We start from the raw sequence: 72,089 nt of genomic DNA, 5'->3' as shown, positions 1-72,089 counted from the left end.
AGGGATGCGTGGATCCATCTATTCTAGCACTTACTGCGCTGTCCTGAACACTGTCCTGTTTCATCATGCCCTCTCCTCCCTGCTTACAGGACTGTAGGCTCTATGGTGGCAGAGACTGTGGCCAGTTCCCCTTTGAGCCCCCAGTGCTTCGCACATAGTCAGGCACACAGCAGGCTTCAATGTTTGCTGAATGATTAATACCTCATTGATGTTCCTTGGGTGACTGGGTGGCGTGAATAGTTAAGCGCTCGACTAGTAGCCGGAAGGTTGGCAGTTCGAACCCACCCAGAGGTGCCTCAGAAGACAGGCCTGGTGATCTGCTTCTGGAAGGCCACAGCCTTGAAAACCATATGGAGCAGTTCTACTCTGCACACATGGGGTCGCCATGAGTTGGATTCCATGGCAACCAACAACAACAAGCTGTTCCTCCATTTCCCACCCCCCGCCCCTAGGTAGGAAGCCACCCTGGAGACCCAATGGAGAGCCCAGGTACCTCTAACCTGAATCCCCAGTCGTGGGGCTGTATAGTGAATGCCTGGATGGGGTCCCAGGGGCAGGCCTGCCGTCAGCTGGTGGGGGGGGGGGTTATGCTCCAAAATGGACCTTCGCAGCCAGGAGGGGTCATGACCTAGATGAAGAGTTAGGAATGGTGAGAATCGGGAGGAAGAGGTTTAGTGGATGGAGCAGAGGTGGAATCGCTGGAATTCCGCAGAGGGCGTATCCACAGCCAAGGTGGTGTTTTATATTCCCTCCCGTGTGCACTTGTACAATTGGGCGAGGCCATTTTAGGGACGCGGCACTTCACAGGCCTGTCAGAACTTTGCCTGGAGCTAGGAGAAACAGGCTTGTCTCTCTGAGACTCTGCTGTCTCTCTGGTTTTTGGTAGCTGCCAGGAGAATCGTACTTGTGCAAAGGAGAAGGGCTGGGAAGGAAGACCACATTCCAAGCTAGGGAGGGCTGGGAAAAAAGCTCTTTGCTTTGAAGGTGGCAACTCTGTTTGGTGTCTGTCTTAGTTATCTAGTGCTGCTATAACAGAAATACCACAAGTGGATGACTTTAACAAAGAGAAATTTATTCTCTCACAGTTTAGTAGGCTACAAGTCCAAATTCAGGGCGTCATCTCCAGGGTAAGGCTTTCTCTCTCTGTTAGCTCTGGAGGAAGGTCTTTGTCATCAATCTACCTCTGGTCTAGGAGCCTGGGTCCAAAGGATGCACTCTCCTCCCGGCACTGCTTTCTTGGTGGCATGAGGTCCTCCATGTCTCTCTGCTGGCTTCACTCTTTTATACTGCAAAAGAGATGGCTTTAAAACAGGACGTAATCTTGTAGATTGAATCCTGCCTCATCCACATAATTGCCGCTAATCCTACCTCATTAACATCATAGAGGTAGGATTTACAGCACATAGGAAAATCACATCAGCTGACAAAATGGTGGACAATCACACAGTACTGGGAATCGTGGCCTAACTAAGTTGACACACATTTCTGGAGGACACAATTCAATCCATGACAGTGTCCATATTTGAGATGAGTGAGTGGAAATAGACACTCATTTCTTTCTTGGGGGTCATTTTAATAAAAGCCAAGTGAAATCAACAACACTAAGTTGACTGACGGTGGATTTCTAATAATTGGCAAAGTCTTTTGGAAGTTGATTAATTACCATTTGGATAAAGTGAGTGAAATGTTTTTACATTTGTTCTTGCACAAACTATGGCTGTGATTGGGTTTTGTTTTTATCGGCTTCAAAGGAGAGTTTTTTGGGGGATGAGTGGGACTTAGACTTGTTTAAGGAGTAAAAATAGATGAGGGCCCTTAGTCACATTTATACTAGAGATAAATCTACCAGGAGATGATAAGCTTATCAATGCTTTTCACAGCTTATTAGCTGTTGCTCTTAAAACAATCAATAAGACGGAACAAAGTTAAACCTGATAACAGTATTACAGAAGATATAATAGAAAAAGACATACATTAATGTTGCTTGTTAATAATTAACAGTTAATTTTGATTGTTAATATTTTTTTCAGAGATTTTTCCGGGATTCCTTACTGTATCCACCCAGCTCAGAACGCAGGTGTTTTTAGCTGCTGTCGAGTTGGCTCTCACTCATGGTGGCCTTACAGAAGGAAACCTTGTCTGGTCCTGGGCCATCTTCATGATAGTCAGTATGTTTGAGGCCATTGTTGAGGCTGTCATGTCAATCCATCTCATTAAAGGTTTTTCTCATTTTCACTGACTCTCTGCTTTATGAAACATGGTATCTTTTTCTGTTGATTGGTCTTTCCCGATGACGTGTCCTAGTTTGAGAACAAGGTGCTGTTGAGAGGTTCAGGCTGAGTCACTAGAGTTCAAAGAGGAGCAAACAAAACCAGAGCTTTCCTATAACATAATTTATAAAGAAAATGTTCTACATCCTACTTTGGTGAGTAGTGTCTGAGGTCTTAAAATCTTGTAACAGCCATCTAAGATACACCACTGGTCTCACCCCATCTGGAGCAAGGGAGAATGAAGAAAACCAAGGATAGAAGAAAAAGATTAATCCAAAGGACTAATGGACCACAAGTACCACAGCCTCCACCAGACTGAGTCCAGTACAACTAGATGGTGCCCGACTACCACCACCGACTGCTCTGACAGGGATCAGCTGAGGGTCCCGGACAGAGCTGGAGAAAAATGTAGAACAAAATTCTAACCCATGCACACACACAAAAGACCAGACTTAACTGGTCTGACAGAGACTGGAGAAACCCTGAGAGTATGGCCCCTGGACACCCGTACAGCTCAGTAATGAAGTCACTCCTGAGGTTCACCCTTCAGCCAAAGATTAGACAGGCCCATAAAACAAAACGAGACTAAAGGAGCACACCAGCCCAGGGCAAGGACAAGAAGGCAGGAGGGGACAGGAAAGCTGGTAATGGGGAGCCCGAGGTTGAGAAGAGGAGAGTGTTAACACGTCGTGAGGTTGGCAACCAATGTCACAAAACAATATGGGTATTAATTGTTTATTGAGAAACTGATTTGCTCTGTAAACCTTCATCTAAAGCACAATAAAAAAATTAATACATTAAAAAAGAAAAACCCAGAGCTTTCCTGACGTTTCTGTGCATTGCTGCATCCTGGCAGAGGTGACAATGAATTCTGTGAAACATTTATCTCTGTTCAATTCATTTAGACAATTGTGCAGAGCTGATATAGGAGGAGCCCCGGACTGGACCCCAGAGGTGATGAGGAGATCTGAGAAGAGGCCTGGGGAGTCCGATGAGGCGACAGCCCGGGTGGTGGAGATAAGCTTGGTACAAGACAGGCCCTGGGGATTCTTCCATTTCTCTCACTTCCCTCACACCTCCTCCCTGCCCCCATCAAGTCTATTAGCAACTGAAGCTCAGAGTCTTATCCTGAACTCATCCACCTCTCTCTGGCTCCACTACCACCATACTGGTCCAAGCCTCCGACATCTCTCTCCTGGACACTGGCAATGGTTGCTAATGATCTCCCCGGCTTCACTCTTGGCCCCTGTAATATGCTAAATAATGTTTCCCAAAGAGATAAGGTCCTATTTCCTGGAATCTATAAATGTTATGAAGGAGCCCTGGTGGCACAGTGATTAAGCACTTGGCTGCTCACTGTAAGGTCGGCAGTTTGAACCCACTAGCCACTCTGAAGGAGAAAGATGTAGCAGTCTGATTCCATAAAGATTACAGCCTTGGAAATCCTCTGGAGCAGTTTTACCCAGTCCTATAGGGTCGTCATGAGTCAAAATAAACTTGATGGCAACGGGTTTGGTTTTTGGTATGATAAATGTTACCTTATTTGGAAAAAGGGTCTTTGCAGATGTGATTAAGGATCCTGAGATGAGGAGATTATCCCGGATTATCAGGGCAGGACCTGAATGCAGTCTCACGTATCCTTATAAAAGGAAGGCGGAAGGAGCTTTGACACACAGAGAAGAGGATGTCGTGTCAAAGGTAGAGATAGATTGGCGTGATGCAGCCACAAGCCAAGGAATGCCAGTGCCACCAGAAGCTGGAAGAGGCAAGGAACAGATTCTCCCCTAGAGCCTTTAGAGGGAGTGCGCCTTGATTTCCATACAGTGATATTGATTTCAGACTTCTGGCCTCCAGAACTGTGAGAGAATGGATGTATGTTGTTTTAAGCCACCAAGTTTGTGATAATTTATTATAGCAGCCAAAGGAAACTAATACAGCCCCTCAATCCATTCTCCACACAGAAGCCAGAGTGACAGTCAGACTAGGCCAGTCTCTTGCTTGAAGTCTCTTCTTAAAACCTATCCATAAATCCAAAGTCTCTGAGAGACATTTGTAGGACAATTGGGAAATTAGAATATGGACTGGATATTAGATGACATTGTAGAGTTATTGTTCGCTTTCTTAGATGTGATCCTAATATTGTGATTATGTAGGAAAAGTTCCCTTTTCTTAGGAAACGCAAGCAGAAGTATTTAGGGATGAGGCGTCCTGATCTCTGCAACTCAACTTTTAAGTGGTTCCAGAAAAAAGTATGCACTTTTTTTGAGCAGCCCGGTTGGTGGTTCTGGCTTAGAGTCTGTTGTGATATTGCAGTCAGATGCCAGTTGGGGCTGTGGTCAATGAGAAGACTGTCCCAGAACTGGAAGACCTACTTCCAAAGTGGCTCACTAACATGCTGCTGGCAAGTTTGTTTTTCTCCATGGGGGTCTCTCCATGAGGCTGTTTAAGTGTCCTCACAATACGGTGGCTGGCTTCCCCCAAAGGCAGAAACTGCAAGGTCTTTATGACCTACCCTTAGAAGTCATGTACGATCACTTCTGCTTTATTCAATTGCCCACAAAAGCCAGCCCCAATTCAACGTGGGAGGGAGCTACACAAGGGTAGGAACACCGGATCATTGAGAGCCATGTTGGAGGCTGGCTAGCATATTGGGGAAAAAGATCAAACCAAATCAAGTCATAATCAAATTCTTTAGCCTGTAAAGCCCTACATGATCTGGCTCCTTTCCCACCTCTTTTTGAATAATTCTTCTCCTTGTCTACTCTGTTCAAAGCCATACTGACCTTTTCTTAGTTCCTTGAAATTGCCAAATATATTTGTGCCTCAGGGCCTTTGAACTACCTGTTCCCTTCATTTGATAAGCTCTTTCTCCTGAACATTACATGGCTGAGGTCTATCAGATCTCAGCTTAAATGTCACCTCCTCGGAGAGGCTATCTCTCACCAGTCATTCTAAAGTAGCTACCCAGTCCCTTGCTCTCACTCCACCCATTTTAATTCTCTGCACAACACTTCTTACTATTTGGTGTATTTCTTATACATTTGTTGGTATGCTTATTGTTTCTCTTTCCCACTGTGTCTGTGAAAACAGGAAGCTCTCTGTGTCGATCATCTGTGGATTCCCAGTGCCTAAAACGTTGCCTGGCACAGACTGGCACTCAGTGAATGTTTATTGAATGCCAATGAGAGAGAGAAGTAAGTGTACTTTTAAAGATTGCCATGGGGACACAGAAGACAGGACATCTTCCAGCCTCATGACTGCGACACTCTCTCAGGTAATTGCTTCCTGGAGCAGTCACATGGACTGGATTGATGAACTGCCTTTGTGTGCTCTGTGACGTGGTTTGATGAAACAGTCTCCTGACAGACCGTAAAGTCATGGACGTCTTCCGGTCACTCATCTGTTGCTGGTTGCCACCAGAATTCCTTTTTTATTCTCAAAATAGTATGAAATCCACTCTGTCCCTTCAGCTGGAAGGCCCAGCAACGTCCCTCATGACTGACCTCACACATGGGGCCTCACCTGTAGTCACGGCCCGCAGCCTCTCTCACCCCTGGCCCACTCCCTGCAGCCCCACACAGACATTGCTGACAGTTGTCTCTCAGGAGCTGAGGAATAGGGGGAGGGGAGATCAGGAGTTTCTTGCGCCTTTCAGCCCCCACATAAGCCACCATCACAGGAATGTCAGCTGAATTCCTGAATCCTACAGTGTTTCTGGAACTTCTGGATATTATAATCCTACTATACCCGCCTGCAAGGTAGAGGGTCAGCGAAAAAGAGGAAGCCCCTCAGCGAGATGGATTGACACAGTGGCTGCAACAATGGGCTCAAGCATAACAGTGATCATGAGGATGGCACAGCACAGGCAGTGTTTCGTTCTGTTGTACGTGAGGTCACTATGTTACCGCAATAATGCGGATTGGAGCCACCTGCCGCATAGCCAATTCTGAGAGAGGGGTGAGGTGAGCAGCAAGCGTTTTATTATATATCAATATACAGGAGACAGAGGGGAATAGATTCCTCAAAAAAACCTGTCTCCCCCTCTGGAGTTCGGCTGAAGGCTTTTATAGGGACAGGATTATGGGTCTTAGAAGTTTGTGTTAGTTCCCCCTTGAGGTGGTCATGTCCCAGGTAAGTGAGTCTTTTCTTGGGGGTTATCTGGCGACATCCTGGTTTTCTTGTCCCAAGATGTGTGCTTTGTTCAGTTTGTCATTCTTAGATCCTCATCAATTGTTTTGTACCCTCCAAGAAGGGACATCAGTTAATCTGGGACCGGAGGGAGAAACAAGATCAAGAGACAATGTGGCGGTTAGCAATGGGGAGTAAATAATAGTGAGCTGGGCCTGTGCAGCCTTTTCCAACTATGAGTCGGAATCGACTGGACAGCATCTAATAACAACACAACATACCCTGCCTAGGAGCCCTGGTGGCACAGTGGTTAAGCACTTGGCTGCTAACCAAAAGGTCAGTGATTCGAACCCACACCAGCCACTCCATAGGAGAAAGACGTAGCAGTCTGCTTCCGTAAAGATTACAGCCTTGGAAACCCTATGGGGTGGTTCTACTCTGTTCTATAGGGTCGCTATGAGTCAGAATCCACTGGACAGCAATGGGTTTATAGCCTGACTGTGGAACCAGAGTCCCGGTGGTGCAGTCGTTAAGAGCTCAGCTGCTAACCAAAAGGTTGGCAGTTCAAATTCACCAGCTGCTCCTTGGAAACCCTATGGAGCAGTTCTACTCTGTCCTATAGGGTCACTGTGAGTTGGAATTGACTCAAAGGCAACAGGTTTGGTTTGCTTTTGTGGCGCCATGTCTTCTCCAGCAGGTCCTTGAGCCACTTACTCTGGCTCTAGCAGACCAAGAGGTGTGCAAGCCTATCGACTTTGGTTCAGTCCTGCAGGGAGTTCTAAAGAGAGACCCTCACTGCTTGAAGTGAGGTCTGTGGATGGACACTGTCTTAGTCATCTAGTGCTGCTACAACAGAAATACCACAGGTGGATGGCTTTAACAAAGAGAAATTTATTTCTTCACGGTAAAGTAGGCTGAAAGTCCAAATTCAGGGCGTCAGCTCAGGGGAAGGCTTTCTCTCCCTGTCGGCCTTCTCATCAATGTTCCCATGGACTAAGAGCTTCTTTGCGCAGGGACCCTGGATCCAAAGGACACGCTCTGCTCCTGGCACTGCTTTCTTGGTGGTATGAGGTCCCCCTATCTCTCTGCTCACTTCTGTCTTTTATATCTCAAGAGATTGCCTCAGGACACAATCCAATCTTGTAGATGGAGTCCTGCCTCACTAACACAACTGCTGCCCGTCCTCCCTCATTAACATCATAGAGGCAGGATTTACAACATATAGGAAAATCACACAACACTGGGAATCATGGCCCACCCAAACTGACTCACACATTTTTTAGGGGACATAATTCAATCCATGACAGACACCATTGGCACTACCTGGGAGTTTATTAGAAAGGTAGACTCTCAGACCAGAATCTGCGTTTGAACTTGACTCCCAGTCAATTTGTATGAGCATTAAAGTGTGAGAAGTACTGGTGTAAAATGCACCTCGGAGGTGTCTTCATAAGGGGCAAGGGAGCTGAGGTTTTTCTCCTCTTGTGTTTGCTTGGCATTAGTTAAGGGCTAGGAGTCCTGGTGGTGCAGGGGTTAAAGCGCTTGGCTGCTAACTGAAAGGTGGGTAGTTTAGACCTACCAGCCACTCCTTGGGAGAAAGATGTGGTCGTTTGCTTCCATAAAGATTACAGCCTTGGAAATTGTATGGGGCAGTTGTACTCTGTCCTTGATTTAGGAAATAATATTGGAGTTATTATTCCCTCTCCTTGAGCATAGAGAATATGACCCAGCTGGAGCTGGGCTCACAGGGACTCACAAGGACTCACAAGGACACATCAACTGGGCCCTGAGCTATAAAGACAGTAGCTAAGATAATCTTGGAAAATATCTTTTAGGGAAACTTTCACATAAAGCCAATCAAACAGAACACAAAAGGCTTTCCACTCTTATCTTTTTCTGTTAGCATTTAGTGAATAGAAATCTGTTGGACCAATGAAGACCCTCCTGACTGTCGTTACTGAAACCTGTACCAATGATTGTTAAGAAAGACAATTCAAAATGTAGGATCACAGTTTCTAGCCAATCTGAAAAGGCTAAGCTTTCAATAGTTTTGCCCATTTGTAATGTTACTATATACTGATGGCTCTGTAACTGTTCTCTGGACTCGGGCAGACACGGCTGTGGCAGCGTGCTTGTCTGTTTTCCCACTTTTGTCTGTTCTGTGATATTTCCTTGGATTCGGGCAGACATTCTAGCTCGGGCAGCATGCTTGTCCGCCACTTTTGTCCTTTTGAATATATGCCAAAAAAACCTTTCTTTTGCTCTGTTAAACTTTATGATGTTTTTCCCCTACAACACCTGTAGGGTCGCTATGAGTTGGAATCAACGGCACGCAACAACAACAAAGTTAAGGGCTAGGAGCCCTGGTGGCGCAAATGGCTAAGCACTCGGCTACTAACCAAAAGGTTGGTAGTTTGAATCCACCTAGCAGTTCTGCGGGAGAGAAACCTGGCAATATTCTTCTGTAAGGATTACAGCCAAGAAAACCCTCTGGGGGCAATTCTGCTCTGTCACTTGGGTCGCTATGAAAAGAAAACAACTCGAGGGCACCTAACAACACCTACAACAGTTAAGGGCTGGAGTCCCTGGGGGGTGCAGTTAATGTGCTCGCCTGCTAACCAAAACGTTGGGGGTTTGAGTCCACCCAGAGGTGCCTCACAAGAAAGCCTGGTGATCTACTTCTTAAGAATCAGCCACTGAAAACCCTTGTACTCCGACACACCATGAGGTCGCCATGAGGCAGAATCGGCTCCACAGCAGCTACTACTGGTAGATGGGCTGCCCCCAAACCCAAACCAAACCCACTGCCATTGAGTCGATTCCGACTCATAGTGACCCCATAGGCTTTCCAAGGCTGTAAATCTTTACGGAAGCAGACTGCCACATCCTTCTCCCTGGAGCAGGTGGGCCGACCTCTCAGTTAGCAGTCGATTGCTTTAACCACTGTGCCACCAGGGCTCCTTGGCTTGCCCCCAGGGGGAGTGAACTCTTCCCAGGAAAATCTGGCTTTCCAAATGCAGCAGGCAGCAGGCAGGTGGATTCTGGCAGCCTGAGGGGCGGCCCCCAACAAAGAAAAGCAGGTGCTGGGACTAAAAACTCACAGCTAGAGGAGTTGGAAAAGAAGTGGAGGAAATATGGGCAGAACAGAGGGAATGTGGGCGGGGTGGAGGGGATGTGGGCGGAGAGAGGGAATGTGGGCGGAGCGGAGGGAATGTGGGCGGAGCACAGTGCGTGCCACACCAGATTGGATGCAGGTTGGATGCCGTTTTAATGTCTCCTGATTTTACCCACTGGAGCCCTGGTGACGCAGTGCTTAAGAGCTCAGCTGCTAACCAAAAGGTGGGCAGCTCAAATCCACCAGCCGCTCCGTGGAAACCCTGTGGAGCAGTTCCACTCTGTCCTATAGGGTCGCTATGAGTCAGAATAGACTCTGCGGTAACGAGTTTGGTGTTTTTTTTTTCGTTTTTTTTTTTTTGGCTTTTATCCACTACTGCAGCAGCAACCTGAGAGGAAGTGAAACCACTTGGTACAAAACATCCTCCCAACCAGCAGGCACGCTGCCAGCCTCATGGACGAATGTGATCAAGTTGGAGGGCCAGGGACAGAGAATCTTAGCAAGGCTGATTTATTTCTCAGAATGCAAGCAGAGTCCATCATGAGACATTTTTACGAAGCTGGCGATGTGTGAATGTTCATAGGTGCTTGATTGTGTTTTGGAAAATGAAGAATGTAAGTTTTGAGGGTAACCAGACCTGGCTTTTCTTCCCTTTTATGAGAATCTCCCAGATCTTTGTTTGTATATTGTTGTAGTTTAAGTGAAAGTTTACATTTCAAATTAGTCTTTGATACAAAAATTAATACATACTTAGTTATGTGACCCTAATTGCTCTCCCTATACTGTGACAGCACACTCCTCCTTTCCACCCCTGATTTCCCATGTCCATTCAACCAGCTCCTGACCCTGTCTGCCTTCACATCTCACCTTGGGACAGGAGCTGCCCATTTAGTCTCATGTATCTCCTTGAGCTAAGGAGCACACTCTTCACGAGTCTCATTTTATGTCCCACAGTCCAGTCCAATCTTTGTCTGAAGAGTTGGCCTTGGGAATTGTTTTAATTCTGGGTTGACAGAGAGTCCGGGGGCCATGCTTTCTGGGGATCCTCCAGTCTCAGTCGGACCATTAAGTCTGGTCTTTTTACCAGAATTTGCGTTCTGGAGCCCACCTTTCTGCTGCTCCATCAGGGACTGTCTGTTGTGTTCTCTGTCTGGGCGGTCATTGGTGGTAGTTGGGCACCATCTAGTTCTTCCGGTCTCAGGCTGAAAAAATCTCTGGTTTATGTGGCCCTTTCTGTCTCTTGGGCTAATACTTTCCTTGTGTCTTTGCTGTTCTTCATTCTCCTTTACTCCAGGTGGTTGGGGGAATCTCCCAAATTTTTAAATTTTATTTTATTGTGGTAAAATACATATAACAAAACATTTGTCATTTCTCAACCATTTTTACATGCACAACTCGGTGACATTAATTACATTCATCATGCTGTCCAACCATCATCACTGCTTGTTTCCAATTTTTTTCATCACCCTTAACAGCCCCTCCATGGCCCCTAAGCAATATCTCCCCGTTTCCGCCTCCCAATTGCCTCTGTTGACCGTTAATAAAGGTTGATCTCTATGCATTTGCCTGTTCTAGATATTTTATATAAGTAGGATCATACAATATTTGTCCTTTTGTGTCTGACTTTTTACACTCAGCATAATGTTTTCAAGGTTTATTCATGTCATAGCATGTATCAGAAATTCATTTCTCTTTATGGCTAAATAATACTCCATTGTAGGTATATACCACATTTTGTTTATCCATTCACCTTTTGATGGACACCTGGGTTATTTCCACCTTTTGGCTATTGTTACTAATTCTGCAGTGAACATTGGTGTGTAAGAATCTGTTTGAATCCCTGCTTTCGAGTCTTTTGGGTGTATACCTAGGAGTAGAATTGCTGAGTCATATGATAATTCTATGTTTAACTTTTTGATGAATTGCCAAACTCTTTTCCATGGTGACTGTACCATTTTACATTCCCACCAGCAATGAATGAGGGTTCCAATCTCTCCACATCCTCGCCAACACTAGTTATTGTTTGTCCTTTTGATTATAGCCACACTAGTGGGTGTGGTATCTCGTAGTGGTTTTGATTTTCATGTCCCTAATAACTAATGAACATCTTTTCATTTCTTATTGGCCATTTGCATGTCTTCTGTGGAACAATGTCTGTCTAAATCCTTTGCCCTTTATTACATCCCTTGTCTTTTTTTATTGTTGAATTGTAAGACGCCAAAAAGCAGAAATTTTAAATTTTCAAAAAAATTATACATTGTGACGTTATAGTTTAAGATTCTTGTGGCAAATATCTAAGCAATATTTGACTAACCAAAGGTTGCAAAGATTTTTCTTCAATGTTTTCCTCTAGAAATTTTATAGTTTTCAGTCTTCCTCCAATCCTGATACTGCAGTCTTCTTCATATAGTCCAGCTTCTTGGATTATTTGCTCAGCATACAGATTGAATAAGCATGGTGAAAGGATACAACCCTGACACACACCTTTCCTGATTTTAAACCACACGGTGTCCCCTTGCTCTGCTCGAACAACTGCCTCTTGGTCTAAGTACAGGTTCCTCATAAGCACAATTAAGTGTTCTGGAATTCCCATTCTTCAAAATGTTATGCATAATTTGTTAGGATCCTGTCTTAGTCATCTAGTGCTGCCATAACAGAAATACCACAAGTGGATGGTTTTAACGAAGAGAAATTTATTTCCTCACAGTCAAAGTAGGCTAAAAGTCCAAATTCAGGGCGTCAGCTCCAGAGAAAGTCTTTCTCTCTCTGTTGGCCTTCTCATCAGTGTTCCCCTGGACTAGGAGCTTCTCTGCCCAGGGACCCCGGTCAAAACGATGCGCTCTGCTCCCGGCACTGCTTTCTTGATGGTATGAGGTCCCCCTGTCTCTCTGCTCACTTCTGTCTTTTATATCTCAAGACATTGCCTCAGGACACAATCCAGTCTTGTAGACTGAGTCCTGCCTTACTAACACAACTGCCACCCATCCTCCCTCATTAACATCCTAGAGGCAGGATTTACAACATATAGGAAAACCACACAGTACCAGGAATCATGGCCCAGCCAAACTGATACACACATTTTTTGTCACACCATGACAGATCCACACAGATGAATGTCTTTGCATAGTCAATAAAACACAGGTAAACATCTTTCTGGTATTCTCTGCTGTCTGCTGTGATCCATCTGACATCAGCAATGATATCCCTGGTTCCACTTTCTCTTCTGAATCTGGCTTGAATTTCTGGCAGTTCCCTGTTGATGTACCGCTGCAATCGTTTTTGAATCATCTTCAGCAAAATTTTACTTGTGTGTGATATTAATGATACTGTTCAATAATTTCCCCATTCTATTGGATCACCTTTTATTGGAATGGGCACAAATATGGATCTCTTCCAGTTGGTTGGCCCGGTAGCTGCCTTCCAAGTTTCTTAACATAGATGACTGAGCGCTTCCAGCCCTGCATCTGTTTGTTTTTCACCAATGCCTTCAGTGCAGCTTGGACTTCTTCCTGCAATACTATCGGATTTTGATCATATGCCACCTCCTGAAATAACTGAAAGTTGATCAGTTGTTTTTGGTATAGAGACTGTGTATTCCATCCATCTTCTTTTGATGTGTCCTAGGTTGTTCAATATTTTCTCCATAGAATCCTTCAAAATTGCAACTTGAATTTTTACTTGAATTTTTTCTTCAGTTCTTTCAGCTTAAGAAATGCTGAGTATGTTCTTCGCTTTTGGTTTTCTAACTCAAGGTCCGTGCACATTTCGTTATAATACTTTGCCTTCTACAGCCACGTTTTGAAATTTTCTGTTCAGCTCTTTTACTTCATCATTTCTTCCATTTGCTTTAGTTACTCGACGTTCAAGAGCAAGTTTCAGAGTTTCTTCTGACATCCATTTTGGTCTTTTCTTTCTTTCCTATCTTTTTAATGACCTATTGCTTTCTTCATGTATGGTGTCCTTGATGTCATTCACAACTTGTCCGGTCTGCAGTCATTAATATTCAATGCATCAGATCTATTCTTGAGATGGTCTCTAAATACAGGTAGGATATACTCAAGATCGTACTTTGGCTCTTGGGGACTAGTTTTAATTTTCCTCAGCTTCAACTTGAACTTGCAGATGAATAATTGATAATCTGTTGGACAGTTGGCCCCTGGCCTTGTTCTGCCTGATGATATCGAGCTTTTCCATCATCTCTTTCCACAGATGTAGTTGATTTGATTCCTGTGTATTTCATCTCTTGAGGTCCATGTGTGTCATGGTTTGAATTATGTCCCCCCAAAAATGTGTATATCAGTTTGGCTGGGCCACAATTCCTGGTACTGTGTGATTTTCTTATATGTTGTAAATCTTGCCTCTATGATGTTAATGAGGGAGGATGGGTGGCAGTTCTGTTAGTAAGGCAGCACTGGATCTACAAGGCTGGATTGTGTCTGGAGGCAATGTCTTGAGATATAAAAGACAGAAGTGAGCAGAGAGTTGGGAGACCTCATACCATCAAGAAAGCAGTGCCGAGAGGAGAGCGCATCCTTTTGACCGGGGTCCCTGCACAGAGAAGCTCCTAGTCTGGGGGAACACCAAAGAGAAGAAGGCCAACAGAGAGAAAAAGCCTTCCCCTGGAGTTGACGTCCTGAATTTGGACTTTTAGCCTACTTTGACTGTGAGGAAATAAACTTCTCTTTGTTAAAACCATCCACTTGTGGTATTTCTGTTATAGCAGCACTAGATGACTAAGGCAACGTGTATGTTTGCCATTTATGTTGTTGAAAAAAGGTATTTGCAATGAAGAAGTCATTGGTCTTGCAAAATTCTATCGTGGGATCTCTGGCATAGTTTCTATCGCCAAGGCCATATTTTCCAACCACCAATCTTCTTCATTTCCAACTTTCACATTCCAATCACCAGTAATTATTATTGCATCTTGATTGCATATTTAATCAATTTCAGACTCTAGAAGTTGGTAAAAATTTTCAATTTCTTCATCTTTCGCCTTAGTGGTTGGTGTGTAAATTTGAATAATAGTTGTAATAACTGGTCTTCCCTGTAGGCATATGGATATTATCCTATCACTGACAGTGTTGTACTTCAGGATAGATCTTGAAATGTTCTTTTGATGATGAATGCGATGTCATTCCTCTTCATGTTGTCATTCCCAGCATAGTAGACCATATGATTGTCTAATTCAAAATGGCCAATACCAGTCAACTTCAGCTCACTAATGCCCAGGATAATCATCTTTATGAGTTCCATTTCATTTTTGAAGACTTCCAATTTTCCTAGGTTCATACTTCAAACATTCTATGTTCCGATTATTAATGGATGTTTGTAGCTATTTCTTCTTATTTTGAGTTGTGCCACATTAGCAAATGAAGATCCCGAAAGCTTGACTCCATCCGTGTCATTAAGGTCTGCTTTACTTTAAGGAGGTAGCTCTTCCTCAGTTGTATTTTGCGTGCATTCCAACCTGAGGGGCTCATCTTCCCGCACTATATCAGACAATGTTCTGCTACTATTTATAAAGTTTTCACTGGCTAATTTTTTTTTTTTTTATATTTTATTGTACTTCAGGTGAAGGCTTACAGAACAAATAGTTTCTCATGAAACAATAGTACACATGTTGTTTTATGACATTGGTTAACAACCCCACAACATATTAACCCTCTAAATTCTCAGCCTTTTTTTTTTTTTTTTGGTGAAAATACACATAGCCAAAGATACACCATTTCAAAAATTTCTACATACACAGTTCAGTGACATTGACTACGCTCTTCCAATTGTGCCGTTATTCTCACTTAAGATGAAGGCTTGCAGAACAAAATAGTCTCTCATTTAACAGTTACTACAAATGTTGCCCTATGACAATGGTTAACAATCTCACAACACATCAACAATATCCTTACTCAACCTTGTGTTCCCTATCACCAGCTTCCTTGTCCCCTTCTGCCTTCTGGCCCTTGTCACTGGACTCCTGTACCTCGTTAGTCTCATTTGGTTTTACCGGGCTGTCCTCTCTCAGGCTGAACAGTGAACCTCGGAGGTAACTTCACCACTGAGCTAAAAGGGTGTCTGGGGGCCATACTCTCGAGGTTTCTCCAGTCTCCTTTAGGCCAGTAAATCTGGTCTGTTTTTTTTTTTTGTGAGTTAGAATTATGCTCTACATCCTTCTCCAGCTCTGTCCAGAACCCTCTGTTGTGATCGTGGTCAGAGCAGTCAGTGGTGGTAGCCGGGCACCATCTAGCTGTACTGGACTAAGTCCAGTGGAGGCCTTGGTTCACTGGCTAATTTTTTAAGAAGTAGATCACTAGGTCCTTCTTCCTAATCTGTCTTCGTCTGGAAGCTCCACTGAAACCTGCCCACCATGGGTGACCCTACTAGTATTTGAAATCTCTGTGGCATAGCTTCGAGCATCACAACAACACGCAAGCCACCACAGTACGATAAACTTACAGATGAGTTATGTGCCTTACAAACTACAATCCTATAATCCCATTCCAGAAGTAATTAATGTTAACAGTTTGATATGTAATTTTCTGTATCTTTTCTTAGGTGTATCTATGTTCTTCAACGGGTGTGTGTGTGTGTGTGTGTGTGTGTGTGTGTGTGTAACATGGGTCCATATATTACTGTTTAAATTAAGATACGTGCTTGACTCTGTAATAGAGGCTGAAAACAGCTATGGCCTTCACGAGATAGAAGTTTATTTCTCATTCACAAAACAGTCCAGTATAAACAGTCTGAAAGATATGGCTGTTCTGTGGTGTCAGGGACTCAGGCTTCTTCTAGCTTGTTGCACTGTCATCCTTGGTGACTCATCCATGTGATCCATGTGATCACCACCACATCTTCACTCCAACCAAAGGAAGAAGAAGAAGAAAGGAGGGAGGGGGATGGTATTGTCCTTCTCTAAAGAGCACAACCCAAGAAGTTTCACACATTGGGGTTGTTAACCAATGTCATAAAACAATATGTGTACTGCTGTTTCATGAGAAACTATTTGTTCTGTAAAACTTCACCCGAAGTACAATTAAAAAAAAACAAAAACAAAAGAAAAGTTTCACACATCACATCTGTTCTCAACCCATTCGCCATAATTTAATCACAAAACCACACCTAACTGTAAGGGAGGCTGAGAATGCAACCTTTATTCTGAATTCTACCTGTCCAGGTAAAAACTGGGCATATTAGTATTATTGTGTTTTTGGTGAAGGTTTACACAGCTGTTTAGGTTCCCATTCAACATTCTCTACACAGATCGTTCTGTGACATTGGTTACGTTCTTCAAAATGAGTGAACATTCTCATTTCTATTCTGGTTGTTCCATACAGAAACTTGCTTTTAACTAACAAAATATCATGGATATTTCTCCAGGTCAGTCCCTATAGATCTAATTTTTTTTCATTGTGCTAAAAATACACACCACAAGGCTTTCACCAGTTCAACAATTTCTACATGTATAATTCAGCAACATCGATTACATTCTTCATGTTGTGCAACCATTATCGAAATCCTTTTCCAAATTATGCCATTAACATAAACTCAACGCCCCTTAAGCAAAAACTCCCTTTCCCCCCTTCCTCCGACACTTAGTAGTCACGAATATGTATCTAATGACTTTTTAATGGTTATTTAATACCCCATGATGTGTATATTTCATAATTTATTCAACCACACCCTGACTCATGGACAATTAGGTGATTTTTCATGTTTTCTGTTTCAAACTGTGCTGCAATAAGGATCCTTGCAAGTGTGTCTTTATACTTTGTTGTTAGCTGCCGTAAAGTTGGCCCCCAACTCATGGTGACCTTGTACGTAACAGAATTGGACCACTGTGATCCATAGGGTTTTCATTGACTGGCTTTTTGGAAGTAGATTGTCAGGCTTTTCTTCCTAGTCTGTCTTCGTCTGTAAGCTCTGCTGAAACCTGTTAAGCATCACAGCAACACACAAGCCTCCACTGACGGATGGATGGCGGGTGTGCTTATATAGTGGCATTTTTATTTCTGTAGACTACATTTCCTCACAGTGGAGTTGCTGAAACAAGGCACATGGGTATATGACATTTTAATGCATTTTGCTAGATTCGTGACACAAAATGCTACAGCAATCACACTCCCACCAGAAATGTGCCCAGTCTGTGTTGTCTTTGCCTCTTGATCCATTCAGGATGTTGTTATTCATCCTTTGCCACCTGCCCACCCTCCTCCATCTGATGGTTTAAAAATATCATGGCATCGTTTTAATCCCATTCCCTAATTTCCAGAGAAACTGAGCATCTTGCCTGCATTGGTTGGCCATTTTCGTCATCTGCTTTGTGAATTTCCTGTTCATATCCTTTGCCCATCTTCTCTTGGTTATTTGCTTTTTCTTATCAAACTGTAGAAACTTTTTGAATACCTTAACTTAGATATGTTAACCCTTTGTCTGTCATAGGTGTTACAAATGTATTTTCTCCAGTATTGGATGATGTTTGATTCCATTCGTGATATCTTTTGCCAAATAAACATGTAAAATTTGTATCTTTTATGTCTTTTGGGTTTCCTCTCTTACTGAAGAATTTCTTTCCCAAGTCATTTACACAAAAACCAAAAACCAAACCCATTGCCATCAAGTCGATTCCAACTCATAGTGACCCTATAGGACTGAGTAGAACTGCCCCATAGGGTTTCCAAGGAGCAGCTGGTGGATTTGAACTGCGGACCTTTTGGTTAGCAGCTGAGCTCTTAACCACTGCACTACCACAAATATCACCTGTATTTTCTTCTAAAATATTTGTTTATTGTTTATATTTATGTATTTAATCCATCTGGACTTTTTTTTTGTGACTGGAAAGATAGAGTTTTAGATGGCCAACCCAATATGCCAGGGCCCACTAAATAAAACAATCCTTTTTCCTCTGAGTTGAACAACCACTCTCATTATATAATAAGTTCTCTCCCTGTAGGGAGGGAAGAGGGTTAAAAGAGACCACATGGGCTCTGGCAGTGAGAAGAGAACACAGAGTGAGGTCAAAGGTAGAAGGGACTGCTGAGTGTCAATGCAATGTGGACTTCGTATGGACTGAAAGTCTCAAAAGGAGGAGTAAAGACATCTCCTGTCCCATCTTCTGCATCTATGTTTTCACTACCGTCTTATAATTTTCTCTTTGGCAATGTTCTTACTTCTCACCTTCCAGATGTTGAGGAGATCACCGGGGAATTCCATAATTAACTAGAACACAAAGAATGAAATAGCAAGTTCCATAAGAGAGACTTTAAAAAGTGCTATTGGCTTCAAAAGAGGAAGGGGTTGATTTTGGCTGGAGAAATCAGGGAAAATTTCCTGGAGGAGGTGGCATTTGATTGCTACGCTTAGAGCCAATGTACTGGACCAAAAAAGGGGTTGACAAGAAGGGGAAATCAAGATATGAAACAAAAATAAGGAAAAGCAGTCAGGAGAGGAGGGGTCCAGGCCTTTCTGACTGGGATAAGGGATTGCCCACTCCTGAAGGCAGTTATTTACAACACCTGGGCAGCCTCCTAAGCGTTCAGGATCTCACCATCCCCAAGCACCAGATTCTCCCTGCTGTCCACCAGATCACCTTTACTAGTGGAGGCTGTACATCTATGACTGTGAGGCTCTCTAGTTAAAGAATGACAAAAAAAAAAAAAAAAAAAAAAGGCCAAAACAGTACAGTGAAAGATTGATAGATCTAACTAAAAATTAAAAACTTCAGAACAGTAAAAGACTCCATAGGGAAGTTAAAAAGTACGAGGCAAACTGTGGAAACTATTTGTGATGCATATGTTGCTGTTGTTGATGTTAGGTGCCATCAAGTCAATTGTGTTACAACAGAACAAAACACTGCCTTGTCCTGCGCCATCCTCACAATCGTTGCTATGTTTGAGCCCACTGTTGCAGCCACTGTGTCAATCCATCTCATTGAGGGTCTACCTCTTTTTTTTTGTCGACTCTCTACTTTACCAGCATGATGTCCTTCTCCAGGGACTGGTCTCTCCTGATAACATGTCCAAGGTATGTGCAATGAAGTCTCATCATCCTCACTTCTAATGAGCATTCTGGCTGTACTTCTTCCAAGACAGATTTCTTTGTTCTTCTGGCAATCCATGGTATATTCGATCATCTTTGACAACACCATAATTCAAAGGCATCAATTCTTCTTCTGTCTTCCTTATACATTGTCCAGCTTTGGCATACACATGAGGTGATTGAAAACACCATGGCTTGGCTCAGGCACACGTTAGTTCTTAAAGTGACGTCTTTACTTTTTAACACTTTAAAGAGGTCTTTTGCAGCAGATTTGCCCAATGCAATGCATCATCTGATTTCTTGACTGCTGCTTTTCATGGGTGTTGATTGTGGATCCAAGTAAAATGAAATTCTTGACAACTTCAATCTTTTCTCTGTTTATCATGGTGTTGCTTATTGGTCCAGTTGTGAGGATTTTTATTTTCTTTATGTTGAGGTGTAATCCATACTGAAGGCTGTGGTCTTTGATCTTTGTCAGACAAGTCCTCTTTGCTTTCAGCAAGTAAGGCTGTGTCATCTGCCTATCGCAGGTTGTTAATGAGTCTTCCTCCAATCCTGATGCCGAGTTCTTCTTCATACAGTCCACCTTCTCGGATTAGTTGCTCAGCATAGAGGTTGAATAAGTATGGTGAAAGACTATAACCCTGACACACACCCTTCCTAACTTTAAACCATGCAGTATCCCCTTGTTTTGTTTGAACGACTGCCTGGTGGTTTATGTGTAGGTTCTGCATGAGCACAATTAAGTCTTCTGGAATTCCTGTACTTCGCAATGTTATTCATAATCTGTTAGCATCCACACAGTCGAATGCCTTTGCATAGTCAGTAAAACACAGATAAACATCTTTCTGGTATTCTCTGCTTTCAGTGAAGATCCATCTGACATCAGCAATAATATACCTTGGTCCATGTACTCTTCTGAATGCAGCTTGAATTTCTGACAGTTCCTTGCTGATGTACTGCTGCAACTGCTTTTGAATGATCTTCAGCAAAATTTTACTTGTATGTGATATTAATGATATTTTTCAATAATTTCTGCATTCTGTTGGATCTCATTTCTTTGGAATGGGTACACATAAGGATCTCTTCCAGTCGGTTGGCCAGGTAGCTTTCTTCCAAATTTCTTGGCATAGACAAGTGAGCACCTCCAGCACTGCATCCATTTGTTGAAACATCTCAGTTGGTATTCCGTCAATTCCTAGAGCCCTATTTTTCACCGATGCTTTCAGTGCAGCTTGGACCTCGTCCTTAAGTACCATCGGTTCTTGATTATATGTTACCTTCTGAAATGGTTGAATGTCAACCAATTGTTTTTGGTACAGTGACTCTGTGTATTCCTTCCATCTTCTTATGAGGCTTCCTGCATTGTTTAATATTTTCTCCATAGAATCTTTCAATATTGCAACTTGAAGCATGAATTTTTCCTTCAGTTCTTTCAGGTTGAGAAATGCCGACAGTATTCTTCCCTTTTTGTTTTCTAACTCCAGATCTTGGCACGTTATTATAATACTTTACTTTGTCTTCTCGAGCTGCCCTTTGAAAGCTTCTGTTGAGCGCTTTTACTTCATCATTTCTTCCTTTCGCTTTAGCTGCTCTATGCTGAAGAGCAACTTTCAGAGTCTTTTCTGACATTCATTTTGGTCTTTTCTTTCTTTCCTGTCTTTGCATGACCTCTTGCTTTCTTCACGTATGATTTCCTTGATGTCATTCCACAGCTCATCTGGTCTTTGGTCATTCGTGTTTGACGCGTCAAATCTATTCTTGAGATGGTCTCTAAATTCAGGCAGGATATACTCAAGGTCATACTTTGGCTTTCCTGAACTTGTTTTAATTTTCTTCAGCTTCAGTTTGAACTTGCATATGAGCAATTGATTGTCTCTTCCACAGTTGGCCTCGTCCTTGTTCTGACTGATGAAATTGAGCTTTTCCATCTTCTGTTTCCACAGATGTAGTCGATTTGATTTCTGTGTATTCCATCTGGTAAGGTCCATGTGTATAGTTGCTGTTTATGTTCTTGAAAAAAGGTATTTGCAATGAAGAAGTCATTGGTCTGGCAAAATTCTATCAGGCGATCTCCAGCATTGTTTCTACCACCAAGGCCATATTTTCCAACTACCAGTCCTTCTTTGTTTACAACTTTTGCATTCTATACACCAGTATTTATCAATGCATCTTGATTTCATTTTTGATCAATTTCAGACTGCAGAAGTTGGTAAAAATCTTCAATTTCTGTATCTTTGGCCTGCAATGCATAAAGCAGACAAGTATTTAATAATACTAATAGATTAAGAACTCTTACAAACCTGTAAGAAATAAACAAATACGTTAATTAAAAGTGGGCAGAGGATGTCAGTGACAATTCAGAAAAGGATACATACAATAAGCAAGGTGGGCAGTGGTGGTTCAGTGTTAGAATTGTCACCTTCCATGTGGGAGACCCAGGTTCGATTCCATGTCAATGCACTTGTCTGTCAGTGGAGGCTTGTGTGTTGCTATGATGCTAAATAGTTTTCAGAAGAGCTTCCAGACTAAGAAGGACTAGGAAGAAAGGCCTAGCAGATCACAATAGCCCTATCCAAAACCAGTCATGGGAATGATGCATGACTGGAAGCATTTCCTTCCATTGTGCATGAGGTCACTATGAGTCGGGGCCTGCTTGACAGCAGCTACTAACAACAGCAATAAGCAAATAAATGTATAAAAAATAAGCACTGTAAGTATTCTGTGGAGCCCTGGTGGCACAGCGGTTAAGAGCTCTAGGCTGCCAAAAGTACTCTATGTAGTTTTTTTTTTTTTTTTTAATGTAAATTAAACAGCAACTGGATATCATTTATCACCTAGGCAGAGACTTTAAACTTGTAGCACCGGGTGTGTGGAGAGTTCTGGGCTGGGAGGGCGGAGTGTTGTTGGGTATTCTCATGCACTGCTGTCAGAATACAATGGAAACAACTTTTCTGGAGCACAGTTTGGCAATATGAATAAAAATTCTTTAGCCACGTGAATACTCTGACCTAGAAATTCTACATTACGAATGTGCCCTAAGGAAATAAGGATGTCCCCCAATATTTAGGAGACTCAGCACAGAATTGTTTCTATATAATATGGGAAAAACAGGAAAGAAAGTAAATGTCTAACAATAGGGTATTGGATGAGCAATTCATAGTCTTCCATACAATGGATACTCTGTAGCAATGAATAATTTTATAAAAGTGGATTTATTTTATAAAAGTGTGTGTATTTTCTTTAAAAATGCATCAAAATATCCTTCTCAAAAAGGATATTTATGAACCAAACCCATTGCTGTCGAATCGATTCCGACTCTTAGCAACCCTATATTTTTAAACAGAAAGCTATAAATAATATATACAATATAGACTCATTTTTATAAAAATATCTACTTGCTTCATTTAGGATGCATTCAGTTACAAGTAATAGAAAACTCAACTTAAGGTGGCTTCAACAAGCAACTTTATAGGTTCATGTAACGAGAAACTCCAGAAGGATAACAGGTTTAGGTGTTAGCTTAATTTAGCAGCTCAGACAGTTCTTTAAGGACCTAGTTTCTTTTCTATCTCTTTTTTTTTTTGCCTTCTGTAGCATCCACTTCACCCAAGGCTGGCTCCTCTGTGGTTGCAAGATGGCTGCCAACAGATCATAGCACCACTTTGTCCAAACCCAGAGACCTGTGAGTGCCTCTTCCACGGCATTGAGCAGGAGTCCTAGGCTTCCCTCTGATTGGACCATCTTGATCATGTGCCTCCCTGGGGCCAGGGGAATGTCATGCATTGATTGGCTTTGGTCTGGGTTGTGTGCTTGTCCCTAAAATAAACACTGTGTCAAGAGCATGAAATTATTGTAGTAATTTAGTTTAGTCAAATCAGGGCCCATACAGGGGATGGGGTAAATCCCACCAGAGCTGCAAGGATGCTCCACAATGGTGTGGGTTGAGGTGGGTGTTGAGAAGCTCATTCTGATATCCACCTCACCACAGAAAAAAGACTGGAAGGATGTCCCCAAATGTGTCAACAGTGGTTTTCTTCAAGCAGTGGAAATATGGGGAATTTTTCTTTTTTTCATCCTTACCTGTATTTGGAGACCTGGTGGTAGAGTGGTTAAGAGCATGCCTGCTAACCAAAAGGTCAGCAGTTCAAATCCACCAGTTGTTCCTTGGAAACCCTATGCGGCAGTTCTACTCTGTCTATAGGGTCACTGTGAGTCGGAATTAACTCAATGGCAAAGGGTTTTTTTTTTTTTTTTTGGTTTGTATTTATCTGTATTTTAAATTTTTGAAAACAAACACATATTACTTAAGTTAATTAAAAAAGAAACAAAAGCTATAAATATGAGGGAAAGCAGATATCTAACACTTGCACCAGAATTACAACCAGATTGCTCCTTAGAAGGGAGGATGGTGAGACTATGGCTCACTTACTTTGGACATGTCATCAGGAAAGACCAATTGCTGGAAAAGCACACCATGTTTGGTAGAGGGTCAGTGAAACGAGGGAAATCCTCAACGAGATGGATTGACATGGTGGCTGTTGCAATGGGCTCAAACACATCGAAGACCGTGAATTTGGTGCAGGACTGGGCAATGTTTAGTTCTATTATACAGAAGGTCTCCATGAGTTGGAGCCAACTTGGCAGAAACTAAAACAACAGCAATACTTGCAATGTAATTAGCAACTTGAGGAATTTAAGGCAGACCTCTTGGCAAATAAGAAGCACGAATTTTCAGAATGGCACCAACTGCGTCCTGCAGAAGCTTCTAACTGCCTTCCTCTTTCCTCTGTTGAAATTGTGGTCACTTCTAGAGACATAATTTAAGATCTTTGAAGGCTAGTCTAGTTTGAAACCATGGGTTTCCAGTGGTTTGAATTTTCCACTTATAATCTTAGGGTGAAGAAAACTTTTCAACCTTCTGTAGCGACACTTTCCCTTGTCCCTTTTAAACATCAGGAAGTGAGTTTTAACCCCAGAAGGGGTGTGGAGGGCAGGTACTTCTTGGCAGAGGGACCCCTGTGTGCAGAAGGAAGGCTGGGCCCAGGGTTCCTCCACTTCCTTCTTGGACAGAAGGCGCTGAGTATTCTTTCAGGAAGTGGCCGCCGCAGAGAGTCCTCGGTTTCTGCATGGTCCTGCAGTTCTCTGCACCGTGAACCACAGCGCGACACTGGCAGAAGTCACCTGCCCAAGGGGCCTTCAGAACCATATGCTCAGGGTCCTAGAGCATGTCCTGTGGGTTACTGCTGTGAGATGCGGAGTTTGGAAGTTCTTCCTAGGATTTGTAAAGAGGCTCTAGCTGTTCTCCCACACATTTTTCCTGGAAATGAGGACTAGCTATTCCACTGGCAGAAAAGATCCTGGCTGGTAAAATAAGGTAAGGTTGTCTCAGATTGGGCCAGCGGGTCTGTCATGGATTGAATTGTGTTCCCAAAAAATACGTGTATGAATTTGGCTAGGCCATGATTCCCAGTGTTGTGTGATTGTCCACCATTTTGTCATCTGATATGATTTTCCTATGTGTTGTAAATCCTATCTCTATGATGTTAATGAGACAGGATTAGAGGCAGTTACTTTAATGAGGCAGGACTCAATCTACAAGATCAGGTTGTGTCTTAAGCCCATCTCTTTTAAGATATAAAAGAGAAGTGAGCAGAGAGACATGGGAACCTCATACCACCAAGAAAGTAGTGCCAGGAGAAGAGCTCAACCTTTGGACCCAGGGTCCCTGCACTGAGAAGCTCCTAGTCCAGGGAATATTGATGACAAGGACCTTCCTCCAGAGCCAACAGAGAGAGAAAGCCTTCCCCTGGAGCTGATGCCCTGAATTTGGACTTCCAACCTAGTAGACTGTGAGAGAATAAACTTCCGTTTGTTGAAGCCATCCAATTGTGATATTTCTGTTTTAGCAGCACTAGATGACTAAGACGGGGATCTTATTCTCACTTCTTCCATTTCTGCTTGAGGTTGGTTCTTAGCTCTGCGTTTTCAGAAATTGATTTTATCTGACCATGCCCCCCTGGGCTATTCCATTGTGATGGCAAATAATAAGCTGGTATTTTAGTTCCGTGATGGGAGCTATGCTTACCGAAAGAATCAAAATGCTCTGGGTCGAGTGGTCAAGGCACTCCATTCTCAGTAGGAAAATACATGTGGGAGAGGAATGAGGCCAGAAGGCAGACGTTGGACTGTCTTAAGGAACCATTCTGTATTTCCCCCGGTCATCTTGACCACTCCACCAGAAAGTAAACTTCATGAGAGTAAAGATCTTGTCTGTCTTGTTCAATGTCCTACCCACACCATCTAGAACAGTCAGAGTACTCAACATATATGTGATGAATGAATGAACGAATGAGTGGAGGTCTGGCTAGCTTGATGGATAGATCCTTCTTATTTTTCAAGGGTCAGTGACCCATGGGAAGTCTTCCCTGATCCTTCCTGGAAGATCACACTCCCTCCTTTGGGCTTCTATAACATTTTAAACTAAGGCATTTAACCCATAGTACTGAAATTATTGAAGCCCTGGTGGCACAGTGGTTAAGAGCTCGGCTGCTAACCAAAAGGTCAGCAGTTTGAACCCACCAGCCGCTCCTTGGAAACCCTATGATGCAGTTCTACTCTGTCCTATAGGGTCGCTATGAGGCGGAATCTACTCGATGGCCATCAGTTTGGTTTTTTAGGTTATTGAAATTATTTACTCAGATACTTTTCTTTCCTGAAAGGCTATGAGCGCCACAAAGGCAAGGCATCTGCCTTATTTTTCAGGACTTCGAATCAGTTCATTTTGGTTCAACCCTCTGCTGAGAATTTGCATTATACATAAGAATCACTTGGGGATCTTGTTAAAATGTGGATTCTAATTCAGTCCATCCTTGGGGGAAATGCAAATCTTTAGCAGGGGGTCCTGTTATTTTTCCATTTAACTGTAGTCACTTTGCATAGTGCCTAGCATATAGTAGATACTCACTGAATAAAGTAGTAAAACTGTGGCAGCCTCATAAATATCTCTCAGCCTTTAGGACATGTAGTAAACCTATAAAAGCCAGAATCTGTGTGAGACAGAAACCTGTCAGAGAAGGAAAATTCAATCCACTAATAGAGAGTAATAGAAAAGTGGTAAGACTGCACCCTGTCAAAGGCAGAAAACTTTTGAGACCCAGAAAAACAAGGCAATCCTGTCGAGTTCTGGCTCTCATAGTTTTCACTGTACTTGTCAAATGGCTCAGAATATTACCTTAGTTAGGACCCCTTTGCTTCTTCAGTGTTGACGGTACATTAGTAAGTTCATACTCTTTGCTTTTCATTGCTTCTAATGGAACCAAAAAAACAAAACCAAACCCATTGCCACTGAGTCGATTCCAACTCATAGCAACATTATAGGACAGAGTAGACCCTATAGGACGAAGTAGAACTGCCCCACAGGATTTCCAAGGGTCAGCTGGTGGATTCCAACTGCCAACCTTTCAGTTAGCAGCCATAGCTCTTAACCACTGCACCATGAAGGCTCCACTGTATGGGAACAGCTACCTTCTATTTTCAGCTGTTATCCCAATATCTTATTAGTTGAATCCACAAATGTGCTGTACGGTTTCCAAGAATTACATTTCTGGGATCAGGCTGGTCACCCCCTCATGTTGCCAAGAAGGCACCTTAATCTCATCAGCAAACAATCTCCAAGTCCTAGGGTAGGGTGCATTTTTCCAGGAGGACCTCCTAGAGACACCACTTCCCTCCCTAAGAAGTGGATTCTTACAGCTCTGGTTACAGAAGCTGAAGCCCTTGGTCTGGTCCTCTCTTGTGGCCTGTGGTCTTCCCTCAGGTGCTGTAGTCCCCCAGATGGGTACCTTTGCTTTCTGACCAGGTCCCACTGCCTTGGAGTCCAGGTGGGGATTTGCTCGGTATCACTCTGACCACTCTGAAACAGCAAATGACCTCATGTGACCCCTAATTCTGGATCATCCAAAAAATATTTAATGTTCAGTATTCAGTGTTCAATAAAAATATTCAGTGTTTTGAGATCAGGAATCTAGGAAGTCAATGAAAACCCAGTGGATCACAACAGTCTGATCCACAATCGATCATGGAGACGGTGCAGGGCTGGGCAGTGTCGTTCCATTGTGCATGGGGTGGCCTTGAGTCAAGGGCCAGCTCTACAGCAGATGACAACAACAACAATGCAGGAAGTCAAGACATAGACTAAGTACAAACACATATTTAACAACAGGCTCAAAGTATGAAACAAAGGAGGATATTCAAGGAAGGTGAAATTGTCAATAACCAGAGACTTGTGATGTGAGCCCGATTTTTTGCAGAGTTTGCCACAGCCAAGGATTTCATGGTCTCTGTTAATTTAAGAGGCCTGAGCCCATGGATGTGCATGGCGTAAGTGGCCCAGGAGGTGGTGGGAAAGCAGTGAAACATTTTTATACCTGGGATAGGCTCCCCAGTTTAGGAAACTCAGAGTTCAATGGAAGGTTCTGTGGGTACTGGTGCAAGCCTCACTAGATCAGAGTGACAGAGCCGTGCATTTGTAGGGTACACACTACAGGACTAAGCATCCCAGCAGTTGTTCTCTTATCTAAGGTCCACCCTCCCCTCCCAGGAGCCCTTGCCTCCTGCACTCTGCTGTCACCTGGACCCATCCAGTTGTACTGCACACTGAGAAGTCCTTCAAAGACTGGTCATTTGTTCTGCGATGGGGTAGCTTCTCAAGCCTCATAGTCATTTAGGTCAAGCCCCAAAGTTGGCCCGGATCTACATCTTGCTATCTGTGCCCTTGAAACACAATTAGGTTATTTCTTGGTTGTTTCCTTTCTGCAGGCATCATTGACATGTTTGCCTTCATCTGATTTGTCCTTGTTTCCTATCCCCACTGCCAGCCTCACTTATGCAGTTGTGGTTTTCAAGAGGGCCTCATCACCTGCTTCTGTCTTCTTTAGTAAGAAGTCGTACTCAACTTTTTGGTGCCCTGGCTTTTCCCAGGAGGCTTCTCCTGCTGGCCCTGTGTCTGTCCTGTCTGGGATTCATTGCAATATTTCCCACCCTGGTTTTTCTTGCAAGAGAAGGAAGACACCTTCCCAGATCCTCTTCTTGGGAAAAGGAGAAGAAACGAACTTGCTTTATTCTAGCCAAAGATTTGTGGTTTCCATGCATTTTTTTTCCCCATTCAAAAAATGTGAAATTGCTCTATGTTTTTGCCGCCTGGCTCATAAGCTATACCACTGGTCATTTCCACCTGCACCCCTAACCAAATCAATGAAGTCAATTTCTTGAGGATGGAGGCGATGTTTCACTCACCTCTGCGGCCCAGCATCTAGCACAGTGCCTGACGCATAGTAGGTGTACTATAAAGGCTTATTTAATGAATGAATGAGTGAATGTTTAAATGGAGAAATTGGAATACAGGAATGGATTGAAAAAGTCTAGTTGATTGTAAATTATCTGATCATTCAAAAGTGGTTTGATGATAATGCAGCTGGGGGTTTTCAAAGTTAATTATTTTCTTTGTCACCAATACTTAGAATGCCACTTCTTTTGTAAAATACAAAACAAAGTTATAAATAATCTTTGCACAAATAGCATCAATAACAATAATATATTTTCTATTTGGGAATAAGTCTACTAAATGAAAAGATAAATGTACTCATCATATTTTAAGATAATCACAAAAATAAGTACTGAAACAGCCATATGATCTATAAATATAACTCAAAATCCTATGCCAATTCTAAAAGGCAAATATATATGATAATGAAAATAACAGAGAACTTTAATAACTTGGTGTAAATGGACTTTGCAATGGAAAAATGCAAGTCCATCCAACTGGTAATAGAATTTGCTGTGATTGGCGGGCTAATATCCCTGCCAAAAGAATGTATAAATATATAACCAGTTGCCATGGAGTCAACTTCGACTCATAACAACCCCATGTGTGCCAGAGTAGAACTGTGCTCCATGAGGTTTTCAGTGGCTGATTTTTTGGAAGCAGATCACCAAGCCCTTCTTCCGAGTCACCTCTGTGTGTACTCGAACTTCAAACCTTTTGGTTAACAGCTGAGCACGTTAACTCTTTGCACCACAGGCTTCTTGCAATTGAGAGAGATCAATTATACAGCAATTAAAGTTCCAGTGAACAACCAATTATTTATTAAGTACAAGTTCTCAAAGCAGGCAATAGGTTAAGGTATCCATGGATTTCCGTTTCAATTATAATAATTAAAATCACAGTTCTCAGGCTTAAAGAGCTGACTCTACAGAGCATGTACAATCAAATATAATGCGTGTCATGCCAAGACCCTTAATAAAGATGAGAGTATTTAGCTAAGCAGTATATATCATGCACAGATTCAAAATGGAGTTCTTTTCTTCAGTAAAATTAATCACAGTATATGTATACATATATACACATATATATGGTTAGCAAGAATAGCCGTAATTAAATTGTACTTTAATTTGAGGAAATAGAATTAAACCTGGCAGAAAGTTTACAGTCATCCCCTAAGCTAAATCAAACAGACGAAACTAAAATGCTTCTTGGAATCTGCTGATTGCAGCTTTGCCAAGAAAGAGTATTGACAGAACTTCTGGTTAATGGCTGATCTGCTGAGACAAGAGGTATATCCTGTTGCTTTAGGATGGGTGACTATTTTAACTGTGAACGGAAGAAAACCACTAACTTTGAAGTAGAGGGTGCCTACTAACAAAACAAGAAAGTTTATCATCTTGGCTGCTATGTGTTGCGTTATGAGCTTTAATAATACTAAGGTCATACATTGCCAAATTAACTTTTAACCAGTTTAATAATTTTAACAGTGCAACATTAAAATAATTAACTTCAGCATATTTCAAATGTAAATGTTACCAGATGAACTCAATAGAGACAAACCAGAAGACCAAAGAAAAATTCCTCTCAGATTCTGGGTAGTATTATTGACCAGAATTACATACTCAGCCACGTACAGATTGCTGTTTGCTCTTTGTGGTTTATTTACATAATATTGACCTCTGACATCTAGAGAGGTAGGGACGGGAGGAGAAAGGCCATCAGTTACCCGCCTGCCAGATAACTGTCCTAAGATCCAGGATTGTATAAGGCCCATGATAGCACAGACTTGGTGCTTGTTGGTTGCTGTGGTGTCCCCAACACTTAGAGCCGTGCTAGGGACACAAAGGTATTTGGAATTCACCAGCAGATTGAATAAATGTCCATCTGTTGAGCCTGCCACATTTGCTCCTTGGTTAGTCCCATGCCAATGCAGAGAACTCAATCCAAGTAGAATTGGATGACTACTTTATCTTAGCAAGTTTAACACTTGGGGTTCTCCAGAGAAACAGAACCAACAGGACATACATAATAGCATGGATATATATGGGATATATATGGAAATACACACACACAGAGTCCCTAGGTGGTATAAACAGTTAACATGCTTGACTGCTAAGTGAAAGGGTTGGCAGTTCGAGTCCACTCAGAGGCACCTCGGAAGAAAGGCCTGGCAATCTACTTCTGAAAATCCAGCCAGTGAAAACCCTATGGAGTACACTTCTACTCTGACACACATGGGGGTCTCCATGAGTCGGAGTCAATTCAGTGGCAACTGGTACAGGTAGGACAGAAGAGATTTATTTTAAGAATTTGGCTCATGTGATTGTGGGGGCTGGCAAGTCCAAAATCCATAGAGCAGGTCAGCAGGCTGGAATCTGCAGGAGTTGCTGCTGCAGTCTTGAGGCAGAATTTCTTCTCTGGGACACCTCAGTTTTTGCTCTTAAGGCCTTCAACTGATTGGGTGAGGCCCAGCCACATTAATCTTCTTAGCTGAAGTCAACCGATTGTAGATGGTAAGCAAAATAAAAAATATCTTCACAGCAACAACTAGTGTTTAATTAAATAACTGGATACTGTAGTTGCACAGTGGTTAAAGTACTCGGCTGCTAACCAAAAGGTTGGTGGTTTGAATCTACCAGCTGTTCCGAGGGAGAAAGATGTGGCAGTCTGCTTCCGTAAGTATTTACAGCCTTGGAAACCCTATGGGGCAGTTCTACTCTGTCCTATAGGGTGGCTATGAGTCAGAATCGACTCAGTGGCGATGGGTTTGGGGTTTTTTGTTTTGTTTTATAGCCTAGCCAAGCTGACACATAAAACTAACCATCACAGCCTGTGTACCAAAATTTCTTACAAATTCATTATTTAAGTTTCTATGAAGATTCATGGGATAAGTTATTTGTCATAGATGACATCATACCAAAGGAAAAAAAAAAAACCCAAACCCATTGCCGTCGAGTCAGTTTGGACTCATAGCAACCCTATAGGGCAGAGTAGAACTGTCCCATAGGATTTCCAAGGCTGTAATCTTTACGGAAGCAGATTGCCATAACTTTCTCCCACAGAGCGGCTGGTGGGTTTGACCCACCGACCTTTTGGTTAGCAGCCAAGTGCTCAACCACTGCGCCACCACGGCTCCTTCCACATCGTTATAGCTGGTATTAAACAGTCTCTTTCTGAAGTCCTGGAGTGACTCCTATGCCTTATTTCTATCGGTAGTGATACATTTTTGTTAAGGACAGTGAAATATGTCATTACATTGTATCCTCTGTTAATATAGATATTGTAGTTACTGTAATAAGTTGGGAGTCCCTGGCTAGTGCAAACTGTTAACGCACTTGGCTGCTAATCAAAAGGTTGGAGGTTCAGTTCCATCCAGAGGCGCCTCAGAAGAAAGACCTGGTGATCAACTTTCAAAAAATCAGCCATTAAAACCCTACGGAACACGGTTCTACTTTGGCACACGTGGGGGCACCATGAGTTGGAATGAACTAGATGGCGACTGGTTGGTTGGGTTAGGCCATAATTTAGGACCACACACACTTATCATTATTTAAATTATAAAATGTAAAGAGCTTCCTCGACATTATTAATAGCTACTCATTTTCCAAGCCTTCCCTCTTGACTGTTAATTTAGACTCTAGGTTTTGGATTCTTTTTCACCTTGTCCTTGTCTGTGGGCAGCCTGGTGTTTCAAAATCTCATTAATTCAGTAAAGATACATGTGCATATTATTTTTAAAGATGCGTTTTTAAACACCAAGTATTTTCGAAAAGGGCAAAGTTCTAGTAAAGCAAGGTAGAGGCTGTCTGGATTGACTGATTCTGTGAGTACTTAGAAGAACATCTGTAGATCAAATTTTTCTTCAGGAAAAAATATGGGAAAGGAAGCCAGAGAATTGTGTTTATATGAAAAAAGGCAGGTTAATGCTCAAAAAGTTTACTGCCTGGAAAACGACTCATGAGAAAAGCGTGTAATTTTTCTGTCTTCAGAAGACACAGGATATATCTAGAGAGGCTTTGGGACTTTGCCCAGTTTTCCACGCCTACGCAGTCTCCAGATGGTTAGCAATAAAAGCTAATACTTCGTAAGAGCTCATTCCGGTGTGGAGTGGCTGCGCTCAATGAACACCGATTCCCTCCCTTCCTTCCTGCTCCTTTTGTGGAGAATAACAGAGGGGACCACGGGGCTTCACTATACAAGTAAGTCCACGAGCAGAACAGAGGAACAGAGTATTTAAAGAGAAGGGGCATGATTACTAGGGAGGAGGAGAAGGTTGGATCACAGGGGCGGGAGGGTTTTAGGAGCCATTCTGGAAGTATCCACGTCTCACTGGCCTCCTGCCTGCAGCCACCGAGCGCCTGCCACCGTTTGTGAATTTCATTCTCGGTTGACAGGTTCTTCCCATCAGTGGCGAGTCAGTTACTGGCCTGGCTCACTGTGGGTGCCTGAGAAGGAAAGCCCCTCTTCAAAGATCAGAGATGTTTCCTCTTTTAGATTCTTGGTGCTGGGAGAAGTCTAGCGGTGACGCACCGGAAGCTATTCTCAGCTACCGGAAATGAGTGGAAACTGATGGCTGCTTTTTCCTGCTCGGCCTTTTTTATTTTTATTTTTTTAAGGAATGAAATTCACATACCTTAATATGCTGGTGTTAGGGACAAAAATGAAACAAAACAACAACAAAGCATGGTCTTGGAAATCGGAAGGCCTGGGGATGAAGCCAGGCCTCACCATTAACTAGCAACGCCCTGCACCCTTGGCCTTCTCCTCCCGTGAAGCAGGGATAAAGTTCCTGCGTTTTCTCTGCCTCTGTGGACTGCTGGGAGGATAGCCTGAGAGGGCTGTGGGGAGCCCTTCACAACCTTGAAATGCCAACTGGCATTAATGTGAGCCACCTGGCTTAGTGCTTTAGCAAGCAGGGCTTTGGAGTTTGCACAGTCTAGTCATGGACTTTTGCAGGGAGTGCTGGTGTGGCTGACTCTGATTTTGTCAGGGAAAAGCAAAACCAGTTGCTGTCAAGTCGATTGTGACTCATGGCAACCCCACATGTGTCAGAGTAGAACTGTGCTCCGTACGGTTTTCAGTGGCCGATTTTTCAGGAATAGATCACCAGGCTTTTCTTCCGAGGTGCCTCTGGGTGGACTCGAACCTCCAACCTTTTGATTAAGTCAAGTGGAAGAAACAGAATATAAATGCCGTGAAATACATAACAATAACCATTCCACCCCGGGCCTCCTTCATCAGGGCCGTTAGGGATATAATGCAGTTCTTTGCTGAAGCCTTTTGTCTCCAAGGGTCTTATTTCAAATTTGAAGTAGTATTTTGGGCTAAAAAGAAGCAGGTGTTCCCCATTTTAGAATTTCAAAAAAAGAGAAAGGATCTAAGAACTGTTGGTAGGTGGAGGTCATGTCTAGATGGGGGCTTCTCCTATGGGTTTGGTTGCCACAAACTCTGGATATGCAAATATATCTCTGTGAAGGACTGGGAATCAGAGACTGGGAAGTTCTTTCTGGCTGTAGGACCCTGAATAAATTGCTGATTTTTCTGAGGTCGCATAAATAAATGAAAGGCAATAAAACTTGCCCTCATTGATTTTGCAGATTTGCAACCCTCTTGGAGATTTCATGGGTACAATAAGTACTCTAAGCCACTCCTATGATCCACCCGCTGTTGTTGGGTCAATTCCAACCCATAGTGATCCTGTAGGACAGGGAGAACTGCCCCATAGGGTTTCCAAGGTTATAAATCTTTATGGAAGCAGACTGCCATATCTTTCTCTTGGGGAGCAGCTGGTGGGTTTGAACTTCCAACCTTTTGGTTAGCAGCCGAGCTCTTAACCACTGTGCCGCCAGGGCTTCTTCACTCCTGTGACAGTACTGCACATTTCTCCTTTGTCAGGCTGCCTGCCCTGTTGAGCTCCCATCAATGCTGCATCTGCACAGCTGGGCATCTTGGGTCTATTTTCAAAGCATGGGCTAATTTTAATCACGCAATGCCCCTTATCGTTTACAGGGTGAATTTTAATCCCTCAGAATGGAATTGAGCCCCGCCTCCCTAACATCTGCTCCTAGTCTTAGTCAGCTCAGTAGTCTCCAACATAAGCCTGCTGCTCTAACAAAACCCATCTATCTACTCAATGTCCCTGAACACACCTAGAATCTGCCCGGCTTCTCTCCCCTCCCCCCCTCATCTGACCCTGCTTTGCCCTAGTTTTCATCCTAGAAAGCCCCAATTCAAGTCTCACCTCCTCCAGGAAGCCTTCTCTGACTGCTTCCAGCCACTGTGATTGCTTCTATTTCTGAACTCCCCTCCGGTAGCGCACCTGGCTTTCGTACTCCTTTGGTAGATGAGTAAAACCAGGCCTGATGCCCTTGGTTATTGTTATCTATCTTATGACATTTATAGTCTGCTTCTTCCACTGGACAATAAGCTTCTTTATGTCAATAACTGTGTTTTATCACCTTACAAACTTATTGCTTAGGATTATGCATCGTATGTTTCAGTGCTCAATAAACAGTGGTTGAGTGTAAGGATGAAACACTGTGCCAAGTGAATTAGTATTCAACAAGGCATGGTTCCCTGAAACTATTTCAGATCTGGAAGGAAGGAGGTTTGGTGGTTTAGCCTTTATTATAGCTGCAGCTGCAGTATTCAGAAAAAAAAAAAAAAATGTCTTTCAAAATTTTATTCTAGAGGAAGCCCAGTGACAGCCATTGAATGCCCTATGGAGGGTTTTGCGTCTCAGTCCAGCTCACTGCAGTCCGGGGGGTTCCTGCTAAATGGAATAGCCTAGCATATGTGGGATGGTGACCCTGGCACAGGTGCAGGGAAGTCGTGGTGAGCAGGAGCGAGGAATCCAGCAGGGAAGCTGCAGACACTGGCCGGCCTTCTGGGCAGGCCAACATAATGGGGTGTAGGGAGCAAAACCACAAAATTGGGCATACAGCCATCAGATGGGCCACACCCAGCCACAGTGAACCCAGGAATGTGTGGTATTGGGAGACCAGGCAGACAGGGAGCTGTCCTCGTGGTGGGACTCTGGGGCTTGGAGACTAGATTTCATTCAGGCCCTGGAAGAGGACCTGGCAGGACAAGGCAGGTCCTGTGCTAGAGAGCTGGGAGTTCTACTCAGATCAGTGGGGCAAGGCTCAGGCACAGGGAATAAGATGAGAAGGTGATGGGCTGATGTCATGGATTGAATTATGTCCCCCAAAAATATGTGTATCAATTTGGCTAGGCCATGATTCCCAGTATTGTGTGACTGTCCACCATTTTGTCATCTGATGTGATTTTCCTATGAGTTGTAAATCCTACCTCTATGATGTTAATGAGGTGGGATATGTTAATGCGGCGGGACTCAGTCTACAAGATTGGATTGTGTCTTGAGCCAATCTCTTCTGAGATATAAAAGAAAGAAGTGAGCAGAGAGACAGGGGACTTCATACCACCAAGAAAGCGGTGCCAGGAACAGAGTGCATCCTTTGGATCCGGGGTTCCAGAGCGGAGAACCTCCTAGTCCAGGGGAAGATGGATAAGGACTTTTCTCCAGAGCCGGCAGAGAAAGCCTTCATCTAGAGATGATGCCCTGAATTTGGACTTCTAGCCTACTAGACTGTGAGAGAATAAACTTCTGTTTGTTAAATCTGTCCACTTGTGCTGTTTCTGTTACAGCAGCACTAGATGACTAAGACAGCTGAGGAGGGCAAATCTTTTCTCTCATTAAGGTTGTTACTTGTCGCAGCGGCGACGGTAATCGGGACGGCGAAGACAGTAACCAACTGCACAACTCTTACAGAGAAGTGGGGCCAGGAGGGTCACTCCGAGGAGTCGACGCCCACTTCAGTCCCAGGAGTTTATTTTATAGTCAATACAGCAATCAATAAGGCAATTAACAAAACAATGGGCTTTGAGTACGGGCAAGGAAGAAGGAATTCAGGTAAACAAGTCAATCAGTAAAGGGACAATAGGATTTGGGAGAACACATCCAGACAAGTCTCGACATGTTGGAGACAAGTCTCAACATGCTGTGCAGCATAGAGGCCTGTGGGGGCTGCAGTTGTCAATAGTACAGCCATGTTTAAATGGCATATATCCCCACAGTTACTATTGTTAGTTGCCATCCAGTAGGCTCCAACTCATGGCAACCTTACATATAACACAACAAAACATTGCCTAGTCCTGTACCATCTTCATGATCACTGGTATGTTTGAGCCCATTGTTGAGGCTGTTGTGTCAATCCATCTCACTGAGGATTTCTCTCGTTTCCACTGACCCTCTACTTTACCAACCATGATGTCCTTTTCTAGCAATTGGTCTTTCCTGATGACATGTCCAAAGTAAGCAAGCCAGAGTCTTGCCATCCTTACTTGTAAGGAGCATTCTGGTTGTGTTTCTTCTAAGACTGATTTGTTTGTTCTTCTGAGAGCCCCCAGTATATTCAGTATTCTTTGTCAACACCACGGTTTGAATGTATCAATTCTTCTTCTGTCTTCCTTTTTCGTTGTCCAGCTTTAGCGTGCGTATGCAGTAACTGAAAAAACCATAGCTTGGGTCAGGCATACTTTGTTGTCATGTGTATGGAGCAGTGGGTAAGGAGGAGGTATTTAACCCAAGTGAATATGCTTTTCTCTGTTTAATATCAAGGGGTTCTGTCTTAGTCATCTAGTGCTACTGTAACAGCAATACCACAAGGGGATGGCTTTAACAAACAGAAGTTTATTCTCTCACAGTCTAGTAGGCTAGAAGTCCAAATTCAGGGCATCAGCTCCAGGGGAAGGCTTTCTATGTCATCTCTGGAGGAAGGTCCTTGTCATCAATCTTCCCCTGAACTAGGAGCTTCTCCACACAGGAACCCTGGATCCAAAGGACACGCTCTGCTCCCAGCGCTGCTTTCTTAGTGGTATGAGGTCCCCTGTCTCTCCGCTCGATTCTCTCTTTTGTATCTCAAAAGAGATTGGCTCAAGACACAAACCAATCTTGTAGATTGAACCCTGCCTCATTAACATAACTGCTGCCTATCCAATCTCATTAACATCATAGAGGTAAGATTTACAACACATAGGAAAATCACATCAGATGAAAAAATGGTGGATAATCACACAATACTGGGAATCATGGCCTAACCAAATTGATACACATATTTTTTGGGGAACACAGTTCAATCCATGACAGTTCTTTCGTAAGATTTTGATTGAAAACTCTGCAGCAAAAAGAAAGCTTGACAGTGACTTTGACAATGAAAATGACCACTACAATTTCTATTCCTCTTTGGAGAGTTGGACAGTAGAAAAAACAAGTGCCTAGAGTTCAAAAGCATGACAATGGCACCAACAACCCATCAGCACAGGGAAAATTCTCCACAAACAGGGACAGAACAATACCTAGAAGGAGAAAAAAAAAAAAAAAAGGCCTCCAGTGAGGGATTTCATAGAGGCTATGGCATTTTAGACTCTCAAAAATTTGCAGTAGTTGTATCTCCATTGTCATATCTATATGCCCTTTGGGAAATCAGTACAATTTATTGTGTTTTTTCAGAGCCCATTTTATATATTTTGGAGTTGAGGGGATGTAATAAAGGAATAGAAACCCATTCAAGCTAGCTCACCTGATAGAGGAGTGTGTGATATTTTTAGAACCCAAGGATAGAAAATGTTGAGCACCCTAGTGGAGCAGATGGCCAGAAGCCAAGGTTGTTCGCTTTGTCTTGCAAGGACTTCTGACGTTTCTCAGGGGCCTAGTGGTCTCCCTCATCCTTGCTTCCCTCTGTTTCTCTCCTGCCTCTCTCTCTCTGTCCCTTCCTTCTACTTGCCCACCTCTCAGCATGACTGGCAGGCCACTTATGTGACACTTGGACTACATTCTCTGTGTGCCTTGGGTAAATTTTTTTTTTTTTAGATCTTTTTTTTTCCTTTTAATTGTTTTATTGTGGTAAATATATATATAAATATATATAAGCATTTACCAATTCAACATTGGGTTTAAATTTGTTGTTGTTATTAGGTGCTGCCAAGTCGATTTCAACTCATAGTAACCCCATATGACAGAGTAGAGCTGCCCCATAGAATTTTCTAGGCTGTAATCTTTATGGGGGAGCCCTGGTGGCACAGTGGTTAAGAGCTCGGCTGCTAACCAAAAAGTCGATGGTTTGAATCCAACAGCTGATCGTTGGAAACCCTATGGGGCAGCTCTACTCTGTCCTATAGGGTCGCTATGAGTCGGAATCGTCTGGACGGCAATGGGTTTGGTTTTTGGTTTTGGTAATTTTTATGGGAGCAGATCGCCAGGTCTTTCTCCCATGGAGCCAATGGGTGGGTTCAAACCACCAACCTTTGGGTTAGCAGTTGAGTGCTTAACCATTGCACTACCAGGGCTCCTTCAATTCAACATTTTTTACATGCACAATTCAGTGACATTGGTTATTTTATCATGTTGTCCAGCCATGACCACCAGCAGTTTCCAAATTATTCCACCACCTTTAACAGAAACTCAGTGCAGCCTAAGGGAAGCCTCCCCCTTTCCTCACCCCTCCAGCCCCTGGTAACCACCCATGAACTTTGGTCTCTATGTATTTGCCTATTTCCTATAAGTGAGACCATAGAACAATACAATATTTGTCCTTTTGCGACTGACTTATTTCACACAGCATGATGTTTTCAATATTCATCCATGTTGCAGCATATATCAAGATTTTATTTTTCTTTATGGCTGAGGAATATTCCGTTGAATGGATATACCACATTTTGTTTATACATTCATCTGATGATGGACATTTGGGTCAGATTTTTGAGAGAGACTCTGATGGACACAGCACAGTCTATGGACCGGTTTTCCACGGTGCAGTTGATACCCTGGGGTCCAATCAACTTTGATGGGGGAGGAGGTGATATGACAGGTCCTGAGGTTAGAGCAAGGTAGCAAGGGCCATGGTGTGGCTGAACACCTAGGATGAGGTGTAAGTGGGGAGGCAATGGTTGGTATCTCTGCCATGAATGTTCATGTAAAAACAACAACAATACTGTAATTTGGGGGTTCCCCAGGCTGCCAAACAGCGTGCCATTCATTACTGAGCTGCTTGAGAAGGTTTTATGAAGCCTCTGTGCATGCCTTACCCATTTGGTGGTCACAGAGATCTTAGTCATCTTCTGGATATGCGGTCTTTCAATGTCTTAAACACAGAAACAATATTATCACCAGCTTCCTGTAAACGATCCAGTTGGCTGGTCAAATGACATTGGCCAAAGAAGAAACCTGAGAACACATTCGTGTGGTGTCGTAGTGGTTGACGGAGTGGGTTCTGGAGTTGTCCTCCTCCTGAATTCAAATTCTGGTCCCATTCTGTAATGACCATATGGCCTTGGGCAAGTTATCTAAACTCTCTAAGGCTCAGTTTCCCCATTTGTGAAAAGTACATAATAAAACCATCTGGTGGAAAAGAAAATATACCCCAGTTAGGGAGGAATGTACTCTGAGAACAGTTTTGACCCTAGAAAGTACTATGTAAATGTTAGTCATGGTTGCCATTATTGTTAGTCACCCTTTCAAATCTTTGTGCCCCTTGGGCTCAACTCTCTGAGTCAATGACTTCTACTTCTTTGACTTCCCTGCATTCCTCATGCTCTTGCTCGGAATACTTTCCCAGAACTTTGCATGTACTAATTGGTAACAAGTGCTTGGTGGTTAATCGATTGACTTTCAGAATGTTGTGCTTTAAGCTCTGAATTGAAAATGTTGTCACAGTTAAAGATGGAAAAGGATACATGAGCAGAAAAAACCTGACCTGATTTTGAGCAATTTGCCGAGTACTCAGAGTATCTCTTCCAAATCTTCCTTTTGTAAGACCCCAGATGGTTTCTCCAGCTCCTTTGATCCCTACCAATACTATCTAAAATTGTCATCCTTTATATGGAAGCACAGACAATCTGTTCCACGAGACTGACAGCAAGATCCCATGCCAAGAGAGCTGGAAAACCATGCAAGCAGCTTTCACACAGATTCACTCTTCCTTGTTTTTTTCTTCTCCAGGAGCCCAGATAGCATGAAGACCATGAACTTGTCTTCTGAGCACTGCAACATCTCGGACTGGCTCAGGCTAGAAGCAACGGTGAAGGCCTCTATATATGTGGTTGCTTTCTCCTTTGCCACATTCATCACTATCATTGTTATCGCGATAGTGTCACAGAATTTGAAACTGAGGAAAGAGATCCGGTACATTCTCCTTTGTCACCATCTCCTGTGCGTCTCCTCCTACTGTGGCCTGGGAATTGTTTTCCAAGGAATGCGGGCACTGCTGGCCAACAGCCCACTGCTGATATGCTGGGTGGTGTTTGGGGCACAGCTGAGTGTTGGAGAAGGGATTCTCTTCACTCTGGCCTTGATGGCTGTCAACACTTACCTGGCAATTTGCTGGCCATTGCGATCTCTGTCCCTTGTCAGTTCAGTTAAGTACAGGATTCTGGCCGGGACTTGGACCACCATTATACTCAAGAATGTTTGCTTATTCCTCATGGAGGGCACTAGCCCCACTGCAGTTGCTGTTTTACAATCAGAGCCCCTTTGCCCTGTGATCTTGAATGGCACTCCTGCGAGAGTCATCGGCATCGTTCTCCTTTTCCTTCTTTTGTCTGTCATTCTTGTAAGTTACTCCCTGATTTACCAGGAAGGGAAACGGGCTGGCCATTTTAATAGATCAAATATCAAAGCAAGGAAAACGGTCTTTATTCATTTAGTGCAGATGGGCTTACATGTAGTACCCACCCTAGTATTCATAGGTTTGGGGAAGATGTGTGGGGTGTTTTTCTTTGCTTTAAATCTGGTGCTTTTTGGCATCTTTGCATTTGCCCAGTGTTTCAACCCTCTAATCTATGGGCTCCGGAATAGAGAGCTGCAAAGCAGATTACATCGTTGGATGTGCTGTCAGCTGTGATATGGTCACATGATAAACAGCAGAGGGCTAGTTTAAACAAATATCCAGCCATTTTGAATCAATAACTCTAGTCCAGATGGACACATCAGCTAAGATTGAGGACCTGCCTTTTACTCAACCTAAAAATGGTGCCTTGACTTGATTTTGAAAGCAATATAAGTCAAATTTATTTGTTTGGCGTACAAACTTCCTTCCTGCATATACTGAATTGGTCTCCGTGAAACCACTTTACATCTTTAATTCAAAACCCAGATCAGCATTCTTGGCAGCATGTCCTACTATGCTTGAGTAGTAAGGGAAGGCAAGTTAGGCAGCTTTTGAGAATGCATTTATACCCTTCTATCAATTAGGGTTAGGTTTGGCTGCATATAATAACAAAAACAGTAACAAAATAACAGTGACTTTAAAAGACAGAGATTAATTTTTTTTCTAAAATTAAAGAAATCCAGAGATAAACAATCCAGGCCTATGTGGCAGCTCTGTGGTCAACAGGCTAGTTCTTTTCTACTTTGCCATGATTAGTGTTCTACCTCATGATCCAAAATGGCTGTCAGTGCACCTGTCATCACATCCACACTCCAGCCAACCGAAAGGAGGAAGGGGAAAAGAAAGATCTGTACCCTCCTTCTAAAGATACTTTCTAGAAGTTACAGAAGACACTTTTGCTTACATCTACCTTAAGATGATCATCATAAAAGTGTACTGTATGAGAAATTAGGGGTGGAAAGGAGGAGTGTGCTGTCACAGTATAGGGAAAGCAGTTAGGGTCACATAACAATGTTTGTACAAATTTTTGTATGAGAGACTGACTTGAAACGTAAACTTTCACCTAAACTACAACAATAAACAAACAAACAAAAAAAGCTGTACTCCGCGTTTCCATATGATATACAAATAGAGTTAACTGTTGAGGATTCAGAAAACCCTAAGTGTGTTATATAAACATCTCTCAAAGAGAATGACCTCAATAAGGAGAACACTGAACTGATTTAAAGATGGGATTTGACTCATAATTTAAATCTAAGCAAGTCTGAGGCAACAACATGAAATAAATTCTTTCACTAAAGTTTATGTGTGATATTTCTTTACATGAAACATCCATTCCTGAATTAGTCGGGATTTAGTTTGAGAAACTGCGGCATTTTAAACATAAAGGATTTAATACAGGAACTTGATGCTCACAAAGTCATTGGAAGGGCTACAGGAGGGGAAATCAGGGGCCACCGCTGGAAGGATTGATTTTAAGAGGAAACTACTGTAGCTGTAATCAAGAGGTCAAGCACCTGTTGCCACCGCAGCTACTGCTGCCTCTTGGCACTCACGACTTGCTTGGTGAAAGAAAACAGCGACAGAAAGATGACCTCCGCCTCCCCTCTGTCTTGAAAGTCTCACATGATTGCCTCTAATTTGTGGGACATAACGGCATCCAGAACCCTAAGAGCAAAGGTGCCTGGGAAATGTAGTTCCTAGTTTCACAGACTCAGCTGTACAGGTGGTTGTTGTTAGGTGCCAAGGAATCGGTCCCGGCTCATAGCGACTCTATGTACAACAGAACAAAACACCGCCCTGTCCGATGTCATCCTCACAGTCATTGTTATGCTTGAGCCCATTGCTGCAGCCACTGTGTCAGTCTATCTCCTTGAGGGTCTTCTGCATTTTCACTGACCCTCTACTCTACCAGTCATGATGTCCTTCTCTAGGGACTGGTCCCTCCTGATAACGTGTCCAAAGTACATGAGACAAAGTCTCGCCATCCTTGCTCCTAATGAGCATTCTGGCTGTACTTCTTCCAAGACCAATTTCTTTGTTCTTCTGGCAGTTCTTCTGATAGTCCAACACCATAATTTGAAGGCATCGATTTTTCTTTGGTCTTCCTTACTCATTGCCCAGCTTTCACATACATATGAGGTGATTAAAAACACCATGGCTTGGGTCAGGCGCACCTTGGTCCATGGGCGTTGATTGTGGATCCAAGTAAAATGAAATCCTTGACAACTTCAGTCTTTTCTCTGTTTATCATGATGTTGCTTATTGGTCCAGTTGTGAGGATTTTTTTTTTTTTTTTTATGTTGAGGTGTAATCCATACTGAAGGCTGTGGTCTTTGATCTTCGTCAGTAAGTGCTTCAAATCTTGTTCACTTTCAGCAAACAAGGTTGTGTCATCTGCATACCTAAGGTTGTTAATGAGTCTTCCTCCAATCCTGATGCCCCGTTCTTCTTCATATAGTCCAGCTTCTCAGATTATTTGCTCAGCATACAGATTGAATAAATATGGTGAAGGATACCACCCTGATGCACACCTTTCTTGACTTTAAACCACGCAGTATCCCCTTGTTCTGTTCGAATGACTGCCTCTTGGTCTAAGTATAGGTTTCTTATGAGCACAATTAAGTGTTCTGGAATTTCCGTTCTTCACAATGCTATCCATATTTTGCTATAATCCACACAGTCCAATGCCTTTGCATAGTCAATAAAACACAGGTAAGCGTCTTTCTGGTATTCTCTACTTTCATTCATGATCCTTCTGACATCAGAAATGATATCCTTTGTTCCACGTCCTCTTCTGAATCTGGCTTGAATTTCTGGCAGTTCCCTATTGATAAACTGCTCCAACCACTTTTGAATGATCTTCAGCAAAATTTTAAGTGCACGTGATATTAATGATATTGTTTGATAATTTCCGCATTTTGTTGGATCACCTTTCTTTGCAACGGGTACAAATATGAATCTTTTCCAGTCAGTTGGCCAGGCAGCTGTCTTCTAAATTTCTTGGCATAGACAAGTGAGCATTTCCAGCTCTACATCTGTTTGTTGAAACATCTCAGTTGGTATTCGGTCAATTCCTGAAGCCTTGTCTTTCGCCAATGTTTTCAGTGCCACCTGGACCTCTTCCTTCAGTACCATTGGTTCTTGGTCATATGCTACCTCCTGAAATGATTGAATGTTGACCAATTGTTTTTGGTACAGTGGCTTTGTGTATTCCTTCCATCTTCTTTTGACACTTCCTGTGTTGTTTAGTATTTTGCCTGTAAAATCCTTCACCATTGCAACTCGAGGCTTGAATTTTTTCTTCAATTCTTTCAGCCTCAGAATTGCTAAGCTAATTCTTTCCCTTTGGTTTTCTAACGCCAGGTCTTTGCACATGTCATTATGATACTTTACTTTGTCTTCTTGAGTTGTCTTTCCAAATCTTCTGTTCAGCTCTTTTACTTCATCATTTCTTTCTTTAACTTTAGCTGCTCTACATTCAAGAGCAACTTTCAGAGTCTGTTCTGATATCCATTTTGGCCTTTTCTTTCTTTCTTGTCTTTTTATGACCTCTTACTTTCTTCATGTATGATGTCCTCGATGTCATTCCATAACTTGTCTGGTCTTCGGTCATTGGTGTTCAGTGCGTCAAATCTATTTTCGAGATGGTCTCTAAATTCAGGTGAGATATAGTCAAGGTCATACTTTGGCTCTCCTGCACTTGTTCTAATTTTCTTCAACTTCAGCTTGAACTTGCATATGAACAATTGATGATCTCTTCCACAGTCGGCCCCTGGCCTTGTTCTGTCTGATGAAGTTGAGCTTTTCCATCGTCTCTTTCCACAGATGTAATCAATTTGACTTTTGCATATTCCATCTGGCGAGGTCCACACATATAGTTGCTGTTCACGTTGTTGAGAAAAGGTATTAGCAATGAAGAAGTTATTGATCTTGCAAAATTCTATCTGGCGATCTCCAGCGTTGTTTCTATCACCAAGGCAGTATTTTCCAACTACATATCCTTCTTTCTTGTTTCCAACTTCACATTCCAGTCGTCAGTAATTATCAATTCATCTTGATTGTATGTTTCATCAATTTCAGACTGCAGAAGTTGGTAAAAGTCTTCAATTTCTTCATCTTTGGCCCTACTGGTTGGTGGGTAAATTTGAATAATAGTCATATTAACTGGTCTTCCTTGTAGGTGTATGGATATTAGCCTATCACTGACAGCACTGTACTTCAGGATAGATCTTGAAATTTTCTTTTTGACGATGAATGCAACGCCATTCCTCTTCAATTTGTCATTCCCGGCAGAGGAGACCATACGATTGTCTGATTCAAAATGGCTAATACCGGTCCATTTCAACTCACTGATGCCTAGGATTTGGATGTTTATGCATTTCATTTCACTTTGGATGATTTTCAGGTTTCCTAGATTCGTACTTTGTACATTCCACATTCCTAATATTAATGGATGTTTGCAGCTGTTTCTTCTCATTTTGAGTCATGCCACATCAGCAAATGAAGGTCCCGAATGCTTGACTCTATGTCAGTAAGATCAACTCTACTTTGAGAAGACATCTCTTCCCCAGTCACATTTTGAGTGCTTTCCAACCTGAGGGGCTCATTTTCCTACACTATATCAGACAATGTTCTGCTGCTATTCATAAGGTTTTCATGGGCTATTTTTTTCAGAAGTACATCACTAGGTCCTTCTTCCTAGTCTGGAAGCTCAGCTGAAACCTGACCAGCATGCATAGCCCTGCTGGTATTTGAAATACCAGTGGCATAGTTTCTAGCATCACAGCAAAATGCCAGCCACCAGAGCATGACACACCGACAGATGTGCAGGGATGAAATTCAAATTTCTGTGTCCATCAATCAAGGTTTCTTGGAACACACCCACATGTGCTCATTTACGTGGTTCACCAAAATGGCAGAGTTGAGAAGTTGCGACAGAGAACATATACCCAACAAAGCCTAAATTATTTACTATTTAGCCCTTTACAGAAAATATTTGCCAACCCCTGGCCTAGAGGACAATGAAGTGTGGCAAACATGAAATCTGATGACTTTCAATTGAAAAATGTTTCAGAAAAATTGGACTCTGAATAAATTTAAGGAACACCCTAACCAATTAATTTCCTTTACCAATTACATATATATGTTTATGTGCACAAAGGTGAAATAGGATAAAAATCTATGTCTAAGTAAGTTTAAAAGCGCTCTTTCAAGAATTATACAGTGCAGCTTCTAAGAAATAAAGCATTGTGGTCTAGTTTAATATGCAGCATTTTTTCCTTCCTTACCATCTATGCTGTCTTCAACTCAGTGAAATATGGTATCACGAAATATACAAAGTAAACAATTCTCTAGAAAAGCTTTTGAAATACTAATTATGATTAGCAGCATTTCTGAGTCAGTAGCTCTTTCTTGCATGTATTTCACCCCTGGAAGTTGGCAGAAAACATAACTGTTGGTATCGAGTTAGAGGAGAGGATTGAGGAGTCTTAAATCTAGGGCATTGTCTGGATTTCATTCAGCCTTAAAGGGTTTCTAGAGCATTAAGTGCAGCCCTGGTGGTGCAGCAGTTAAGAGCTTGGCTGCCAACCAAAAGGTCGGCAGTTCAAATCCACCAGCCGCTCCTTGGGAACCCTACGGGGCAGTTCTGCTCTGTTTTATAGGGTTGCTATGAATTGGAATTGACTTGATGACAAGGGGTTTTAGAGCATTAAGCAGCTACAGGAAAGCCCCTGGCAGGTGCTGTTCCCAATCTTGCTGAGAAGTGCTCATCTTCACTGAGAACGGTGGCCGCCAGCAAGGTCTTGGCTGAGCATTGATTTGTGTTCTGTGTTCTCTGTTGTCAGCAGTTCTCAGGGTGGTGCTCGCTTCAAAGAACCTAACCATCCCCCTCCAGTAAAATGAAAGGAAACAAATACTCTAAGATGAAATAAGCCGTGCCTATTTTCAAAAATCCTCATCACGGGTTGGGATGGAAAAATACTAAATAGACAACAGTTAAGTGTTAACTTTGGTGAAGGGTAAGACAGTACACAGTCCTGGGGAAGCCAGCCCAACTTGTCCAAGACAAGGTCATGGAAGCTCCATAGACACATCCAAACTCCCTAAGGCACCAAATTACTGGGCTGAGGGGTATGGGGACCATGGTCTCCAGGAACATCTAGCCCAATTGGCATACCATAGTTCATAAAGAAAATGTTCTACATTCTACTTTGGTGAGTAGCGTCTCAGGTCTTCAAAGCTTGTGAGCGGCCATCTAAGATACGTCACTGATCTCACCCCATCAGGAGCAAGGGAGAATGAAGAAAACCAAAGACGCAAGGGAAAGATTATTCCAAAGGACTAATGGACCACAACTACCACGGCCTCCAACAGACTGAGTCCAGTACAGCTAGGTAGTGCCCAGCTACCACCACTGACTGCTCTGACAGGGATCACAATAGAGGGTCCCGGACAGAGCTGGAGAAAAATGTAGAACAAAATTCTAACTCACAAAAAAAGACCAGACTTACTGGCCTGACAGAGACTGGAGAAACCCTGAGAGTATGGCCCCCAGATACCCTTTTGGCTCAGTAATGAAGTCACTGCCAAGGTTCACCCTTCAGCCAAAGATTAGACAGGCCCATAAAACAAAATGAGACTAAAGGGGCACACCAGCCTCAGGGCAAGGACAAGAAGGCGGGAGGGGACAGGAAAGCCAGTAATAGGGACCCCAAGGTCGAGAAGGGAGAGTGTTGACATGTCGTGGAGTGGGCAACCAATGTCACAAAACAATATGTTTAACGAGAAGCTAGTTTTTTCTGTAAACCTTCACCTAAAGTACAAAAAAAGAAAGAAAGAAAATGCAGAAAAGCCCTATTGATAGAGAGATTCCATCAACCTGCCTGTCTCAAACAGGATTCCCTTGATTACTGGGCAGTAAAAGGCAGTGCAGGACATAACTTGGGAAAAAAAAAAATCCTTATCAACTCTGGCAATGCAGTATTAGCCTGGATGAGTAAGCAGTTGACTCTAAGTCATTGTCCTGGGCTGAGGGGGAAGGGCTTATAATGATATGATGCCTTCTATCAGGATTTGATCCTTTGAAAGGGCCTCTGCTACATACAAAGATATTTGCAGACATCACCTAGAAAACACATCCATTACCTTGGAGAGTGCAAATAACAAGAGTGATCAGTTTAGGGGACCACATGGGCCTAGTGGGACCACAACACGGAGTTTTATTTTAGGTGGGGTCAGACTACACAATCTTGTTAGTTTTTTTCTGAAGCCAGGTTTATTGAGGTATAATTTATATCTCATAAAATGTACTCTTTTAAAATGTGTGGTTAGATGAGAGTTCACCAATGTATGGAGTCAGGTGACATCACCACAATCTTTACATAGAACAGTTCCACGACCCCCAGAAAGTTCCCTGAAGCCCCTTGGCACATCGTTTCCCCCACTCCAGCCCCCTGGAAACCACCAGCCTGTGTTCTGTCCTGAAGTTTTGTCTATCTAGAATGTCATCAAGTTGACATCATGTAAACGAGATGGTACCGTTACCAGGCTTTTGAATCTGGCTTTGTTTTCAGTTAGCAGAATGCTTTTGGGATCTGTCATGTCATTGCGTGCATCGGGAGTTTGTTATTCTTCATTGTTGAGGAGTACTCCATGATATGGACCTATCACAATTTGTTTACCTGGTCAGCTGTTGATAAACATTTGCGTTATGTCTAGTTCGGGGCCATTACAAATAATGCTGCTATGAATGTTTATGTACGGGGCTTTACGCGGGCCTCTATTTTCATTTCAATGCCTGAAAAAACCAAAGCAAACCCACTGTTGTCGTGTCGATTCGACTCATAGTAACCCTATAGGACAGAGTAGAACTGCCCCATAGGGTTTCCTAGCCTGTAATCTTTATGGGGGCAGACTGCCAGGTCTTTTCTCCTGCAGAGTTGCTGGCCGATTTGAGCCACCAAACTTTCAGTTAACAGCCGAGCGCTTAACCATTGTGCCACCAAAAAAACCTATCACCATCAAGTCGATTCTGACTCATAGTGACCCTATAAGACAGAGTAGAACTGCCCCATCGGGCTTCCAAGGCTGTATACCTTTACAGAAGTAGACTGCCCCATCTTTCCCCAAGGAGCAGCTGATGGGTTTGAACCGCTAACTTTTCGTTGGTTGGCAGCCAAGAGCTTTAACCACTGCACCACCAGGGCTCCTTAATCCAGAATAACCTCTCTATTTTAAGGTCTGTGACCAAAAAGCCAGTGGTTCAAACCTACCAGCTGACGCAAGGGAGAAAGATGTAGGAATTTGCTTCCGTAAAGACGTACAGCCTTAGAAACCCTATGGGGCAGTTGTACTCTGTCCTGTAGATTCGCTGTGAGATGGAATTGACTTGCCAGCAGTGGGTTTGGGTTTGGACCCTAATTACATCTGCCCTATAACATAACATACTCACAGGTTCCAGGGATTAAGGAGTGGACACCTTTGAGCGTCACTCTGCCCACCACAGTCTCAAAGATTTTCTCCCAGGTTTTCTTCTAGAACCTTTATCACTTTAGCTCTTACAGCAGAGCCTTTGATCCACTTTAAATTAACTGTTGTATACGGTGTGAGATCAAGGTAGAGTATTTTTTTTTTTTTTGCGTGTGGATATCCGATTGTTGCAGTGCCCTTGTTGAATGTTTAAGCTTTCTAATCCCCATCATGATGAAAACGTGTGAGTTTCATAGTTTCAGAACAAACAGAACCATGACTCATGTTTTGCAATTAGCATAGCTGCTTTCATGCACAGTCTTATCCTGTTTTGGGCATTTACGAAAAGCATTTTTCTCCGGGTATTTTTAGGAGTGGAGGCGTATGCCATCCTGCTCCCCTCCTTATCTTCTAAACACACCTGCAGTGGCCTTAGTCATCAGGGAGGGACCAGGCACAGGCAAGGACATCACAGGCAGGATGCAGGAAGGAGCTTGGGACAGAACCAAAGCAGAAACCCGACTGCAAAATGAGCAACAAGGGGACTTAGCTTGAGACCCCCCTACTCCTCCACTACTGGTCGGGGGACCCCAGGGAGGCGAGATGCTGCTCAGAGAAGCTCAGACCAATGGGGAGAATAGAGGCATCCTTTCATCCATCCATCAAACATTTATCAAGCACCTACGAGTTGCTCTTGATAGTAGGGACATCCTGGCAAGCAAAACAGACAAAAATTCTTGCTCTTGTGGAGCTCACATTACAATGGCAAGAGACCGACAAAAAACACAACGAACAAATTATATAGTGTGTTGTTGTTAGTTGCCATTAAGTCAATTTTGACTTATGCTGACCCCATGTGTGCAGAGTAGGACTGCTCCGTAGGGTTTCAGGGCTGTGACCTTTCAGAAGCAGATTGCCACGACTTTCTTCCTATGCACTTCTGGTTGGATTTGAACCACCAACCTTTCAGCTAGTACTTGAGTGCTTAATGATTTATACCACCCAGGCTTTACTGTCAGAAATTCAAGCTGGATTCAGATGAGGAGGTGGAATGAGGGATATCATTGCTGATGTCAGATGCATCTTGGCTATAAGCAGAGAATACCACAAAGATGTTTACCTATGTTTTATTGACTATGCAAAGGCATTTGACTGTGAAGATCATAAAAAATTACGGATAACATTGTGAAGAATGGGAATTCTGGACCACTTAACTGTGCTCACGCAGAACCTGTGCATAGACCAAGAGGCAGTCGTTCGAACAGAACAATGGGATACTGCATGGTTTAAAGTCAGGAAGGGTGGATGTCAGCATTGTATCTTTTTACTATACTTATTCAATCTGTATGCTGAGCAAAATAATCTGAGAAGCTGAACTATATGAAGAAGAACAGGGCATCAGGTTTGAGGACAACCTGCATTATGCAGATGACATAACCTTACTTGCTGAAAGTGAAGAGGACTTGAAACACTTACTGATGAAGATCAAAGACTACAGCTTTCGGTATGGATTACACCTCAACATAAAGAAAACAAAAATCCTCACAACTGGATCAATAAGCAACATCATGATAAACGAAGAAAAGATTGATGTTGTCAAGGATTTCATTTTACTTGGATCCACAATCAACGCCCATGGAAGCAGTAGTCAAGAAATCAAATGACGCATTGCATCGGGCAAATCTGCTGCAAAAGACCACTTTAAAGCGTTGAAAAGCAAAGATGTCACTTTGAAGACTCAGGTGCATCTGACCCAAGCTATGGTATTTTCAATCACCTCATATGTGTGTGAAAGCTGGACAATGAATAAGGAAGACTGAAGAACTGAATCATTTGAATTATGATGTTGGTGAAGAACACTGAATATACCACAGACTGCCAGGAGAGTTGGAAGAAATACAGCCAGAATGCTCCTTAAAATAGAGAATGGCAAGACTTCGCCTCATGTACTTTGGAAATGTTATTATGAGGAACCAGTCCCTGGAGAAGAACATCATACTTGGTAAAGTAGAGGGTCAGCAAAAAACAGGAAGACCCTCAACAAGATGGATTGACACAGTGGCTTTAACAATGGGCTCAAACACAGCAACGATTGTGAGGATGGCGCAGGACTGGGCAGTGTTTTACTCTGTTGTACACGGGGTCGCTATGAGTCAGAACTGACCTGACCGCGCCTAATACAACAATAACAACAACAAAGGTTTACTGTAGTTTTTATCTTGAGTTACATGGGGGCGGGGGTGGGGGTCGATCTTGTCAGTGCTTGGCCCCGAAGGTTTGGGCTGGCCCTGGCCCTGCAGCTGGGTCCAGGAGGGCCCTGGGTGAGGCTGCTCCAGGACCCCAGGATGCAGGTTACCTGTGAAGGCCTCGGGGTTGATGAAAATCCACTCGATGGTCTGACCGTCCTTCTGGCTCAGCTGTAAATTGATCTCATTGGTGCTGTAGGTCTGGGTTGTGGGAGTTGGTGGGAAGAAGGGTAAGTTGTCGGGTGTGGAGACACCCCACGAGCTCACAGAGGTGGCACTGGAAGGGCATCTGTGGGCAGTTTTGCCTCCAAAATTGCAGCCCTGTGCTTCTGAATTTGCTGCAGAACTTCCCGGCAGTGCTGTGCAAGGGACTTGGGGCTCTCTGGGAGTCACGTGAGTTGGAGGGCCCCTGCCTGGCGTCTGAGAGCCCAGGACCACCCTGTGTTCATCCAGCCACTGTTATCTCTCTAGCTGCTGCCCAGGCAGGAGTAGCCCCCAGTGAGAACGTAGAAAATAAACTCCTACTGAAAGAACAGCCCTCGGGCTGTTTAGTGAGGGGTCCCCCTACAAGAAGTTCCCTTTGTCCAAGAGTGTTATTGCTAGTTGATTCTGACTCATGGTGACCCCATGTGTGTCAGAGTAGAACTGTGCTCCACAGGGTGTTCAAGGACGGGAATCTTTCAGCAGCAGATCCCCAGGTCTGTCTTCCCAGATGCCTCTGGGTTGGTTTGAACTGCCAACTTTTGGCTAGTAGTTGATTGTGTTACAATATGATACATGGGAGGGTAAGAGGGGCTGGGAGAGCCAGGTGAGGGGAGGTTGCAATGTTAAAGAGGTGAGTTGGGGGTATCTCATACCACCAAGAAAGCAGTGCTGGCAGCAGAGCGTGTCCTTTGGACCCAGGGTCCCTGTGCAGAGAAGCTCCTAGTCCTAGGGAAGATTCATGAGAAGGTCGACAGAGAGAGAGAGCCTTCCCCTGGAGGTGATGTGCTGAATTTGGACTTGTAGCCTATTAGACTGTGAGAAAATAAATTTCTCTTTGTTAAAGCCAAATAAAAAAGAAAAGAGGTGAGTGGGGTTAAGCTTCCCTGAGAAGGTGTCATTTGAGAATGACAAGAGACCATGGGGATTTCCAGGGGGCAGAACCTTCCAGATGCGCACAGGGAACACTGGTGTGAAAGCTTTGAGGTGAGGCGTGCCCCATGCTCAGGGGACAGTGAGGAGGCCAGTGCGTCTGGAGCAGAGGGACCAAGGAGGGGACAGGAGGAGAGGAGGTCAGAGGGCATGACCCTGGGCCTTCCACCCTGAGGGCAGAGAAGATTGGACTGGTTTGAATAGGCTTGGTCTGGCTGCTGTGTCGAGGCTAAGCCTTAGGGTGGCGGGTGGGCAGGACAGAAGCCAGGAGACCCGGGAGGGCGGCGGGGGGCTCCTGTGAGAATCCAGGCAATGATGATTTCCCCATGGAGGTGATGAGAAGGGGCCAAGTCTGCATTTACACTACTCAGAGGCAAAGCCTGCAAATCCCACAGTTGTTTGTTGAGGCTGTGGCTGTTTCCCAACTTCCTGCCTCAAGTCAGGAATGCCAGGGGGCTGGACCTCAGGTTGGAGAGGGAAGTCCACCCTGGGAGCTAGGAAGGAGGTGAGGGCAGGGATGGTGCCCTACTATGAATGGCTCTGGGAAGAAACATGAGAAAGTCTTCTTGGGATGAAAACCACATCCAGGCAAAGACCAGAAGGCCAGTTTCAGGATTCCACCTCCTGGAGATCTTTCCGTTCCCAGTTCCCGGGGGCCGGCATCACTGTCCCCTTTGGGGAGCTCTCTTTCCTGAACTTAGCAGGGTCATTGGTTCTGGTCAGCATGACCAAAGCCTCCCACCTACGGCTGTGGTGGGCGGGGCTGAAGCATGAAGCTCCATGGGACCTCAGCTCTGTGGGCAACCTGCGGGGCAGGTGGTGAGGGAGGAAGCTGGGCCAGACCGGTCAGGGCTAAGAGCTGTCCAATGAAAAACAAATCCAGGCTTGGAGACAGAGAAGCCTTATTCAGAAAGAAAAGGGGGACTGGGAAGGGAATATTGTAGAAGTGGGGGAGGACCACTGCTACAATAGGGAGAACCCTCCCACCAGAAGATCTGCAAGCCTCTTAAAGAGTTAGGGGAAAAGTATTTTCTTTTGTAGACACTGAGATGAAACAAGGCTAGAAAAAACTCAGGTGTAGGGAAGTAGAATGGGAAGGTGACATCACTGGATAGTAAATCAGAAGCTTTTATGCTGAGGCCAGCTTATTCTTGAAAAAAACCAAAAACCAAATCCATTGCCATGGAGTCAATTCTGACTCATAGCGACCCTATAGAACAGAGTAGACCTGCCCCATAGGGTTTCCAAGGAAAGGCTGGTGATTTAACTGCCAGCGTTTTGGTTAGCTGTCGAGCTCTTCACTGCTGCATCACTAGGGCTCCATTCTCTGGAAGGGACCCTTAAAGAGAGGTAGCGTGTTGGCTTAGGCTGAGGGTGGACCAGGGTTCAGAGACTTGGGGGAAGAGAGAAGCTTAACCAGAGTTGGTTAACAAGCACCTGGTTTCCAACAGATCAGTGGGGACAAGCAAGTCAGTTACTCATTTATGAGGTGTTAAAAAATAAAATTTTGTATTAATTCAAAAGAAGGACACAATATTTGATTGCTTTATGATTTAATGAACAGTTTGCAAACTGGGGCAACCTTTGCCTAGTGCAGGAGGAACTCACTTTTAGAGAATGGAGAATTCACAGAGACTTAAATGAGTGTCTGCTTAAGGAATACAGGTTTCTACTGTGAAGAAGTCCTTAATGGCTGCTGAGCTAGCCTGAAAGAGACTCCTGACAGTTTTGGCCCTTTACTAATTCTTGGAGCCCTGGTAGCACAGTGGCTAAAGAGCTCAACGGCTAACCAAAACGTTGGCGGTTTGAATCCACCGGTTGCTCCTTGGAAACCCAATGGGGCAGTTCTACTCTGTCCTGTACGGTCACTGTGAGTCGGAATCGACTCGACAGAAACAGGTTTTTTTGCTTTTTTGTTTTTACCGATTGTTAGCTATGAGACACCTTGAAGTTAACATTTGGAGAAGCCCAGAGTGTTTTTCATTAAATCACAAGGTAATGGTTTTGTTGTTGACTCCTCTTCCAACAGGGAAGAAAATTTGATTAGCAGCTTTGGGTGAGAAAAAAAATAAAACAGGCCAAAGAAGCTGCAGGCAGGATTAATTTTGGGTCAGGAATTTTTAGGTTAATGGACAAGAAAATCTCTTGTAATGAAGGTAAAATATCAATTTTTAATAAATGTTTTACCTCACAGGGGCAAGGAATGGGAATTTGGAGGGTCTGTGTCTGGTCTTTAAGTGCTCTGGTGCTAACCGAAAGGTTGGTGGTTCAAACCCACCAGACTCTGCAGGAGAAAGATGTGGCAGTCTGCTTCTGCAGAGATTGTTGATGTTATGAGACAGAACCCCACAGCGTTGCATTAAAAATCCTGTTTCCTTTGTTGGACTTCCTCTCCGCCCCAGCTTTGTGTTTAAATCCCGCTTTTGCTTGGAAGTTACATGCAAACCCCATTGAGCCTGCGTAGTATGATTAAGAATGTTGCTGAGGTAACTTGTGTGAACTCCTTACTTGTGAACTCTTTGAAGGAACTTTTCTCCTCGCCCTCAGGGAGCAATCTTGGCAGCAGCAGCAACTCCAGCTGACTCCTTTTCCTTGGGAAATGAAATAAACTTGCCTTTCCTGTTCTCCCACCTCAGTCTCTCGTTGATTGGCCAATACAAGTCATGGTGAGCGAGAACCTGGGGTTTCCACCCACTATCAGTTGGTTCACTCAGAGCGACGCTGTGTACAACAGAATGAAATAGTGCCCAGTCCTGTGCCATCCCCGTGATCATTGTTATTCTTGAGCCTGTTATTTTGGCCACTGTGTCAATCCATCTCCTTGAGGGTCTTCCTCTTTTTCGCTGACCCTCTATCTTACCAAGCATGATGTCCTTCTCCAGGGACTGGTCCCTCCTGATAACATGTCCAAAGTATGTGAGATGAAGTCTCACCATCCTTGTCTCTAAGGAGCATTCTGGATGCACTTCTTCCAAGACAGATTTGTTTGTTCTTTTGGTAGTCCATGGTATCTTCGATATTCTTTGCCAACACCATAATTCAAAGGCATCAGTTCTTCTTTAGGCTTCCTCATTCATGGTTCAGCTTTCCGCATGCATATGAGGCAATTGAAAACACCATGGCTTGAGTCCTGCGCACCTTAGTCCTTAAAGTGACATCTTTGCTTTTTTAACATTTTAAAGAGATCTTTTGTGGCACAAGTTCTGCTCTGTCCTATAGGGTTACTATGAGTCGGAATTGACTGGACAGCGACGGGTTTGGTTTTTTTTCAGTTTGATGTCTGGCTTTGTCACAGGTAAACAAGGGGCAATTGGTGAGTCTTATCTAAGTCACATGGGAAAGGTAGGTCTTTGCAGCAAGCCATTTTCCCTGAACACAAAGGGTGTTGGGGTTTCTGTAACCATCTCTGTTTCCCAGTATCACGGGGGTCAGGTAAAAGTCAACACGAACAGACTCTCGTTTATTGTCACGTGATAGCGATGACACAACTTTATTGAGCAGCTACTACCGTGCCAGGCACTTTGCACACACGGTTGGATGAAATGAGAGCTCCTCTTCCCTCCCAGGAAATCAAGATGATTCATCTGGGGCTGGGCACCCTCCACTGTCTGTCAGTGAAAGAAAGTTTCACATACTTCAGGGCTGGGGAACGTGTTCTTTCAGCAAAAGGAGAGAAAGCGAGGACAAGGTCGACAGCTTCTCCAAGTGCCCTGACCACTGTGAAGTACACCCAAGGACAGATAAACAGAAATAGAGGCGACTCAGGGACCATAAAATTGCACAAGTCTCCTTTGTAATAAGGCACCTGTTAGCCGTAAACTTGCTCAAAGTTTGTCTTATGCAAAGTGTTTAAGTTAACTCACCCAGAGTAATTTGCTCTTTTTGCCTGTTTCCTGAGAGAGAAGTCTAAAAATTCGGAATGTCCTGAGTAGTAGAGGTGCCTTTATTATTTTAAATGTCTGGACAACACCTGAGGGTTTGTGCAAATCAATGGGGGGCTGGTCAGGCCAGCAGAGACCACCTGGTAGCCTGGTATCAGTGACCTCAGGACGGAGGGGAGCGTGATTCAGTCAGTCATGCTGAAAGTTAGCCAACGATGAGTGTTCTCCTCCATTTCCTCCCTTTGCCCCTTAAAACCTCATTCTGACTGGCCTGAGACAGGCCTTCCTGTTTTCCTGAACAGAAAGGTCCCCCTGTATGCATGCAGATTTAACTGCTCAAATAAACCAAATACGCTTTAATTCACTTTGCGCTTCGATTATTTTAACAAGTACATTAAGCCCAAGCCAAGCTTAGTCGGCTCAAGAAATGAAGTTCAGTTAGGTAGGCGTTATGTTAAAGAATTAAATGCAAGACAGTTAGAAAGAAGGACTGCCAGTTAAACAGAAGGACTCCGAATCTCGCCTGGGGATGAAGAGAGGCTGTGAGCAGGAAATTCATTCTGAAGGGTCAGAAGTGTTTTGACTTCAGGTGTTTTAGGCCAGAAGCTGAGGAGTCCCTGGGTGGTGCAAACAGTTAATGCGCTCCGCTGTTAGTCGAAAGGTTGGAGGCTCAAGTCCACCCTGAGGCGCCTGGAAGAAAGTCCTGGCGATCTACTCCTGAAAAATCTGTCACTGAAAACTATGGAGCACAGTTCCACTCTGACACACAGGGGGTCACCGTGATTTAGAGTCGACCACGGCCACTGGGTACGGTGCTTCCTCCGCCTTTGACTTTCCCCTCCGCCGGCGGCAGTTTTAGGACCTCAGCTCCTGCTGTGCAGTCTATGGAGAGGGTCTGCACTGCCCTCTGGCGGTGGGGCAGCCCGGTACAGCCTCCTGCAGAAGTCCACGGTGCCCGCCCCACTCCGAGCTAGGTTCTGAGCCTGTCCTGGGAGAAGGGAAACACCTCTTCTTTGCATCTTGCTTTACCAAACTCTTCAAAGAGCTCAGAAGCAGTTTAGGGGGTCCAGGGTAAACTGCTCTGAGGAACTGCAGTCTGAGATGACGTTGACATTGAGCGCGGGTGGTTTGGTGGTAGAATTCTGGCCATCCATGCGAGAGACCTAGGTTCAATTCCCAGCCAATGCACCTGACGCACAGCCACCACCAGTCCGTCCGTGGAGGCTTGTGTGTTGCTGTGATGCTGAACAGGTCTCAGCAGAGTTTCTAAGAAGAAAGGCCTGGCGATCAACTTCCAAAAATTAGCCCTCGAAAACCCTATGGATCAAAACCATCCAATCCGCAGCTGGTCATGGGGATGGCGTAGGGCCGGGAACCGTTGCCTTCCCTTGGGCGTGGGGTCTCCATGGGTCGGGGGCCACCACAATGGCAGCTGACAACGACAACATGCGTATGAACTGGGCAATACATGAGGCCGTCACGAGTCTGAAGCGATTTAACGGCAACGGGGTTGGTTTGGTTTTGCTTAATGGTCCAGAGACAGAAATGTCCAGAACTTCCCTGAGGGCCTGGTCTGGCAAGATTTAGGCTGAACTGTTAGGGAGACAGCGTGTCCCTGGCAGCTTCCCATCCTCCTTCTTTCAGGCCAAGTGGGAGTCCCACTGTATTGGAGGTGCTGAAGGTGGTCTGCCTCTCCCATGCCCACCCCTTCTTTGGGCCAGCCCTCTGCCTTAGTTCTTAGGGGGACGTGCTTCTCACCCAGGCATACTCCAACTCCCAGGATAAGAGAATGTACTGGAGCGCCTCAGGTGGTCCCCACCGGTGAGCACTAATACATCCCCGTGAGCACGAATGTCCGCCTTTCACTGGCTCTGCTTGACAGCAGGAAGACCAGCCTTTGACAGTGTCCCCCACCCCAATTTTTCCCAGCGCCCTCCCCAGGGCACTTTGGTGGCCTGTGCGTCAGTTCTGGTCTGGGTCTGGTCGCCTGGTCATGGGGGCCAGCCAAGCTGGCCGGCAGTCCTGGACAGCTGCCCGCGGGGCTGCAGAGCCTGGAGTCCCGCTGCTGGGCCTGGAGGAGAGAAGCCATCACTGGTGCCCGTGTGGAAACAGAAGGCCATTTCTGCCCCACCTCCCCTCTCAGAGTTCTGGGCATTTAGTGTGGCAAGACTAACACTCCACATGGAACAGACTCCTCGTCCCAGGGAGGGGGTCACCTGAGTCCTGGACACATAGGCAGCCCTCCCTACTGACGCTTAGGCCCTGTGTCCAGGTCTGGGTCCCTGTGTGTCCCTGGTAGACTGGCTTCCATGCGTGTCTATGTAAGGGAGCACTGGGCTCCCGCTGGAATCAGCTCCAACTCTCAGTAAGTAATCAGATGCCAAGGGCTACTAATGGGGCAAGGTGGCACCAATGCCAGTGTATCCTAGCTCTGGTCCCACCCATTGGAGACACCCAGTGACACCCTGACCAGAGGAGGCTGTGCAGGGTGGTACCATGAAGTGCTTTTCCCGTTTCCAGATGACTCCTGAGATGCAAACTACCCACTGAGGCCAGAGGAGAAGTGAGCGAGTCAACGGCTTCTAGGATTTGCAGGGTCTCACGTGTCCCTGCTCGGTGGTATGACGGTAAAATGAATAGGGGCTGTGCTTTTCTGCTTTTCAGGGACAATTTCAGAAGGGAGAGCTGGAAATCCTGTCTCCCATACACCCGATTTCAGGGGCTGAGAAATTCCATGGAAAGCTGGAGGGGGAGCAGCTTTTGGAGGAAAGAAGCAGTCAGGGTCTTCAAGGCTCAGAAGAAGGGAGTCCAAGGGGTCCCCTGTACATGTCTTCCCTTATAATAAAGGAATTCTATTTCATTACAGACTTTCCTTAGCTCAGGGCTCAGATTGCTTCTAACTCCCTGGGTCACGGGTGAAGTTAGCTATTTCCCAGTTGACACTACTGCAGAAAACTGGGGAAGAGGAATTGGGGGAGGCCCCTGGGTGACACAAATGGTTTGCACCCAACTACTAATCTAATGGTTGGTGGTTCCAACATGACCAGCGGCACCAAGGAAGAAAGTCCTGGCGATCAGCTTCCATAAAAATTACAGCTGGTTACAGGATATAATCAAGGTCACTGAATTGTACATGTAGAAATTGTTGAATTGGTGTATGATCTGCTGTGTCTATTCTCAACAACAACAACAAAAATACAACAAATCATTTTTAAAGAGAGCGAGAGAGAGATTCCAGCGAAGAAACCCTATGGAGCAGTTCCACTTTGTACACACGGGGTCGCTGGGAGTCGGGATGACTCAATGGCACTGGGTTAGTTTTTTTGCTTTTTCTATAAATTCACCATTTATTAGTTTGTAACACTATGTCCCTCCGTGAAGCTCCAACACACACTTCTCCCACCCCCTCCCGGGGAGGCTGGGGAGGCTGCTGGCAATGTCCCCCGTGACTCCGTGACCTCTCCCGTGGTGGTTCTGATGGTGCCCCTCCTCCATCAGCACCAAACGAGAATGAAGACCCAGGAAGACAGGTCAGGACAACTTAGTAAGTTGCCATGATTTTCTATTTTTGTCTTGAGAAAAGAAAAGTATCACATTAGGAAAAGCTCACATACTTTGAGCTTCGGTAATAAATAGCAATGAGCATTATTGAAATACTAAAAATCATTAGGTTAGAAAAACTGACCATCCAGTTGCAAACGTTTTGAGTTTATTTATTTATGTCTCATACTAATGGCCTAAGAGGAGGAGTGCTTTCTGGAACTTTTTTTTTTTCAATGACAAATAGTGAAGACAGAGAACAGAGAGCCGGCATACGGATAATAGATGTTCTTGAAAGTGGGCCCAGAACAAATGGATCAGAAAGCTTTAACGGAGTTGAAAGCAGAACAAGGTATGCATATTGAAAAGGCTCCAGGTGCCAGGCGCGATCAGTGAAAAAAATACTACACTGAGCCCCATCCCAGTAAAAATAACTACGTACATAGCGAAAGGGGGAAAGAGGGAGAGGGAAGCCCATAAACATCCACACGCTAACAGGTAAACAGAATTCTCCTTGGACTCAGACATCAAAGTTGCAGGACAAAATGCCCAAAGACCGTAGAACAAAGTCTAAATCCATTTCGAAAGTGAGAAGTGGTGATAAAAGATATTTTGGAGCAAAATGTGTTGTTAATTTATGAAAACAATAGAAAAGCATTCTGAGATACGGAAAGATGCAAAAAACATACCACCCATGTACTTTTCTTTTAAAATCACTTAACGATGTACTTCATTCAGTTGACTGAAAGATGGAGCCAAAAAGAAGCACAGAGAAGTCGTGGCAAAGGACCTGCAGGGGACTTTGAACAGTGAAAACAGAAATATATTAATATTATTCTCATAAATATGAGTTATCACATAACACAAATTTTTTGATTTTTGCTCTTTGTTGTATAAGGAATTGTTACGGCCTTGGAAATCCAATGGGGCAGTTCTACTCTGTCCTATAGGGTCGCTAGGAGTCGGAATTGACTTAACGGGTTTGCTCTTTTTGGTTTAATTGTTATATGACATTTAACGTGAAAAATAACATATATAAATATCTGAATATTTATATAACATAATTGAACAGAGTAAAAAAAATTCGTTGTTGTCATTATTAGGTGCCATTAAGTTGGTTCTGACGCATAGTGACCCTAAGTACGACAGAATGAAATACCGCCCACTCCTGCGCCATCCTCACCCTCGTTGCTATGTTTGAGCCCATTGTTGCAGCCACTGTGTCAATCCATCTCATTGAGGGTCTTCCTCTTTTCTCACCGACCCTCTGCTTTACCAAGCATGATGTCCTTCTCCAGAGACTGGTCCCTCCTGATAACATGTCCAAAGTACGTGAGATGAAGTCTTGCCATCCTTGCTTCTAAGGAGCATTCTGGCTGTACTTTTTCCAAGATAGATTTATTTGTTCTTCTGGCAGTTCATGGTATATTCAATATTCTTCACTAACACCATAATTCAAATGCGTCAATTCTTCTTCAGTCTTCCTTATTCATTTTCCAGCTTTCGCACACATATGAGGCAATTGGAAATACCATGGCTTGGGTCAGGCGCATCTTAGTCTTCAAGGTGATATCTCTGCTTTTTAACACTTTAAAGAGGTATTTTGCATGGAGTAAAAGATGAAATATTTAATAACGATAGTGAATATCCATACTATGCATGAAAAGACAGGGGTGAGTTAGGGAGCTGAATGGTATAAAAGAAATAACACCTTGCCTTAAATATGTGGTACATGAAAGATAGCATTATATTTTTGGTTCTGACATTACAAAAATAAGTTAAAAATGCATTTGGAAAAGTTACAGGTAAATAGGGAAAGACTTAAAAGCTGATACAATGCCTTCCAAAATATTGGAGAAGGTAAAAACAAAGAAAATATAGCCAAAAATAATATGAAAGTAATCAACAGAATGTGGTATTGGCAAATAAATAGGCAAATAGATCATTAGAACAGAGCAGAGAATATAGTCAACTGATCTTTGGCATGGAGCAAGGCAATGCAATGGAGAAAGGATAGTCTGCTCAACAAGTCGTGTTGAAACAACTGGACATGAACAATCAGAAAAAACAAATCTATCATCTTTACAGGATGTTATGACAGTATGGCACCCAGATCATTTTATAAAACACACGTATAAGGTCAGTTCTATGTCATTACCTATTTTTAAGGATTGTTCCCACCTCTATCTTAGATGTTTTAATGCTCAAGGAAGAAGTCCTGGCCTTGTATACCTTGTACTGTTCCAAAGCAACAACTGTAAAAACACCACATTATAAAATGGAGATGTATCATAATTGGTTAATTTATAATAAGGCTACAGTTATGGAAAATCGACAATATCATCAATGAGACACTGGTAGAAGATCATGTGATAATCACCATTTTTCTTGCTGTTGATGGGTCTGGTAGAAATCCCCTCTGAAAGAGAAAAGAGATTAATGCTATGATGTGTCCTTGTTTCGACTGAGTTTAGTTTTCCAACTGCCTTCCAGATACTTCTACCTGGATATCCCACTGTCAACTCAAGTTTAAGGTGTCTTCACAGAACATACCCTCCCTCTCCAAATCTGTGCCATGCTACCTCTGTTATCCACGGTCAGCTTTCAGAACTCTTTTGCTTTCCTTATAAAGTCTTGCCAGGTTTTCCTTCACAAACTTTTCTACACCCACCGCTTCCTTTCTGTTCCCCAAGTGCTGCTCTAGCTGGGTCCTTAGAGCCTCATATAGCAGGGCTATTCCATCGGCCGTGGCCTCATGTACCAGGGCTATTCCGTTGGCTGCGGCCTCATGTACCAGGGCTATTCAACACTGAGAATATAATTAATGTCACTGAATTAATTGGTTAAAAAGGCAAATTTTGTTGTATATATTTTACCCAACAAATGTTTTAAAATATTTTTTTGAAACGTCATTTGTAACATCAAAATCAAGTAAATTTTTATTCAGTCTTTCTTGTTTTTCCCTTCTGTTTTCTCAAAGTAGAATTGTTTCCAATATCTACGGTATCTAGAAAATAACAGGTGATGGTGAAGGAATTGTAATTTAAAAATATTACAAATCTTAAGATAATTCATATTGCAGAAGCCTTGAGTTTATAAAGATGTTTGGATTATCATTCCTCTCTTTCTTCTAAGGGAACCAAAAATCTATGGAATCTAAGAGTCTAGGACAGACACTGGGTCTTCCTTTATTTCCCAATGGGACTTTGAAAAAAGACTCTTAAATACTTATGCACTCCATTTTCCTCAGGGATAAGAATAGTGATCTTGTTTAGATCTTGTTTTTTTTAAGATTAAATAAGATAAACCAATGACATGCTGGAGAACACTCATCAAAAATATGCAGTAGATTAAGACAGGTGATCTGAAGTCTTTCCTCCTGACAATTAAGTAGCAGGGCCTGTTGTTACTTGAGGCCTTTCTCCAGTTGTGACAAAGTGACGCTATTATCTACCAGTAGAAGTGCACTTAGCTTTCTCAGGCTCCATGGATTTTGGTGACTCGGGTGGAAATTACTGTATAAATCCAGGAATTTATTATTAATATGCTAACACAGTAAACAGATACTGCCATTTTTAGGAGTATATTTCTACTACATCATCCATATATAATCAAGAGGGCCCATTCTGTTAAACTCAACTTTATAATGCCTCCCTGCAGTTCCCAAAAGGGTTAGGTCAAGCAAATGCGGAGAATAGGATTCTGGGATGGACTGTACCACCTTCCACAGCCCTACCCTGGGTCTGTGGAACTCCCTGAGCCATCCCCATCCAAGACCCTGGGGCAGCCTTTACCCATCATATCAGATGCTTGACTACTTTCAGTCCTTGCTTCCTGGGCACCTGGAACCCTTCTTGAGAAACACATGACACAGAACCACTTTCAGCTCCAGATGCCAGGAGCTCTGCTCCCAGGCCAACATTGCAATCTGTGAACACTTCTCATTTGTCCCACCAGTGATCAGCTCTTCTGCACCGTCATTGGTCCCCTTTTTCTTGAAACAGCCTCTGAAATCTTCTTTCATTGATCCTCCCTATATCCAACTCTTTCTTTAAGTCTCTCTGCCTTTTTTCCCCCCTCTCTTCTCTTTTTCTCTTTATCAAAAGCCTGTTTCTTTCTGTTTTCACTACTTTCTAAGTCCTCATTACCTTGTCCATCATAGAGTAGCAGGGTAGGAGTAAGCTCTTCTGAGCCTCCTTTATTCATTTGGGGAGCATCTAGTTCACAGGATACAGTAGAGAAACAAGAAAATGACTGTCCATGGACCCCAGGACAGTGACCAGGGAAGAGTCCCCAGAGCTCTCACACTGCACATGACAGTCTGAGCTAAAGTGAAGTGCTCTTTGGAAAAAGTAGACCTACTCCAATAACACCTGAAATCCAGCAGGGCTGTACTAGTCCATCTTCTGCACCTCCTTTTCTTTTTCTCTCCTTCTCATTTTTCTACTAGTAGCCCTGAGAGTAAATAAAAGTTCTTTTCATCCAGGAAAAAAACTCATTGTTCTCTGAAAATAGTAAGTAACTATCAGAACCTGTTTTAAGCTCATCCCCATTGATCAATGATTACTTACACCATTATACAAGGGCTCAGAATTGTGAACGGTCTATATGTACAATGAAATATTATTCAGCCATAAAGAGAGATGAACTTCTGGTACAGGCTACAACATGGCTAAGCCTTGAAAACTTCACGCTGAGTGAAATAAGCCAAACGCTTCACAAACAAGGCCTTCACACCTCTAGTTTCTCCAGGTTTCTTGGCTCCCTGCATTTTCTCAAAGGGCCAGGGCAACTAGGAAGAAGGATATTTGAGGGTTAATTGGATCCTTTCATTTCAGAGTGCATGCAGAGTAAAATCCATCAGGAATACGGCTCTGAATTCAGCCTCCTGACACTTGCCTGCAGCCCAGGGCTGGAAAGTTCACTTCTTGGCGGTGAACTCAAGGCTCCCTGGGGTTCTTCTTCACCACACATTTCTAAACAGGCATTGCCGCCTTCTGCAGAACACAATGGAATCTCTTAGAGGTTTTAGCGTATGATCCAGGGAAACCACAGCAGGGAAGTCCACACTCAGAAAAACAGGAAGACAGAGGCGGCTCAAGTATCTCCTAGGTGGGAACGTCCTGGCCCTTTGGATTCACCTGTCTTAGAGGTTAAGGCTCCAGTCATTGTCACCAGAGGCTGAGAACATTCCATCCATCTCACTCCCTTCCCACACACCTAATTCTCTCTGTTATTGACCCTTTTCCTCTGTATGGGCATACGAAAGGGAGCAGGGTTAGATGAGGGAAGAAGGGGGAGATTTTCCTCCCTGAAGAGAGAAAAACAAAGATTCAACTAGCTGATAGGGAGCTGAAATCACAGTAGCCTTTTTCCCCAGCTGGCAGTAGGTCAGGCACCTCCTCAGGTACTTCCTTAGTCATTTGGGGAGCTTCAGGATCACAGGACACTGAAGAGAAACAAGGAGATGACAGTTCAGGGAGGGCGACCCGGAAGCAGAACTCACCGTGCTGGGGCTGAGCCAGGGTTTCCAAAGTGCCGATGAACTGCTCCTTGGGAAAAGATACGTCTGCTCCAAGGACCAGACCTGAGGTTCACCGGAGGTTTGTTCTGCCTCTTTTCCATCGTGTTTACCTCACTCCCTTTCTCCCTGCTTGTCAGTTTCCTACCTATAGACCTGCCTCCAGACATCTCTGTGTCTGCCCTAGGGAAGTATTTGGGCATCTTTGTTTTTGTGCACTTCACTCTCCCTGACCTCTCCTCTGCCTTCACTTTTCTAGCCTTTGTTTGCCTCAGTGGTGATCTTGATCTCTTTTTCTCTGCTCCATGTCTAGATCTCTCCAATCCCATATAGCAGTATCCATTTCTTCTCTCAGCTCACCTTTATCCCACCGTCTCTCTGTGATTTCTTCCCTTCCCTACCAACATGCTACATTTGTGAAATAAAAAGTCTCTCTGCATCAGCCCCTGGTCTACTCCCCTGGAAGCCTGTGACCTTTCCACAAGGCTCACACAACCGTTATCTGCAGGAGAGGCTCAGGACACCTTCTTCCTACTTTGGTCTTAGGGAAATACAAGTATCCTTTTATTGTGCTTCTTCTTTCTTATCTATAAAAAGGGATAACAACAGTTTCCCTGGTTAAGTGCAAAGGTTTTATGAAGGTAAAAGGAGAAAAGGACCCTGAGTGATGCGAATGGTTTGCACTTGGCTACTAACAGAAAGGTTGGTGGTTCAAACCCCACCCGGTTGGGGCCTGGGGATCTGCTCGCATGAAGATTACAGCCAAAAAAACCCTATAGAACTCAGTTCTACTCTGTAGCACATGGGGTCATCATGAGAATTGACTTGATGGCAGTGGGTTTGGGGTTTTTTTTTTGGTATTTGCCCAAGTGCTTTGGAAAAAACCTCAAACCACAGTATAATCCACTAACCTACTGAAGAATATCTGTCACCAACTTTAACTGGGTCTGAGAGCAGCTGACCTTTCTTTCTGACAAGGAGCGCTCAGAACCACATTTCTTTTGAGGCCTTTCCAAGGTTACGGCTAAATAATATTATCATTAAGCAATAAATAAATATTCAATCTGATACCTGGGGACACCTTGATCTGAAAACCCACTAGAGAGGGCTGCCCCATGTGCTACAGATTGTTTCTGTTTTGTTTCCTATCTACACACCGTCTCCGTTCATTTCTCCTTCTGTGCCATGAATGTATGGGCATCTTTTTGACTATCTGGACGGCTTTCTCTCCTGTGTCTTTGCTTTTGTGTCTTCTGCTTCCCCAGTGATACTTTTTATAACTTTTCCCTAGGAAGTATCCTAGCTCAGCTCCGGTCCACATGCTTGGGAATCACCGGGCTCCTTTGGCCTCCTCCTTGAACTTGGACCGTGTGACCTGCCCTGACCCATCACCTGCAGACAGACACTCACTCTTCCTGCTCTTCTTCTACAATTTGACTTTGTAAAAGTCTGTATACATAGCTGACCTTCACTTCCTCATCTACAAAGTAGAGATTACCCCAGTTTGCCCGCCTCCATCTTTTGTGAGGTAACAGAAGATCTTATTTGTTAAAATACTTTGAAAATAGACTCTATAATTCCAGAACATGATGGAAAATAGCTGTCATAAACTATAGTTTGGGTTGAGTGTGGACAATCTGTAAGCTTCATGTAAATAAAATATTAAGACCTTGTTTCTTTTGAGGCCTTTCCAAGTTTGCAACAAAATAATCAAACTATTAACCAATGGAACGATACTTTGCTCTTATTCTCCATGGAAGATGATGAATGAGTATGGGTTGAAATCAAATCTTTAGTATTAATATCTATGGAGAGTATGAAGGAGAGAAGACATTGTCTTTCCCTGATATATTTCTACTACAACATGAACATGTGAACAAATATGTCCAAACAATAAGACCCACTGTGTTAAACATGAACTTGATAAAGATTTCTCTCTGCACTTCCCCAAAGGTCCATGTATAGAAAATGTGAAAAAAAGTCTTGGGATTACCTGGATCCTTTCACTGTGAAGTTTGCACAGAGGAAAATTCATCCAGAAAAAAAACAGTTCTGGATTCAACCTCCTAATACCGTTGCAGCTCAAGGCTGGAAATCCTTATCTTCTTACCCAACCCATTTCTTGGTGATGAGATTGAAGCTTCTTGGGACTCTTCTCCATCACACATTTTCAAACACACATTTTTGCTCTCTGCAGAAAGGAATGAAATGCCTCAGAAGTCTTGGTAAATGACCAAGGGAAAATTATGTTAGGAAAATTGATAATGAAGACCTGGGAAGCTCAAGTGCCTTCTAGGTGGACTGTCCCTGTCGCAGACCATCCTGGTTGGCCCTTTGGGTTCACTTGATCTGCAAGCTAACATGACTCCTGTTACTATCACCAGAGACTAAGAACCATCCACCCATCTCATTCCCTCATTAATACACTTAATTATCCACTTCTTCCCCTTTCTTTTTGCTTCTTCACATTTCTTTTGACCCTGCCCTTGTTTCTAGTTGTCTCCAAGTGTTTCTCTTTGTCTTGATGCGGTTTTGTCTCCTCTGTTCCCTCTTGCATGCCTGATGCTGCTCTTTATCAATTTTCCTTATCTCACTCATGCTTTTCTCATTTCTTTTCTCATACTAGTGATCAGAAAGGGCATCTCTAAGATAGTATAATTTAACCAGATCAGGGAAAGGGATGAGGAGCAGAGAGAGACAAGGTAACACCACTAGATACAAGGGAAAGTGTGTTCAAAGGCCCACATTTGAAAGAAATCTCAGACATGGCAATCACTGAAAATATTTATACTTCCATTAGTAATGAGGCAGAAGAAACAGACAGGAACCCATGGTAGGTGACCTTGGGAGCCACTGGCAATATAACTGATTAATCCTTAGGACAACAAAGGTCACCAGGTAAGTGGGAAAACAGCATGATCTAATTTACATTTCTCAAACACCCATCATGGTAAAATGGAGAAAATGGGTATGATGGAAGCAAGAATGGAAAGAGGAGATGAGACAGACGGCTTCTGCTCCAGTTCAAGTGAGTAGAGATGAAGATCTTGATTCAGTTCTAGCCGGGGCTTGGAGAGAAACAGACAAGTGGGAGATATTCTGAATATGGAATGAACAGAACTGGAGAACTGTGGGGTGAATAGTTGAGGGAGAAGAAGTAGTCTTGGATAAATTCCAGGTTTATGGCACTCACATTCCCTTTACTGAGAGAACAAACTCTAGAGAAGGAGGAGTATCTAGCTTCAGGGAAGAAGATGTTTCAATTTTGGAAGTGTTCAGTTCCTGAAAGGCATGCGAATAGAGAAACTCTCCCTTGCCTCAGTCACCATCATCTGATAATATTTTTATGTTCATTTAATTCAATCACCCAGGTGCTTCTTCCTTTGTCCTACCTTTTGCATGTTCTGTCTCCTTGCATTCCCCACTAGGGACACCTCATCCACTCTGGAGCTCAGCTCAACTTTATCCTTTGTCTCTCTCCATTTTGAAAAATGGGCACAGTTCTAGCTGGGTGTATGCAAACATGAAAGAAAGAAGTGTAGGATGGGAGAAAGGGGGGAAAGGTTTCCTTGCAGATGAGAAAACAAAGATTTATTGAGATTGTTGGGAATTTTTAGCATAATTACCTTCTTGTTCACATGGTAGTGGGCCAGGCACCTCCTCTGACTCTCCTTCACTGGTCATTTGGGGAGCTTCAGGATTATTGGTCACTGAAGAGAAACAAAGAGCCATGGTGGCACAGTGGTTAAGGGTTCAGCTGCTAACCAAAAGGTCAGCGGTTCGAACCCACCAGCCACTCTGAGGCAGAAAGATGTGGCAGTCTGCTTCCATAAAGATTACAGCCTAGGAAACCCTATGGGGCAGTTCCACTCTGTCCTATAGGGTCCCTATGAGTTGGGGTCAACTCGACAGCAGTGAGTTTGGTTTGATTTTAGTAGAGAAACAAGAACATGGCAGACCACAGATGGTGACCCAGAAACACACCTCAGCGAGCTGGTGCGCAACCGGGATGGGAGAAGGATGTGTCTGCCCCTGAGAGTCACACAGTTGTGTTGTGCCTCTTTTCCACCTTGTTGCACCCCCTGCCCTTCTCGCCCTTCTCTCTAATTCTCAGCGCCCTTCTAGTAGTTCATCCTCCAGAACTGTGCGTGCTTTGATGGGTGGGGTTTCTCTCTCCCTGACTGCCCCGTCTCCTTGCTCTTTGGTCTTTTTCTTCTTTAGAGATACTTGCTGTCTCTGTTCTCCTGTTATTCTTTCTAGCTCTCTACTTCTAGATCTCTCCTATCCCAAGCGGGTCCATTCCTATGCTCTCTGTCTCTGTGATTTCCCTTCCCTCCCAACATTATTTTTTTCTTCTCATAGAAGTCTTATGTTGGGCCCTGATCTCCTCCTCTGGGAATCTGTACGGTTCCTTGGACTTCCTCCTTGTGTTCTGACACATGACCTCGCTCTGACCACCCTGCTGGCTGTAGACACACCAGAAGCTGGTGCCCACTCTGCCTGTACTACCTTGTCCTTGTGAAAAATAACCTGTGCACATTTCTGTGCTTTATTTCTCATCTATAAAATAGAGATTAAAGCTGTTTGTATGCCTGCATCTTAAAGTTCCTTGAGAGGAAAACAAATGTTTAATTAGATAACAATAATAATAATAATAAAACAGCTGTCGTCGAATTGATTCCAACCCATGGTGACCCCAAGTATGTTAAAGTTGATCTGTGCTCCATAGGTTTTTCAGTGGCTGATTTTTCAGAAGTAGATTCCCAGGCCTTTCCTCCAAGGTGCCTCTGGGTTGATCCAAACCACCAACCTTTTGGTTAATAGCCTAGTGCTCAACTGTTCATGTCACCCAAAACCAAAACCAAATTCACTGCTGCCGAGTCAATTCCAACTCATAGTAAACCTATAGGACAGAGTAGAACTGCAGCATAAGGTTTCCAAGGAGAGGCTAGTAGGTTCCAACTGCCGACCTTTTGGTTAGCAGCCATATCACTTAACCACTGCGTCACCAGGGCTCCAACTAGATAAAAGGTAATTTAAACCCTAATTACCTTCTCCATCATAAGGTAGTAGCCTGGGCATTTCTTCTGATTCTCTTACTTCATCTTCTGGTAGAGCTACAAATCCACAGGACACTAAAAAGAGAACTAGGGTCACAACAGACCATCAACAGTGACCTGGACACTCACCTGAACGCAGTCACGCTGAGCTCTGCTGTTCAGAGTTCAGGAGAACTGCTCCCTGGGAGAAAGAATGTTTGCACCAACCATGTAAGTACCTGGTCAGGCCACATTCTCCTCTCTCTACTTCTCCTTTTTCTTCCTCCAACCCCACCTCCACTCATTGCTACATCTGCGCCATGAAGTTATTTCTGGATGTCTTTGACCATGAGTCCTTCTCCCCATGACTTCCCCCATCTCTTTGCATTTATTTTTCTTCCTCTGTGATGTTCTTTACCTCTTTGCCCCTTTATCTCCCTGTTTATTCTTTCAACTCACTTCCTTGTTTCTGTCCTATACACAGTACTTCATTATTCCTGCAAACGACCTTTAAAACGATTTCTCTCCCCAGACCCTAACCTTGTGGTATCTAGATTCCATATTCGTTTAGATAAAGTTGGGCCCACTTGGAGAACATCATGGTGCTCCCAATCTCTAGCTTTTCCCTTCTGGCTCTTTTCCTCCATGCCTATTGGATCCCGTTGTTGTTTGTCGTGGAGTAGATGGCAATCATGGAGACCCC

General features: G+C 43.6%; 1 protein-coding gene and 1 long non-coding RNA gene across 2 annotated transcripts in view; one reads left to right on the top strand and one right to left on the bottom strand.

Moving 5' to 3' along the window:
- Positions 1-24,790: 24,790 nt before the first annotated feature.
- LOC111822269 (probable G-protein coupled receptor 148) lies at positions 24,791-42,243 on the top strand. The gene is made up of 2 exons (XM_023740112.1): positions 24,791-24,919; positions 40,887-42,243. The coding sequence occupies exon 2, from the start codon at positions 40,900-40,902 to the stop codon at positions 41,785-41,787; it is 888 nt and encodes a 295-aa protein (XP_023595880.1). The 5' UTR covers positions 24,791-24,919; positions 40,887-40,899; the 3' UTR covers positions 41,788-42,243.
- Positions 42,244-65,783: 23,540 nt separating this feature from the next.
- LOC111822267 (uncharacterized) overlaps positions 65,784-72,089 on the bottom strand; it is an 8,347-nt gene continuing 2,041 nt past the window's right edge. Inside the window, exons 2-4 of the long non-coding RNA XR_002825551.1 lie at positions 71,399-71,482; positions 69,974-70,057; positions 65,784-68,538 (exon numbers count right to left, since the gene is read on the bottom strand). This is a non-coding gene — a long non-coding RNA (uncharacterized LOC111822267). The remainder of the gene's footprint in view (positions 68,539-69,973; positions 70,058-71,398; positions 71,483-72,089) is intronic.

This window comes from Trichechus manatus, unplaced genomic scaffold (genome assembly GCF_000243295.1).
Source record: "Trichechus manatus latirostris isolate Lorelei unplaced genomic scaffold, TriManLat1.0 scaffold00147, whole genome shotgun sequence".
Taxonomy (NCBI): Eukaryota; Metazoa; Chordata; class Mammalia; order Sirenia; family Trichechidae; genus Trichechus; species Trichechus manatus.
This window is presented reverse-complemented; position numbering and strand designations above follow the sequence as displayed.

Bases quoted from the DNA above. Each gene is read 5' to 3' on its own strand.
- LOC111822269 (XM_023740112.1), top strand. From the start codon at position 40,900: ATGAAGACCATGAACTTGTCTTCTGAGCACTGCAACATCTCGGACTGG.